The 70019-nt window shown below is 48.9% G+C and overlaps 3 protein-coding genes across 3 annotated transcripts in view; 1 reads left to right on the top strand and 2 right to left on the bottom strand.

Annotated features, from left to right (window-relative positions):
• Window positions 1-22823: 22823 nt before the first annotated feature.
• On the top strand, window positions 22824-40916 carry KRT7 (keratin 7). Its single transcript, XM_066360242.1, is given in 14 exon segments — window positions 22824-23086; window positions 23088-23131; window positions 23133-23388; window positions 24775-24968; window positions 27317-27339; window positions 27342-27370; window positions 28632-28725; window positions 31147-31313; window positions 32353-32478; window positions 35619-35656; window positions 35658-35828; window positions 38626-38660; window positions 39043-39189; window positions 40873-40916. Coding segments are annotated over 14 exon segments (1410 nt in total). The 5' UTR covers window positions 22824-23044.
• A 148-nt stretch (window positions 40917-41064) lies between these two features.
• On the bottom strand, window positions 41065-49503 carry LOC136383620 (keratin, type II cuticular Hb1-like). Its single transcript, XM_066353649.1, has 9 exons — window positions 48959-49503; window positions 46262-46470; window positions 45549-45609; window positions 44575-44670; window positions 43898-44062; window positions 43613-43738; window positions 42489-42709; window positions 42282-42313; window positions 41065-41759 (listed from the first exon to the last, which is right to left on the bottom strand). The coding sequence occupies exons 1-9, from the start codon at window positions 49340-49342 to the stop codon at window positions 41584-41586; spliced, it is 1470 nt and encodes a 489-aa protein (XP_066209746.1). The 5' UTR covers window positions 49343-49503; the 3' UTR covers window positions 41065-41583.
• Window positions 49504-66949: 17446 nt separating this feature from the next.
• The window catches only part of LOC136383590 (keratin, type II cuticular Hb1), a 5447-nt gene continuing 2377 nt past the window's right edge, over window positions 66950-70019 (bottom strand). Inside the window, exons 4-9 of the mRNA XM_066353647.1 lie at window positions 69348-69443; window positions 68974-69138; window positions 68611-68736; window positions 68113-68333; window positions 67844-67875; window positions 66950-67596 (exon numbers count right to left, since the gene is read on the bottom strand). Of these exons, the coding sequence (XP_066209744.1) occupies window positions 67343-67596; window positions 67844-67875; window positions 68113-68333; window positions 68611-68736; window positions 68974-69138; window positions 69348-69443 (894 nt within the window). The 3' untranslated portion in view covers window positions 66950-67342. The remainder of the gene's footprint in view (window positions 67597-67843; window positions 67876-68112; window positions 68334-68610; window positions 68737-68973; window positions 69139-69347; window positions 69444-70019) is intronic.

Raw genomic sequence — 70019 nt, 5'->3', positions numbered from 1 at the left:
ATTTTAATGTGTATTCCTTACAAACAAGGACATTCTCTCTCTCACTTAACCACATTACAGCCATCAAAATCAGGAGACTAATATTGATACATGACTGCCATCTAATCCTCGGATCCCATTCAAGTTTTACTAGCTGTCTCAATAATGCTCTTTTTTTTTTTTTTTTTCCTGTGGGAGACACAGAGAGAGTCAGAGAGAGGGACAGACAGACAGGAAGGGAGAGAGATGAGAAGCATCAATTCTTTGTTGCAGTTCCTTAGTTGTTCATTGATTGATTTCTCATATGTGCCTTGACTGGGGGGCTACAGCAGACCGAGTGACCCCTTGCTCGAGCCAGCGACCTTGGGCTCAAACTGGTGAGGATTGCTCAAACCAGACGAGACCGCGCTTAAACTGGCGACCTCAGGGTCTCGAACCTGGGTCCTCCATATCCCAGTCCGACGCTCTATCCACTGCGCCACCACCTGGTCAGGCTCAATAATGCTCTTTATAGCAAAAGCTTCCAGTTCAGTGCAACTGCAGTTTGCTGTCATATGCTTTTAGTCTCCTTTAGTCTGGAACTGTTCCTCAGTCTTAATTTTTGTGACCTTGACATTTTTGATGTTGACAAGCCAGTTGTTTTGTGGTATACCCCTCAATTTGAGCTTGTCCAATGTTTCCTCATAATTAGATTCAGGTTGTACATTTCTGGCAGGAAGACCACAGGAGTGATGCTGTGTTCTTCCTAGTGTAGCCTATCAGGCAGTGCACAATTTCAGTTTGTTCCATCACTGGAGAGGTTAACTGTGGTGACTCAAGATGGTATCTGAAAGGTTTCTTTGCTGTGAATTACTTTTTTACTCTTTGCAATGAATATGCACTTGGTGGAGAGACACTTTGAGACCATGTCAATATTTGGATCCTCATCAGACTTCCTCCACTAGTTCTCTCCTTGCTGATGTTCTTGGTTTAATTATTGCTATGGTTACAAAATCCCTTATTACTTCTACATTTATTACTTGGCATCTTCTGTATGGGAAAACCCCCTTTATCTTCTTCACATTTATTCATTCATTTATGTTATATCGACTCAGGGATTCCTATTTTATCCATTATTTATTTTGATGCTCAGGTCAGTGGGAGCCCCTTCAAGCTGGCTTCTGTGTGTGATACAACCCCTCCAATCTTTAAGCACTTCCTAATTTTCTGGAACAAGATAGTCCTGATTCATCTTGTGATTTCTCTGTCCCAGCCCTGAAATTAGCCATTTCTCCAAGGAAACTTAGTTTCTATTAGTGGAGCATAGTCTCTCTCTCTCTCTCTCTGTCTTTTTAAGTGAGGAGGGAAGATAGACTTCAGCATGCTCCCCAATAGGGATCCACCCAGCAATCCCTGTCTGGGACCAATGCTCAAATGAACCAAGCTATCCTCAGCACCGGGGCTGATTCTTGAACCAATCGAGCCACTGGCTGCACGAGGAGAAGAGAGAGAGAAGGAGGAGAGGGAAGGGAAGAGAAGCAGGTTGCTTCTCATGTGTGCCCTGACTGGGGCATGCCTGGCTGATACTCTATCCACGGATCCAATTGGCCAGAGCCAAGAATGGTATTTAGAAACCAAGTTCTGGGCACTGGGTATGCTCACAGATTTTAAAATGTCAGTGATTTTTCTGACTCTTAAGCTGGGAATGGAATGTTGATTTCAAGCTTTAACATTCTAGACCAGTGATTCTAAAACCTGTTCAGGTGGTAGACAACTTGGAAAAAATGAGATTTTAATGAAAATATATGATACATTTATTGAGTAAACATGATATTTTATGGAATCTAAGACATCAGTGAGAGAGGGAATATATGTACACACATATAAGTATGTATTTGTGTAACCTGTGTATTTTATCTATCTGTCTGTCTATCCTGAAGATCATGAGTCTACATTTATACCTTCAATACCAATCCCCATACCACATGGTTCATTCTAGTTTCCCCTTCCATCATCTCTGTGTGTTTAAACAATCTCTCTTGTAGCCACCGTCCCAATTCAGATGCCTTCTTCTGTGTTGGGACAAGCCACCCTGCATTGTGCCCTGGCATGGATGCCTGCTTTCCTGGGCCCCATATAATAGATTTGGGACTAAATTATGCAGGCAGGGAGACAGGCAGGCAACATTTTTGGATATTTCAATGACTAATAAATTATTTCCTGATCTTTGGGAGGTTTTTCTAAAAACTTGTCCTTAAATATGGCGTATGCTTTGCCATTATTAAAATTCCAAGAGAAAGAGAAAAATCATCCACAATTTATTTTTATTTTTATTTATTTTTAATTTTTCTGAAGTTGGAAACGGGGAGGCAGGCAGACAGACTCCTGCATGCGCCCGACCGGGATCCACCTGGCATGCCCACCAGGGGGCGATGCTCTGCCCATCTGGGGCATTGCTCTGTTGCAACCAGAGCCATTCTAGCGCCTGAGGCAGAAGCCACAGAGCCATCCTCAGTGCCCGGGCCAACTTTGCTCCAGTGGAGCCTTGGCTGCAGGAGGGGAAGAGAGAGACAGAGAGGAAGGAGAGGCGGAGGGGTGGAGAAGCAGATGGGCACTTCTCCTGTGTGCCCTGGCTGGGAATTGCACCCGGGACTCCTGTAGGCCAGGCTGATGCTCTACCATTGAGCCAACCGGCCAGGGCCTCATCTACAATTTTATCACTTGACTACAAACCTTGTTTACTATTTTAGTGACTTACTTTCCATTTCCCCTCCCAGTGCATGTTTTCTTTTAAATATGATAGCTATACATATGTTGCTATATCTTTCCAACTTGCCCATTTACTTGAGGCAACAATAAAAATATCCACTACTTATGAAATACCTAGTATGTGCCCGGCTCTGTATAGGTTGTTTTTTATTTCTTACTTAATCCTTAACATAATGTTACTAAGTAGATATTTTCCTGATATTAGCGATAAAGAAGCTGAAGCTCAGGGAGGCTGTCCAAGGCTGCACTTAAAATAAGTGGCAGAGCTAAGATGGGAGTCCAAGTATCTGTGACTTCAAAGTCTGGTCTCTATCTACCCTCCCTGAAGATAAATATTTTTTCCTATAACACAACACTATTTCCATAACTCTGATTCTAAATGCAGTCATGGAATCTTTTCAAGCTGCCTTCTGTGTGTGATACAACTCCTTTATTCTTTAAGCACTCCTTAACTTTCTGGAACAAGGTGATCCTGGCTCATCTTGTGATTTCCCTGTCCCAGCCCCAGAAGGAACCATTTCTCCAAGGAAACGTAGTTTGTTTTGGTGGAGAATGGTATTTAGAAACCAAGATCTGGGCACTGGGTATGCTCATAGATTTTGGAATATCAATGATTTTCTGACTCTTTAGCCAAGAACAGAATTTTCATAACTTACTGGGACTGTTTCAACTATTCCCCTGTCACAGGATATGTGGGCTGCTTCTTCTCTCTCTATATCTATGTCTCTCTCAATATACAGATATCTATCTATCCATCTCTGTAGACAGATATCTCTCTATATAAAAAATGCCATGATAAGTATCTTCATGCATATGGTTTTTCATAAATTGTTTCCCAAAGGGTTGACCTGATTTGAATGTCACACTCAAACAGCACTGAGATAGTATTATTTTAAAAATACTATTCCAGCCTGACTAGGCAGTGGAGCAGTGGATAGGGCATTGGACTGGAATGAGGAGGACCCAGGTTTGAAACCCCAAGGTCACCAGCTTGAGCGCAGGCTCATCTGGCTTGAGCGTGGGATCATAGACATGACCCCATGGTTGTTGGCTTGAGCCCAAAGGTTGCTGGCTTGAAGCCCAAGGTCGCTGGCTTGAGCAAGGGGTCATTCACTGTGCAGTAGCTCCCCAGTCAAAGCACATATGAGAAAGCAATCAATGAAACACTAAGGTGCCACAAAAAAGAATTAATGCTTCTTATTTCTCTCCCTTCCTGTCTGTCTTATCTGTCCTTATCTATCTTTCTCTCTCTGTCTGTCACACACACAAAAATAATATTTCAACCTGATATTCCAAGGTTGTGGGTTCGATCCCCAGTCGAGGCACATGTGAGAATCAAGCAATGAATGCATTAATGTCTCTTTCTCTCTCTCTGTTCCTCTCTCTCTCACACAATTTCCCTTCTTCTCTCTCTAAAATTCAATAAAAAATAAAAGCAAAATTAATACTTTAATAGGCAAAAATTTATTTTGATTTAATTAGCATATATTTGAGTATAAATTGTTTTATATTTTTTATTTATTATTATTATTATTTTTTTGTATTTTCCTGAAGTTGGAAACGGGGAGGCAGTCAGACAGACTCCTGCATGCGCCTGACCAGGATCCACCCGGCATGCCCACCAGGGGGTGACGCTCTGCCCATCTGGGGCATCGCTCTGTTGCAACCAGAGCCATTCTAGCGCCTGAGGCAGAGGCCACAGAGCCATCCTCAGCGCCCAGGCAAACTTTGCTCCAATGGAGCCTTGGCTGCTGGAGGGGAAGAGAGAGACAGAGAGAAAGGAGAGGGGGAGGGGTGGAGAAGCAGATGGGTGCTTCTCCTGTGTGCCCTGGCCGGGAATCAAACCCAGGACTGACACTCTACCACTAAGCCAACCGGCCAGGGCCTAAATTCTGTTTTATCCAAGAAACATTTAAGGAGTTCCTGCTGTATATTAGGAATGATGGCAGGAATGAAAGATACAAAGTTATTTTTATTGTATAATTCAATCAGAAATCCAACATCAAGGCATCTCCATTAATTCAACTTGTGACTGTTTAGGGGGCTGTGCCGGGGAGGCCTGCACTAAAAGGCAGAGGGGTGGTGTGGAGCCAAGACAATGGGCTGGCTCACTTAGCTCAGGAAAAAATGTGACATGTGATAGATAAGATTCCTAGCTGTTAGTTGTGACAGTTAAGTTGTGTCTTAGCTCCAAACCCTCACTTACATACCTTGCTTTGTGGTGTGGAGTTGGCTTTGCCCGCTGGCTCTGTTAGGATCAGCCAATAGCGGTGCCAGAGGGAACCTGCGAGGCACCTGCTTTCTGTGGCTTCCTTTCCATCCGCAGCGCTGCTGAGCCCCGCCCAGCGGCGGGTCTTCTCGCTGGCAGCAGCAGTGCCTTCCTGTAGCAGCAGCTGAAGCCATTGGGCAGTTTTCTCCACAGTTGGAGAATCAGCTTCATTGTGCCTTCTAGTCAGAGGTCCTCCCATGTGCCAGCTGGGCAGCGCCTCCTCCTCAGAGGTGTGCATTTCAAATTCCCTTCTCTCAGTTTTCAAGTGTTAACAGTTCTAACCTCTCCCTTTGTTCCCTCAGCCCTCCTTATAGCTACGCTGCCAGCTCCACGGTATCTTAGGGTTCTCTTTTCACCTTCTCAATTTCCCAGTTAACAACTCTATATCCAGATAACAATTCTTTACATCTAACCCCCTTTGTTCAAATAGCTGGTGTGACTATTGTCTCCTTATTGGAACCTGGTCAGCGGGCCTGGGGCAGCTGCAAAGTTGTCTGAGAGAAAACGGCCCTTTCCAGAGCGTTCTGGTTCTATCTTGCCAGGTCTCAATGAGGAAGAACCTGGCTGAGTTCAGGAATTGTTGACTGGAGAAAGTCCAGCGAGGACGCTTGGCTGCTGTATCTTCCAGGAAGTCCAGGATATCTTCTGGAGGCGGGAATCTGTTTAAAAATAGTCTGTCTTCAGACCTCCATATAAATATTTTGTCTGTTTGATGCATTAAATGGCTGTAGAACAACTTTCATTTCAACTCTATTCAACACACATTAGTGAGCACAGAATGAGGGTCAGAGCACGGGCGAACGAGACACCCACACCCATTCTAACTGAGCCACGTGGGAATATACAAAACACACAGAACTCATGAGTCTCCCAGTGGCCTCATCTCATTACTCACACCTATCCTCATCTGCTGTCACAACTTTTGGTGGGATTTCAGGTAATCCTCCCTTCCCTTCAGCTCAAAATAATTCACAAGTTGCAATCCACCCAATGCCCACATCCACAAACAAACTTGAAGTTTTTTTTTTCCCCAGGCAAAATGCCTTATTTACTGTAGTCGTTATGTATTTCTTTTCTTTTTAAATTATAGTTAACATACAATATATTAGTTTCAAGTGTACAACAGTGATTAGACATTTTGTTATATTTTTCTTAACCATATAATATGTGTAAAATTGTGCTACTGTTTTGATTAGGTTTCTACTTTTTTTAAAAATAATTTTTAAAAAAAATTTTATTTATTCATTTTAGAGAGGAGAGAGAGAGGGAGAGAGAGAGAGAGAGAGAGAGAGAGAGGAGAGAGAGACAAGGAGGAGCTGGAAGCATCAACTCCCATATGTGCCTTGACCAGGCAAGCCCAGGGTTTCGAACCGGTGACCTCAGCATTTCCAGGTCGATGCTTTATCCACTGCGCCACCACAGGTCAGGCTCTACTTTTTTTTTTAATGTGTCACTAATGAAGTTTTGAGTATCATGTCCCTAACCCCATTCCTTCTATAAGCATTGTGGTATTGTTGTGTGGTTTTGCATAGTATGGTGATTTTCAAGAATGCCTGTTATAGAAGAACTGACTATACTTAAGACAAAGAAAACAGCAAGGGTGATGATTGCAGAACGCTCTGGAAGCCAGAAAGTAGAACAAATTGTAACTAAGTGCAAAATAATACAAAATACATATATTGGTCTCCTATCTGGCACAGGGCTCTTAAAACTGTTGTAAATTCCTAAGTGCTAAGAACACTAGGAGCATCTCTTGTTCAAATATATGTTTTTGTCCCCATCCCTGATATGGGACCCCTAAAACCCTTGTGAATTCCTAAGTGACAAGAGCAGTAGGACCATCTTTTGTTGAGCCAACTCTACGTGGGCTCAAGGGTGAGGGCTGGTCATCAGAAAGACCCAGTCATGAGATAGAAATTAAAAATAATGTACAACAAAAAGGACTAAACAATATATTGGGAATAAGAAACAGGTTTTGGGAATTTAAAAAATCCTAAATTTAAAATTCCATAGAGAAAATGAAAAATAGAATAAATATTGCTGGATGATAGAGGAAATCATTCAGAATATCAAATGAAGGAACTATCTTGCAACATGGAACAAAAGCACAAAGAAATGGAAATTATGAGTGAAAAGATAAGAACAAGGATGCTAAAACTAGTAGATCTTATATCTGAACAATAGTTGTTCCAGAAGAAGACAGAAGAAAGGAACAAATAGAGAACCAATAAAGTAAGAAACAATAGAAGAAAACTTCTCTGAGCTAAAGAAAGACTTGACTGGCCTGACCTGTGGTGACGCAGTGGATAAAGCGTTGACCTGGAACACAGAGGTCGCCAGTTCAAAACCCTGCACTTGTCTGTTTCTTTTTTTTTTTTTTTTTTTTAATTTTTTTTATTTATTTATTATTTATTCATTTTTAGAGAGGAGAGAGAGACAGAGAGAGAGAAGGGGGGAGGAGCTGGAAGCATCAACTCCCATATGTGCCTTGACCAGGCAAGCCCAGGGCTTTGAACCGGCAACCTCAGCGTTTCCAGGTTGACGCTTTACCCACTGCGCCACCACAGGTCGTCTGTTTCAAGGCACATATGTGAGTTGATGCTTCCTGCTCCTCCCCCCCTTTCTCTCTCTCTCACTCTCTCTCCTCTCTAAAATGAATAAAAACAAAACAAAATACTTGATTATGAACATAAAAAAGGTTCTTCAAATGCCTAGCAAGATTAATAATAAAAACAAGATACACACCTAATTATTTCTTGGTGAAATTTCAGAACTTTAAAGAAAAAAGTAAAAATCTTAAGAACTTCCAGACAAAGAACAATCAATAACAAAAAAATGTTACCTGATGGGAAAGAGAATCAGAATGGCACCGAAGGTGTCATTTACAACTCACAAAGCTCTACGACTATGAAATAATTCCCACAGCTTCTGGGGGAAAGACATCAGGTCCAAGAATTTTAGCCAAAATGTTAAGTGTGAGGATAGTAGACAAACATTCTCGTATCTGTAAGAATCCATGTACCATTTTTCAGGAAACTATTCGAGAAGGTAGTTTAGACAAACAAAATTACACTTGAAAAAAAACCCCCAAAATTTCAAGATAGGGAAAGACAAAGAAATATGAAATAGTGTAGAGCAATCGATCTAGTAAACTTTATAGTCAATAAATGGTGATAAACTGATTTTTAAACTATGTTATACATTAGACATGATTTTTGAAATAGGAGGTATGTAATAGGTTGAAACTAAAATTATAGATGATTTCAAGCAAACCAGGATATGGGATGGAGAGACTGATGTAGTTGAGAGGAAAGAAGGGTGAGGATGGGAAAATAAAAAATGCTAAGTTGAGAGGGGTCATTTAACCACATAATTTTGGTCTGTTGAAAGTGAAGTAGGGGTTCAAGTCTAACTTGAAATATGAAGGTAACTATCAGTAAAATTGAGATGGATAGAAAAAGTTCCATAGAAAAATACTGGGAAGGAAAACATGAATTTAAAATAGAAAATAACTGGAAGGATACCATAACAGTAGCAATCTCTGTGGTCAGTAAGGGGGTGGGATTTAGGGAGGTGAAGGGAGAACTTTAATTTTTTCCTTTTTTATTCTTTAATTTTTGAATTCTTTTTAACAATTAGGACGCACTGATTAATTGTCTTTAATTACAAGACAATGAATCAAGAAACACTGAAAAGTCAACAGTGTTCAAAGATGGAAAGGTGATACCATCTGCAATGTATCTGGAGGAACTGCTTCCCCCATTTCTCTTTCTTTCCCTGCATACTCCCCCACCAAACAATGACTAATGACTGTTACTGAAGAAAAGGGCTGGAGCATGGTATTGGCTAACTCCTGAGGCCCCAGAGTAAAAACTAAAGAATTATACCATAACTAAAGATGGCTATCTGTGTACTTACGAGTTCTTATTTGTTGAGAAGAGAGATGTTGTGGCATGCCCAATGGGGGATGCATTGTTCTTATCTTTAGGAAACTGGAATCTGTGATGGGCTTAAAAGACACCAGGCTGGAAGCCACCAGAGCAGTGGCGTGGCCCAGATCTTCTCAACCTAGGAACAAAGGCACCCAAATTTTAGTTTTGTCTCTGCCATTTGCATGAGCTACCGGCCTTTGTGCAAGTCATCTAACCTCTATGAAGCTGACTTCTCACTGCAGAAATACTGTGTTGCAGCACTTAGGCAACATTCCCTAAATATTTGTTTTATGAATAATGAATAAAGGAATGAGTGAAGTAGCTTGCCGAAGTGACCCTGAGTGGGAGCTGTGCCTGAAGCCCACAAGTGTCCAGCTTAACACACAGTAAAGATGGATCTCTCTCACCTTCCTTCTCCCGACCCCCAACTCACCCCCAGCACTCTGCACACCTCCTGCAGGATCCTTCCTGGCTCTGCATGGAGCACAGAACCAGGGTGCAGACCACCACATCCATGGAGATGTCAGTCACCTGGTGCATGTTCTCCCCGACAGTCACCACAAAGAACTTGAACTGCAGGTGTCAATGATTGTCAATGTTCTTTTTTTCTTTTTTCTTTTTTTGTATTTTTCCGAAGTTGGAAGCAGAGAGGCAGTCCGACAGACTCCTGCATGTGCCCGACCAGGATCCACCCAGCATGCCCACCAGGGGGCGATGCTCTGCCCATCTGGGGCGTTGCTCTGTTGCTGCTGGAGCCATTCTAGCGCCTGAGGCAGAGGCCACAGAGCCATCCTTAGTGCCCGGGCCAACTTTGCTCCAATGGAGCCTTGGCTGTGGGAGGGGAAGAGAGAGACAGAGAGGAAGGAGAGGGGGAGGGGTGGAGAAGCAGATGGGTGCTTCTCCTGTGTGTCCTGACTGGGAATCAAACCCAGGACTTCCACACGCCAGGGTGATGCTCTACCGTTGAGCCAACTGGCCAGGGCCTGGCAATGTTCTTGATCAAGAACTTCTCAAAGTTGGAATTGTCAACACAGGTCACCCTGCATCCAGGCGGGTAGAGCTTGAAGTTGGCCTTGGTGCCACAACCCATCTCCAGCAGGGAGAGCTTCCAGGAGAAGCCCACAAATTCCTGCAGGTTGCTCACCATCTACCGCATTCCCCCATGTATAAGATGCACCATTTTTCCCGAAAAATTTGGGGTCTAAAAACTGAGTGCGTCTTATACAGTGGTTGTAGATTTTTTAACTTGCATTTCCCGCTTTTTCACATGGATGAAGCGTTGTATGAATTTTAGGATGAATAAAATGAGTTCAATAACTTTATGTAATACATTTTTTTTTCAAGTTTCAGGCCCCAAAATTAAGATGCATCTTCTATATGGGAGTGTCTTAAACACAGGAAAATACGGTATTTGTTGTATGCTGCAGTGAATCTCACCAGGAAGTAGGGGAACTGGTTTTTGCATGTCCAGTTCCACATGCCCAGCAAATACATGGGAAATGTCAGGATGCAGAGGGTCAGAAAGAGCAGGTAGATGAGGACTGCCAGTGTGCAGGAAATAGAGCCCAGAACCACAGGTATGAGGGAATGGGATGGGGGTGAAGGTGGCATCTTCACCATGAGCAATGTATGATTCTGTAGACTCCTAGGAGACCAGAGTCATCAAATGAGGGACAAGTTGAGGGAAGTGGTATCTCGAATCTCAGTCTCGTTGGCTCTTACCAGCAAGGAGAAGCTAGAAATCACCATGAGCATGGCAGATGTTCCAGTGGTCATGTTTTACAATAGTAACTTCAACAACAGAAACAACTGCCATTTGCTGAATCATTAAGTATATTGTATAACATTTCATTCAATGCTTAAAAGACCCATCGGCTAGACACTTAATTTCTCACTTTACAGAAGAAGAAACTGAGTCACACAGAGGTTAGTCTTGGTCAAATAAGTCTGTAAATATGATATGTAGGTTTACTCGCTTCTAGTTTGCATTGGGGTGGGGGACAAGCTGTAAGCAGGCAGGGTCGTTATAGCCCAAGGTTTAGTTTTAAGACTAAACCTTTCCCACCCTTTTGAGGAATCCCATTATGCCTCAGATAAGTGACTTTGTATCAGAGACTTCCTTGTTTGTATATTGGATTAAAGGTTTTGATTTCTACACTATAAGATAGAGCAGAGGAGAGCAGGGAGGAGCAGAGAAAGGCCACATGGAGGAGAGGGGAGGCAGCCAAGATGGTGGAGTGCTGAAGGAGAAGCCAGTTTATGCAGAGTTTGTGCAGAGAGAAGGAGATGGGGAACAGAGGTGAATAAGGCTGGTGAGGTACAAACCTTTGATTCTAGGAAATTCAGATAAGTCAGTGGCTTTGGGAGCCCTGAATGGAAAGGGAAGTGTTTTCCCACTGTGTGTATTTTTTGCCCGCCATGTGCAAGCTAGGATTAAAGGTAATGGCCCATCAGTTTTTGGCTCCGTTGTTTCATTACCTTGTGTCCGAATCAAATGCAAACCTGCATGGGCCAGGCGGCTGTGATGGTGGCCGTGGCTACTGGCTTTACAGTTAGCTACAAGGTTGTGTATCTGGGAAGCGGCAGTCTGAGTCAAAGCAGAGTCCACACTTTCATCCTGGCGCTGCACAGTTTCTCGAAGACTGCTGATCTCTGTTAGGGAGAATTGCCGCCATGCATGTGGACTGAGACTAGAGAATGCACAGGATGTAGAAAATTAGGTCAGCAAAATGTTTTTATCTATGAGAAATAGCCATTCTATTCGAGTCTGTAGAACCTTCTCTAACTCTCTTCTCTGCCCACCTTTCAATATCCTTGTCCATCTGTAGCTCCTTCCTGCCATCAATGTAGTTGTTTCTCTGCTGCAGCTAGGCTGGCCTCACGTGGGCTCTTAAACCTACCCTCCAATCCCTCCTCCCTGCTCCGTGAACTAGCGCGCCCCCCCCCCCCCCATATTTAACATCTCTTCTTATGGTCTATCTCCTTTTCTGCTGCCAAGGCTCTTGCTCAAATCTTTTCATCCCACAATAACCCTTTCCTTTAGTATGCTTTCCGTTCAAGCTAACTTCACATCTCAGTTTCCTTGGCTGCCAAACGTCATGAGACACTGTAGTTGGCACTTCATGGTTCCATGTCCTCACTCATTCAAACCTCAGCCCACTGACATCTGGCTTCTAGCCCCACGGCTCCAATAAAAGTGCTTGCAGACAAATGAGAAGGCAGTCGGGGGGAGGGCAGAAGAGGGTGACAGTGCTAGGAAGTGGTGATCAGTGAGTGAAATGGAATACTGCATCTGAGGAGGTGTGAGAGGTCAGTGTCCAGGGCACAGGTGGAGAGAGCCTATCCTCAGAGCTGGGAGGGCCAGGGGTGGGTAAATTTGGGTGGGGGAAGGAAGGTAAAGAAGTTTTTTCCAGATGGAGTTGCTTTTCTCAATGAGGAAGAATTCTCTGATACTTTGTTGAGAGTGAGGGTGCAGGGTGGGGATAGGAAGAGTGAAGAAGCCTTGCAGTAGTAACCAGGACAACTGGGAGTGGCTGCTGAGCCAAGGCAGAGAGAAGTGCCCAGTAGCAAAGAGGATGCTGCTGAGCCTGGGGACCTGATTTGGTGGTGACACAAGACCTACAGGAGTTGGTTTTCTTTACTGATGCTCTGTAGTTTAGAGCTTAAGCAGAGAAGCTTGGTATTTAGGCTGAATAGGGCAGGGTTTTCCAGGTAGAGAAGATGGAAGAGTAGGGGTCAGAGAGGGAGTAATCCAAGCTAGAAAGAAAGTCTGAAGGAAGATGGTGGGTGGGGAGAAAATGGAATAGTAGGGATACTGAGGCTTCTTGTGTGGCTGAGAACACATTTGCTGAGACTGAGAGAGTTATGAATAATCCTGTCGGTCATGTGAGATCAGAGTTTAAGCCTTTAGAAGTAAAGCAGTTTAGGGTCTAGGACAGGGGTCGGGAACCTATGGCTCGCGAGCCAGATGTGGCTCTTTTGATGGCTGCATCTGGCTCACAGACAAATCTTTAATAAAAAGATAATTACGTTAAAAATATAAAACATTCTCATGTATTACAATCCATTCATTTCCTACAGCTCATGTTCATGGTTACAGGTGCCTGGAGCCAATCACAGCTGTCCTTCGGGACAACACCAAATTTTTATTGGATAATGCGTAAAGTACACGGGTCACTGTATGGCTCTCATGGAATTACATTTTAAGATATGTAGCGTTCATGGCTCTCTCAGCCAAAAAGGTTCCCAACCCCTGGTCTAGCGTGTGGCCATGGGCAGAGACAAAAGAGAAAGGATGAATGTGAAAGTCACTGGAATTGAGGACCTAAGGAACAATCAGGCTAAGTCGCTGGGCAGGTCATCTACATGGAGCCTGAGGGTGCCAGTGTGGGGAGGAGCACCAGGAACCAGGTGCCAGAGTCCCTGGTGAGGGTGAGGGTGCGGCCAGGTCAGGAAGTGATTGTGGGGTATCTGACCCCACAATCAGATACCCTGGAGGGACCAGCTACAGAGGAGGGAGGTAGACATGTCTAAGTGGATGGCATGAACCTTGCAGGATTTTAAAATTTTATATCAATTTATGCAATCATTATATAAAGGTAAAAATCTCAATATATAAGGAATTTTTATTCTTTTCAATGAATAGCATTTTTCTGAATGTATGTAGCTCAATTGGTTTTATGAATTCCTATAGATGAGTATTTATGTTGTTTCCTGTTTTTCACTAATAAAAAGTAATGGTAGTAGAGATCACATGTATGTGTGCACTTTTTTTGTGTGTGTGTATTTTCCCAAAGCTAGAAGCTGGGAGACAGACTCCCGCATGCACCCGACCAGGATCCACCTGGCATGCCCACCAGGAGGCAATGCTCTGCCCATCTAGGGAGTCGCTGTGTTGCGGCCGGAGCCATTCTAGGGCCTGAGGCAGAGGCCTTGGAGCTGTTCTCAGCTCCCGGGCCAACTTTGCTCCAGTGGAGCCTTGGCTGCGGGAGGGGAAGGGAGAGATAGAGAAGAAGGAGAGGGGGAAGGGTGGTGAAGCAGATGGGTGCTTATCCTGTGTGCCCTGACCTGGAATCGAATCCAGGACTTCCACACACTGGGCTGTTGCTCTACCGCTGAGCCAACTGGCCAGGACCTTTGTGCACTTTTGATGAGAACATCTATGTGATAAGCTCCTGGCAGTGGAAATAGTTGTTTAAGGACAAGTGTATTCATTTTGTTTAGATATGGACAAATGTCTTCAATTTGGATAGTTATTGCCAAGTTTCCCTCAAAGAGGACAAGCCAGTCAATGACCCCATGGGCAAAGGACAACCTTTGTTACCCACACACCAGTTAGTATTTTTTATCAAACTTTTTAGTCTCTGACAATATGATAGGTGGAAACCGATTTTCATTGCTATTCTTGTTGTAGTTCTTTGAGTGAGGTACAGTATTTTTTTATAGTTGATATTTTTTAAAACTTTGTTTCCTTATTCTGTAAGTGATCTAGAGGTTTGAACAGCCAAGGTTCAAATCTTGGCTTTTCTACATACTATCTTTGTGAACTTGGGTCATTTACTTAAAATTTGTTGTGTCGGCCCTGGCCAGTTGGCTCAGTGGTAGAGCATTGGCCTGGTGTGCAGGAGTCCCGGGTTCGATTCCCGGCCAGTGCACACAGGAGAAGCGCCCATCTGCTTCTCCACCCCTCCCCCTCTCTTCCTCTCTGTCTCTCTCTTCCCCTCCCGCAGCCGAGGCTCCACTGGAGCAAAGATGGCCTGGGTGCTGGGGATGGCTCCTTGACCTCTGCCCCAGGCGCTAGAGTGGCTCTGGATGCAACAGAGCAATGCCCCAGAGGGGCAGAACATCGCCCCCTGGTGGTCATGCCGGGTGGATCCCGGTCGGGCGCATGCGGGAGCCTGTCTGACTGCCTCCCCGTTTCCAGCTTCGGAAAAATGAAAAAAAAAAATTTGTTGTGGTCCTGGCCGGTTGGCTCAGCGGTAGAGCGTCGGCCTGGCGTGCAGGGGACCCGGGTTCGATTCCCAGCCAGGGCACATAGGAGAAGCGCCCATCTGCTTCTCCACCCCCCCCCCCTCCTCTCTGTCTCTCTCTTCCCCTCCTGCAGCCAAGGCTCCATTGGAGCAAAGATGGCCCGGGCGCTGGGGATGGCTCCTTGGCCTCTGCCCCAGGCGCTAGAGTGGCTCTGGTCGCGGCAGAGCGACGCCCCAGAGGGGCAGAGCATCGCCCCCTGGTGGGCAGAGCGTCGCCCCATGGTGGACGTGCCGGGTGGATCCCGGTTGGGCGCATGCGGGAGTCTGTCTGACTGTCTCTCCCCATTTCCAGCTTCAGAAAAATACAAAAAAAAAAAAAAAATTTGTTGTGTCTTGGTTTCCCCTCTTAAAATGGTGATAACACACTATGCCATAGGGTTAGTGTGAGAATTAAACAGGTGAGTAGATGCAATGTGCTTAAAACACTATCAGGCACCTGTAAAGTGAGCACTATGTAACCAATAGCTCATATTCATATTCTTTTTTAAAATTTTAAATCTTATTTTTCAATTACAGTTTATACTCAATATTATTCTGTATTAGTTTCAGGTGTTCTTTATATTAAACATGTAAGTGGAATCATGGTACTTGTCTTTCTCTGACTGACTTATTTCACTTAGCGTCAGACCTACCCATGCTGTCACAAATGATAAGATTCATTCTTTTTTGGGCAGAGTAATATTCTATTGTATATATGTACCACAACTTTTTTATTTGTTTGTATTTTTCTGAAGTTGGAAATGGGGATGCAGTCAGACAGACTCCCGCATGCGCCCGACCGGGATCCACCCGGCATGCCCACCAGGGGGTGATGCTCTGTTGCAATCAGAGCCATTCTAGTGCCTGAGGCAGAGGTCACAGAGCCATCCTCAGTGTCTGGGCCAACTTTGCTTCAACGAAGCCTTGGCTGCGGGAGGGGAAGAGAGAGACAGAGAGGAAGGAGAGGGGGAGGGGTGGAGAAGCAGATGGGTGCTTCTCCTGTGTGCCCTGGCGGGGAATCGAACCCGGAACTCCTGCACGCCAGGCTGATGCTCTACCACTGCGCCAACCGGCCAGGGCCTGTACCACAACTTTTAAAAAAAGTTTTATTTATTCATTTTAGAGAGAGAGCAAGGGGGGGGGGGGAGAAACATTGGTCTGTTCCTGTATGTGCCCTGACCAGGGATTGAGCTGGCAACCTCTGTGCATTGGGACAATGCTCTAACTAACCAACATGGCCAGGGTCCACAACTTTTTTTATTCATTTGTTTATTGATGGGCACTTGAGTTACTTCCATATCTTATCAATGCCTCTTTCCCACTTTTCTGTTGCAGTTGTCTTTATTTTATGGATTCATTTATTTAGGAGAGTAACTTGTTGGCTGTCATGTATGTTGTTTCCTTGTCTTTCATCATTTGACATTTTTTTTTTTTTAAAAAAGGGATTACAGTCCATGCAGAAATGTTAAATGGCTTGTCAAACAAGTTTACAAGAGTCAGAGGCTTTGGCTAGAAATAAATGACAAAGATTTATTCAAGGGTCTTAAGGTTTGCAAATTGTAAACCAAAGTGTCTCAAGGAGAAAGAAAAGTTTGAGAGTTTTTATAGTAAAAAGCACTTTTGAAAACAATCGGCCCTTCACTGTGAGCCCAGGGGTTGGCTGAGGATGGTGATCTCCCAGATGTCTGGGGCCAGAATAATGGATGCCGGGTGCTCTGGATAATGAAATATTCTTTCTTTAGCATGACAAGTGGTTGTCTATAAGAGATATATACATCTCCAGCACACAAACATTCTTGAGATTGTTCAGAGGTGTATCTATATAATTTAGCTATATCTAGATTCTGGCACAAAACTGAAAATTTTAAAGTTTAAGTTCTCATGCTAAAGCAGGACTAGAATCATTTCTTCACGCCTCAAACTACTTGATTTTAATCATTTAGCAGCTTGACCATAGTGACTCCATTTTATTTCTTCCTTCTTTTCCTCACTTTTTAAAAATTTTTTTTTATTTTTATATTTTTTTTTCATTTTTATGAAGCTGGAAACGGGGAGAGACAGTCAGACAGACTCCCGCATGCGCCCAACCGGGATCCACCTGGCACGCCCACCAGGGGGCGATGCTCTGCCCATCCTGGGCGTCGCCATGTTGCGACCAGAGCCACTCTAGCGCCCGAGGCAGAGGCCACAGAGCCATCCCCAGCGCCCGGGCCATCTTTGCTCCAATGGAGCCTTGGCTGCGGGAGGGGAAGAGAGAGACAGAGAGGAAAGCGCGGCGGAGGGGTGGAGAAGCAAATAGGCGCTTCTCCTGTGTGCCCTGGCCGGGAATCGAACCAGGGTCCTCCGCACGCTAGGCCGACGCTCTACCGCTGAGCCAACCGGCCAAGGCTTTTCCTCACTTTTTAAAAATGATTATGAGGATTTAAATTCTAAGATAAGAAAACCAAATCATGCCTCTTTTTTTCCTTTAGGGATCAGAAGCTGTATATTAGGGGTGGACAATGAGTAATGGTTTCCCCCTCCTCTCCAGAGAATAGCATTCGGTTCCACCTGTCAGGACTGTGGAACCTGGTATCCAGGCAGGTAGTGAAGCCAAGCAGGATTGAGGACCTGTAGCTGCTCGTTTGTTCATAGTTGGGTCCAGAGGGTTTGGGAAAAGCCAGGTGGAGAATGGGAGGAAAAGGGAGTGTGTGCTTGGTGTGTGTGTGTGTGTGTGTGTGTGTGTGTGTGACAGAACATTACAGAGATGGGAGTGAGTTGAAAGGCTTTGTGGGGTTAAGTTGGCTCTAGATTCTGCCAAATCTCCTAAAGTGGCCTCTGTGAGGCCAGCAGAGGCTTGGGCTAGGGAGGGAGTCTGAGTTTAGATGAACCACTGGACTGTGCACTCTTGCAGATCAGGAATTTGATGCTTGGTCTTTCTGTGTTGACAGCTTCTTATGAAGAGCCCTCCAGAGGGTATGTATATTCAGCCTGGCACTGACTGGGCCATGGTGCTGGCCTGTGAGTGCAGAGACAGGGAGAGAATGGCAAGGCCTGGAGCTACCAGGAATGCTTCGGGGAAGGGACGGAGGCCAGACACTGGGCAGGCCCTGGAATGGGGAAGTGTTGCTCAAAGGGAAGCCGAGCCCTGAGCCTGTAAAGGGCTTGGTCTGAGGTGACAACCTGGCCAGCTCATTGAGTGGGGCTTGAGGTGGGATAAAGGTGGCAACAGGGGTCAGTTGTCTTTACCAAAGGCTCCTCAGGGTTACCTGTCTATCCTTTCTGAGCTGGGTCTGGAGAAAATGTGACAGGGTAGTACAGAGGGTGTGGCACGTGTGGCTGGAGGCTACTAGGAAAAGGCCAGTGTTTAGCTGTCTCTGTGTCCAGTGTTCCCTGTTCTAGCCCAGTGTTTATCCCTGTCTTTGGCTGTGTTTGAAAGTGCTGGGTTGCCTGACCTGTGGTGGCGCAGTGGATAAAGTGTCGACTTGGAACTCTGAGGTCGCTGGTTTGAAATCTCAGTCTTGCCTGGTGAAGGCACATATGGGAGTTGATGCTTCCTGCTCCTCCCCCCTTGTCTCCCTCACTCTCTCTCTCCTCTCTAAAATAAATAAATAAAGTCTTAAAAAAAAAGAAACTGCTGGGAACCTTTAAGTAGGAAAATGGCCGGGGTAGAAGGTGAGGAGGAGAGTTTGAGTGCAGATGCAAACACAGGCACAGACATGGATACAAGTGTACAGCTGTGTATCCACAGACAGCCTTCCCCCTGAACACAGACTCTCACCTGTATAAGAATGTTCACAGACATGTACACATGTTCAGGGTTTGCATGCAGAGAGGCCCCACAGAAGTGAACATCTACAAAATGACCCAGATACACAGGTGTCCCCTTCCTCTACAGAGACAAGTAAGTGGACAGACATGTTATTTAGGTGTGGGGGGTGGGGAAATTCAGGCCCAGGGTAACCATTCCCACTGGCTTCTGGGCTTCACATGTCGACTGGAACAAGGAGGAAAGGGGTGAGAAGTGGGGTCATACCCCATCCGCCTACTTTCCCTACAGAAATGGGATGCAGGGGCATGTGGCCAGGGAAACCAGCTAGGCAAGGCTCCTCTGGGGTCAGATAACTCAAGAACTGAGCTAATCTCTTAAGAAGGAGCTACACTGGAGGGAGGCTGTTGGGGAATGTGTAAAGCCAGTATCCATTGCCATCATCAGAGCCGCCTGGCCCATGCAGGTTCGCATTGGATTCAGACAGATGGTAATTGTTGGGCAGATAAAATGTATTATGCTCACTTTGTTAAAGAGGCCGTTGCCCAGGTGATATTAATGTGTGTTGGGGTGGGCTAAAGGCAGGCAGAATCCTTGTAGCCTGGGGCTTGGTTTTGGGATTAAGCCTTTCCTACCCTTTTTGGTGTAAGGTGGTACAATCCTATCATGCCTTAGAGAAGTGACTTTGTATTAGAGACTTCCCTGTTATGTATATTGGATTAAGGGTTTGGATTTCTACACTATAAAATGGGAACGGAGCGGGAGTTTGCTTCTTGGTTCCTGAGATTATCATTAGAAGAGAGAGCAGAGGAGAGCAGAGAAAGGCCACGTGGAGGAGGCCAGGAGAAGCAGCCAAGATGGTGAAGTGCTGAGTGAGATGCCAGTTTGTGTAGAGTTTGTATTTGGGATAAGGACGGAGATGGGGAACAGAGGAGAATAAGTCTGGTGAGCTAGAAACCTTTGATTCTAAGAAACTCGGATAAATCAGTAGCTTTGTGAGCACTGAGTGTGATTGGGTTTTGGAGCCCAGTGTGTATTTTTACTTGCCCGCCGGGTGCAAACTAGGATTAAAGACTATGGCCCACCAGTTTTTGGCTCCGTTGTTTCTTTGCCGACTGTCCGAATCCAATGGGAACCTGCATGTGAATGGCCACAATGGCGGCTCCTGGCCTTACATTTGGCGTAGTCTGTGGCAGGATTCGATACAGATCGGCAAGGAGCCTTTGAGTAGTGGAGTAGAGGACTGGCTAGTGTTAGGGTTCCCCATGGCTGTCCTTTTGGGGATTGTAGGCTGGCTGACTTTTACAGCCATGCGTGAGGAAACCGAGAGCTCCGTGGAAGAGGCTGCCCGGGACCTGCAAACTGAGCAGCAGAAGGAGATGGAGCAAACGCAGGAGAAACCGATGCTGACCCTGGAGCTGGAGGAAATGCTGGAGGAGGAGACCAACCAGGTGTTCGAGATTCGCCTGGAAATGGAGCAAACGCTGGAGGAGGATTCAGAGGTTCGTGAGTTGCAGCTTGCCCTGGATGTTGCGGAGAGCCAGCAGCGGCAGGAGGCCAGGGCTGAGGCTGAGGCCGGGGCTGAGGCTGAAGCTGAGGCCGGGCCCGGAGCTGCAAGGTCTGCGGAGCAGAAGGCTGCGGCAGCCCGGGGCTCGAGACTGGCAGCAGGAGTTGGTGTTTTCAGTTCCTCTATGGAGGATGAGGAGAATCGGACTGGAGTTGTGATCTGCAGTCTCCAGAAGATGGAAGCCCAGCTGGAAGGAGCACCTACTGCGGCCCCGGTAGGTCTGCGATTTTGGGACACAGGGCTGGACACGCTCTCCGGAGCAGAGATGGAAATGCTGACTGCCATTGCCATGTGCTCCTCTTTGGGACAGTGTAAGACCTGCGAGGACGGCAGGGATGAGGGGGGTGGCTGATGCCCCATGTGCGTGGACTGATTTCCTGGACTATGACCGGAGTGGGCATTGGCTCCTTTGTTGGATGGACTTTCAGATTACGGATTTTGGACAATGTAAAATACCCTGATGGGGGTGGGGGATGGCTTTGCTGGAAGCACTCTCCTACCCCGGGAAGCTTTTCCCGTGGCTAGAAAGAAGCCAAGGACATTTTGCGTTTTGGGCTAAGTGCTCAGAGACTGGTGAAATGTACCTTTGTAATTGTTGAAACTGTATGATTTTTGCTGTTGTAATCTGTGTAATGTTCTAATTTCCTTGCACAGGAATGCTGGTGATGTAAATTGTGGGTAGTAAAGTGAGCATAGGGGTGGATTGTTGGGCAGATAAAATGTATTATGCTCACTTTGTTAAAGAGGCCGTTGCCCAGGTGGTATTAATGTGTGTTGGGGTGGGCTAAAGGTAGGCAGAATCCTTGTAGCCTGGGGCTTGGTTTTGGGATTAAGCCTTTCCTACCCTTTTTGGTGTAAGGTGGTACAATCCTATCATGCCTTAGAGAAGTGACTTTGTATTAGAGACTTCCCTGTTATGTATATTGGATTAAGGGTTTGGATTTCTACACTATAAAATGGGAACGGAGCGGGAGTTTGCTTCTTGGTTCCTGAGATTATCATTAGAAGAGAGAGCAGAGGAGAGCAGAGAAAGGCCATGTGGAGGAGGCCAGGAGAAGCAGCCAAGATGGTGAAGTGCTGAGTGAGATGCCAGTTTGTGTAGAGTTTGTATTTGGGATAAGGACGGAGATGGGGAACAGAGGAGAATAAGTCTGGTGAGCTAGAAACCTTTGATTCTAAGAAACTCGGATAAATCAGTAGCTTTGTGAGCACTGAGTGTGATTGGGTTTTGGAGCCCAGTGTGTATTTTTTACTTGCCCGCCGGGTGCAAGCTAGGATTAAAGACTATGGCCCACCAGTTTTTGGCTCCGTTGTTTCTTTGCCGACTGTCCGAATCCAATGGGAACCTGCATGTGAATGGCCACAATGGCGGCTCCTGGCCTTACAGTAATGAAACAACGGAGCCACGAACTGGTGGGCCATAATCTTTAATCCTAGCTTGCACCCGGCGAGCAAGTAAAAACACACTGGGCTCCAAAACCCACTCATTCAGGGCTCACACAGCTACTGACTTATCCGAGTTTCCTAGAATCAAAGGTTTCTAGCTCACTAGTTTCATTCTCCTTTGTTCCCCATCTCCTTGTCTCTACACAAACTCTGCACTAACTGGCTTCTCTTTCAGCACTCCGCCATCTTGGATGCCTCTTCTTGCCTCCTCCACGTGGCCTTTCTCTGCTCTCTTCTCTGTTCTCTCCTCTAATGCTAATCTCAGGAACCAAGAGAGCAAGCTCCTCGTCTGCCCCACTTTATAGTGCAGAAATCAAAACCTTTAATCCAATATACAAACAAGGAAGTCTCTGATACAAAGTCACTTATCTGAGGCATAATGGGATTCCTCATGAGAGTGCACCACCCCACATCAAAAAGGATGGGGGAAAAAAAAAGGAAAGAAAAAAGGATGGGAAAGGCTTAGTCCTAAAACCAAGCCCCAGGCTACAAGGATCCTGCCTGCCCACAGCCCGCCCCCAACACACATTAATATAATCACGCCCATCCCAAGCAATCAACTGGGCAACAGGCTTCCAATTGGGCAGCACCATCTTTATTTGTTTTTTGTTTTTTTAATTAATTTTAGAGAGGAGAGAGAAATGGAGAGAGAGAGAGAGAGAGAGAGACAGAGAGAGACAGAGAGAGACAGAGAGAGAAGGTGGGGAGGAGCTGGAAGCATCAACTCCCATATGTGCCTTGACCAGGCAAGCCCAGGGTTTCGAACCGGCGACCTCAGCATTTCCAGCTCGACGCTTTATCCACTGCGCCACCACAGATCAGGCCCAGCACCATCTTTAACAAAGTAAGCATAATATATTTTATCTGCCCAACAGAATGCTTCTCTGGCTTTCAGTAGTCTGGGGTGGGGTGGGTGGGTGCAGACCTGTGGACTAGAGCTTCTTTGTTCACCTTTTCCACCTATCTTTCAACTCTTGATTGCTCTGCTCTGGCTTCCTGAGTCTAGATATTCTTCCCCTATTCCCCAACCCCCTCCAGGAAGCCCTCCCCGATTGAGCCCGGCTTGGACCGCGGTTTCCCACCGCTCTGGAGGACTACAGGTCTGCTTACCATTCGGTACTGTTCCGGCTTGGACAGAAAGTCAGGTCTCGGCCGGGTGGACGTTGCAGAAGGCGGAAGCGCGGCCCTGGGAGGGGGCGCAGAGACACGTGGCAGGCGGCCAGCCCCGCCCCTACCTGTGTAAGCCGATCCGCCCGCGCCTAGCGGATAAAAGCAGCCAGGTCGCCCGAAGGTCAGCGAGCTCGGCACCCTCTCACCCACTGCTTGGTCCATCCCTGAGCAGCCAGCATGTCCACCCACTTCAGTTCCCAGATCTTCAGCTCTAGCTCCAGCCACCTTGCCCAGGCGTGGCGCTCAGGTGCGCCGCAGCACAGTGATCGGGCGGAGCCCGCTGCAGCAGCAGCCTCTACGGCCTGGGCACCGTGCGGCGACGCGTGGCTGCGCACTCCGCCTGTGGAGGTCCCGTGGGAGCCGGCATCCAGCGGGTCACCATCAATCTGAGCCTGCTGGCCCCGCTGCGGGTAGACATTGACCCCTCCATCTAGCAGGTGCGCCAGGAGGAGCGTGAGCAGATCAAGACCCTCAATAACAAGTTCTCCTCCTTCATCGACAAGGTGAGCTGGCTGCAACCTGTCCCAAGCTTGGTTGGAGACCAAGTGGGCCACGCTTCAGGTCCCAGCGGCCACTCAGCCCTGACTGCACGTGGGCTGGGCGCTGGGAGAACTAGTCTCTCTTTCTGCCAATATCGAGAGCTCCAGAGGCCAGGGGCAGGCGTTTCTCTCTGGGCCTCTTTCTCTGCACTGGGGCCTGTGTGGATTCAGAGATGGGGTAGGGATGAAATACCTGTCCCAGCAGGGGTGATCCCCGCCCCTATGACCCCTCCTGTCTATCTTGAGGCAGATGCTGAAAATAACGGGCTGGAGGGAGGTAAGGAGGCTCTCCACCACACCCACCCTCCTCTACCCTACCGGGTCCTCCAGCTTCCCTTTGGTGGTAGGAAGTGAGTGCCTGTTATAACTGCCTTTGGAGACAGCCCATTTGGGGGCAGGGAGGGGGAAGGGACATTTGGGAAGTGTTTTTCCTGGTTGTTTGGGTTCTAGAGAGATGGGGGTGGGGTAAGGGAGTAAGAGTGGAGGTTGGGAGGGAGAGGGTTGACTAGTGGGTCTAGATGGAGGGCAAAGTAGGCTGGGCCCAGGAACTGAGGGCTTACCCAGTTGGGCCCTCCTGGCCAGGGCCTCCTCTCTCAGGTGTAGACCAGGCCTTCCCTCTCCTGCCTTTGTGTACCTACCTGTCCACTTCCTGGGCCTCCAGGATCCTCTTTTCCTTCATCATTCAGACAGTACATGTCCTTCAGGTTTTGCTGAAGCCTCCCAGGCCCAGGTTTCTTCCCTGCAGTTGAGATGCTCTGTCTCATTGTCTGCAGCCCCCAGGTCCTGCCGGCTGGAGCTGCTGGTTCTGAGGAGGCTTGCTTCCCACCACCAGTCACACTGGGTGCTCCTTAGGGGCCTTTTGAGCCCTAGGGCCAAGCACATAATAGGTGCTCATGTTATACTGACCAGATTGTAGCACCCTGTCCTGAGGCCATGTTGGAGGAAAGGGGGAGGGGAGAGAGTATATATACTGAGGGAGGACAGGTCCCAGCTGAAGGGAGGAGGCAGAGTCAGGACCTGGACACAGACAGAAAGGGGAGCCCTTCAGAGAGGGAGGTGGAGATCACCTGTAATGCAATGAGAAGCATATGAGGGAAGAGACCTTAAAGCACAGTGCCTGGACACATCTCTGAACCAGGTGCACCTGACCCCTGGGTCACAATCTAAGAGGCTTGTTCAGGGTTCTTTCCTGGAGGAGAGGGCCAAGGGCTGGGGGCCCAGGTTGAGGACACTGCCAGTGGGAGGGAGCATGGGCTCTGCTTGTGTGGCTGGAGACCCTCCCACCCCCCTTGTTGGGAGGGTCTTGAGCACGACCTGCCCTCACAAGTTTCCTCCTCCATTTCCCTTCTAGTACGGTCTCTGGAGCAGCAGAACAAGCTGTTGGAGACCACGTGGGCTCTGCTGCAGGAACAGAAGTCGGTCAAGAGCAGCCGCCTTCTGGGCTTCTTTGAAGCCTACACTGCTGGCTTGTGGAAACAGCTTGTGGCAGTGCAGATGGAGGGGAGCTGCTTGGAGGTGGAGCTTCGGAGCACACAGGATGTGGTGGAAGACTTAAAGAATAAGTACTGCCTCCCAGTGTGACCTGTGGGGAGAGGGGTGTGTATGTCGGATCTGTGCCCCCAATCAGCTGGCCCTCTGCAAGCCCCCTCTGAGTTAGGGGTCAGAGGGTGACGTTGCACAGTACAGTAACCCCTGAAGGATCTTGACTAACACATTCCTTGCCTATCCTAGTCCCTCTTAGTCTCCGGGGGCTGTTTCCAAGTCATTTTCATCTTTTTGCCTTAAATTACTCTCAGTTAAATATCTGCTCCGCCCTGACCTGTCCTTTCCCTTTTGGTGCCTGATCGAGACCCCCAGAGAGGGCAGGGCAGAAGGTATGACAGACATGCTTCAGAACTTGCACAAATCTCACAGATTATTCCAGAAAACAGCTTTATTTATTTTTTTCAGGAGAGGAATTAGAGACAAGAGAGGTTCAGGGACCTGATTGAGATCACATAACGATCATTGGGAAAGCTGGGACTTGAATTTTGGGACCCTGACTCCCAGCAGGAGACATGGAATCAACTTGGGCTGAAAAGAAGCAAGGAGAGAGAATGATCATTGTGAGCCAGGACTGGGGTTGCAGAAGCTGAGAAGTGGGTATGATCAGGGCAGGAACTAGAAAGGAGGTTGTGAGAAGGAGCAGGGAGTGCAGGGGCCAGGAAGGCTGGGGTTCTTAGGACCTGGGACAGGCCTTTGAGGTGCCCACTGAGTTCTCTAGTCTCTTGAGGCTTGGGCTGGGACCCACCCTGGCATGCCTGCACAGTGGGCATTGGGGCTAGTGAGTGAGTTCTATGCTTTGCCTGGAGATGCATGACTAAGCCAGAGCAGGAACAGGGGCACTGACAGGTGGTAGAACAAAGGCCTCTGTGGAGAGTGTCTACCCCTACTTCCCTAGGGCAATAGTCAACAGGATAAATCCCCACAGCAGGGAGACTGAGACAGGTGCAGGGCAGGGAAGGCCTGGGGCAACCAGCAAGCCCCTTTTGTTATTTGCATGTGTGGGCACACACACTTACTTCCACCCCAAGGCCCACAGAGCTTTCCCGTGAGGCCAGGCTGACTGAGCTCCTGGCTGAGGCTGACAGAGGCACAGGAGGACCCTGGGTGCAGCTGCCCAGAAGCTCCCATCTGCACACTCCCTGGGCCCAGCGGCACATTGCTGTGGCAAGGTGGACAGACAACCTCAAGGATATTTCTATTACTGTTCTTAGGACTTGGGGAAATGGGACCTTGAGAGACTGGGCTCCTGGAGGGTGGGTGTCCTACTCCCTACCACAGTAGCTGTCCAGCAGGTCTTGGGCACTGCTCAGTTCACCTTTTTTATTTATGTTTCTAAATAAATGATGGGTTAAGCACACCTGCTGTCTTGCTCTATGCCATGATTTGCGGATATCCTCCTAAGGTGAGGCTGGCTCCTTGGGAGAAAGAGGGATGAGAGGAGGAGGGGACTTAGGCATCCTCTTCTTTTTTTTTTTTTTTTTTTTTTTTGTATTTTTACGAACCTGGAAACGGGGAGACAGTCAGACTCCCGCATGCGCCTGACCGGGATCCACCCGGCATGCCCACCAGGGGGCGATGCTCTGCCCATCTTGGGGCATCGCTCTGCTGCAATCAGAGCCATTCTAGCGCCTGAGGCAGAGGCCACAGAGCCATCCTCAGCACCCGGGCAAACTCTGCTCCAGTGGAGCCTTGGCTGTGGGAGGGCAAGAGAGAGACAGAGAGGAAGGAAAGAGAAAGGGGTGGAGAAGCAGATGGGCGCTTCTCCTGTGTGCCCTGGCCGGGAATCGAACCTGGGACTCCTGCACGCCAGGCCAACGCTCTACCACTGAGCCAACCGGCCAGGGCCTTAGGCATCCTTTTCTTGATTCCATAAGGTTCCTCCCCTTTAGGCCAGTTCTTTCCCCTGAGGGGGTAGGATTAGGTAGTGGTTAAGGGATGGGCCTGGAGTCAGACTGCCAAGTTTCAAGTGTGGGTTTAGCCACTTAGCGATTTAGTGACTGGACAGATGACTCTGTCTCTCTGTGTCCCCATCCCCTGCCCTGCTAATCATTGTACTATTGTTGTGAGGATTAAATGAGCTAATACACAGGAAGCACATAACAGTGCCAGCCCCATATGAAGCGGTCTGTAAACAGGGCTCTTATTCTTTGCTTTCTCCCAGTATATGCAGCCTTTGTCCTTTAATTCACATGTTTCCCACTCCCTTGCCCCATCCTACACTAAGACTCAAAGCCTTAGGAATCACCACATGGAAAAGGCATGTCATTAAGGAGAGGATGAGGGTGATGCAGGGTAGATTTTCACACCTGGATCTGAGGGGGCTGGAGGCAAAGCTGCACTGACACCATGCCCTCCTCTACTGCAGGTATGAAGAGGAAATTAACCGGCGTGTGAGAATGAGTTTGTGGTGCTGAAAAAGGTGAGGGGGGATAGATAGGAGGGATGGTGGATGTTGTCTGAACACGTGGGACCACATGGTCCTCTCACCTGAGCAGCCAATAAGGACCTGTGCCCAAAGTCTGGCCTGGCGGACTGCAAGAAGGAATGATGGGCTTGTAGAAAGAGAGATCTGGAAGTCGTGCTCTTATATCATAGCCTGACTTGTGTGTGTGTGCATGCGTGCTTGTGTGTGTATGTGAGTGTGAGTGTGTGTGTGTGTGTGCTTGTATGTGTATGTGAGTGTGTGTGTGCGCTTGTGTGTGTATGTGAGTGTGTGTGTGTGCATGTGTGCTTGTGTGTGTATGTGAGTGTGAGTGTGTGTGTGTGTGTGTGTGTGTGTCTGGTTAGTCGCTAGAATTGTTTCTGGGCCTGGAGGGGTTAGAATTAATATCAAAGGATAAAGGTTGGAAAGGAAGATTCCAATCCCAAATAAGGAAGTGTTGCATCACAGTCAGAACATTTCATTACAGACAAAGGTGGCACATGGTAGGCCTGAAATATTTGCTGAATGAATGGAATGGGTTGCCTTGAGGCAGAGTAAGTTCCCCATTCCTAAGAGGTCTTAGGTCTTACAGGGGCCCAGTTTAAGATTCTGATTTAACACATGTTCACTGAGCGGCTGATTTTTCCAGGATCATCCACATAAATGTAGCCTGTCCCCAGAGTGTTGGGCCCCTGGAGGTTCAGGGATGGGTGGAAGTGGGCACTACCCATAGGAGTTTAACAGCAGGAAAGTGTAGCTAGAAGGGATGCAAACATCATCTGGAACTGGGTTATCTGTGGCGCCCCTATACCAGAATCACCCATGCTGCAAGTTAAACATTCAGGCTTGAGATGTTCTTATCTCTGAGAGTGGTGTTCTGGAGTCTAGATGATTTTATGTTCTTATTTGACTGATTAGAAGTTGAAGCTCACAGAATCCAAATGATTTGTTCAAGGTCACATAGCTAATAGGCAGCAGAGCTGGGGTGTGTTCAAACCACCAAAGCTTTTAGGAACTGGAAGTGCTAGGTTTGGGGCTTTAGGCTGCTCTGGACTACCAGTACTTAGAAGATACCTCCAGTGTCTGTCATGCAGCCTGGGAGTATTGAGTAGAGGAAACTTCCTGCCCTGGACATATCAGGCCACCTGGAAAAACTGTTTCTTGTGAGGGCAGAGGTGTTTGACCCTGTAGGTTAGACAGTGCTGGCTTACTCCCACCCTTGCAAAATGGTCTGTGTACATCTCACCACCACCCGCAGGACGTGGATGCTGCCTACATGAACAAGGTGGAGCTGGAGGCCAAGGCAAGTGCCCTGGATGAGGACATCAAGTTCTTTAGGACCTTCTATGAGACGGTGAGGACCTCAGGGGTAGGAAACATGTCATGTCCTGTATGTCCTAACCAGGGAGCCATCTGGTCTACCCCCTACCTCTGGGCTAGTCTGGGTGTGTGTTGACTGTGTGGGGGTACCTTTAACCTGCTCTTTATTATTCTTTCTGGACTCAGGAATCCTTGATGGGCAGGGAGTTCAGGAGAAGGTGGCCTTAGCAGAGCAGGGTGGTAGAGTCCATCAGGATTGGCCTTTTAGAGACATGGAAGGGGCTGAAGAAGTCAGCAGGATGTCAAGGGATCCCCTGCTATGACAGAGTTCAGAGGTAGGTCATAGGGCAGACAAAGGAGCCCGAGTCAGGAGAGACTGGAGTGCCTGAGAGTTTCCACCCAGAGGGATTAGGTAGGAGTCTGCCCACCAACTGGCCGCTCTGTCTGTCCACCTTACCATTTCATTCTCTCCCACTCGCTGGTGCCCTGCTCTAGGCTTCCAGCTCTTTCCCTCGTGGGAGTTAAAAGTCTCTCCACTCCCATCAGTTTGAGGCTCTGGCCTTAGGCAGAAGATAAGGTGGCCAGTCATCTGGCAGGACTGGTCTGGGACAGAATTACATGTGACTCTAAGTACAGTTCTCATTTGTCAGTTCAGTCTAGCCTGCGCCTGAATATTCAACCTCCACCAGCCCCTCAGAGTGAATTTCCACGTGTTAATTTCAGGGGCTGAATCCTTGAGGCTTTCTTTGGGCATTTTTAATTTTAGTGAAGGTCTTCATATGTCAGTCACACACACACACACACACACACACGTACGTGTGTGTGTGTGTGTGTGTATGTGTGTACATATACTGGTAATTATTTTCTTCTCATTATGAAATACAGTATGTCCATAAAGTCATGGTGCACTTTTGACTGGTCACAGGAAAGCAACAAAAGATGATAGAAATGTGAAATCTGCACCAAATAAAAGGAAAATTCTCCCAGTTTCATACCTATTCAGTGCAGTTCGATGTGGGCTCACGCACAGATTTTTTAGGGCTCCTTAGGTAGCTATCCCGTATAGCCTTTACAGACTCATCACTGACTGATGGCCTACCAGAATGGGGTTTATCCACCAAACTGCCAGTTTCTTTCAACTGCTTATCCCACCGAGTAATGTTATTTCTATGTGGTGGCGCTTCGTTATAAACGCACTGATATTCACGTTGCACTTTGGTCACGGATTCGAATTTAGCGACCCACAGAACACACTGAACTTTCCTCTATACCATCCACATCTTGACTGGCATGGCCATGGGCTGCTCCACTGTATACACGGTGTTACGTCATCATCTGCGCATGCGCACATGCTGCCACATCATCCTACAGAAACTGGGAGGGTTTTCCTTTTATTTGGTGCAGATTTCACATTTCTATCATCTTTTGTTGCTTTCCTGTGACCGGTCAAAAGTGCACCATGACTTTACAGACACATTGTACATTGCAGAAAATCCAGAAAATTAAATAAAGCATAATATTGAAAACAAGTCACCTATACCCGCTCTTATCATCTTGCTATCTACCTTTTCAGACTTTTTCTGTGCATATACACACAGAGAGATACAGAGATATATATTTTAAAAAAATAGAACCATACTTTTTCTATATAATAGTATATCATGGGTATATTTCCCTGTCTATAAATACAGCCATACATCAGATTTAAAAGCTGCAGAGTGTTTCATCATAAGGCAGACTATGACTTATTTTACTCACTCTTAGTGATCCCCTTCACAGTAGAGCTCATGTCCCCCCCCCCCCTGCCCCCACCCAGTACCTCATAGCAGGAGCCATCACAGCTCACCACGCCTTCTCATTCTTTTACCGCCTAAGCCCAGCAGACTCTTCTTTGAAAAGTTGCTAATGGTTCTTCAGGGTCCAGAGTGGGTGGAGCTGTTGAGGAGGTACTATCTATGCCAGGGGTCCCCAAACTTTTTACACAGGGGGCCAGTTCACTGTCCCTCAGACCGTTGGAGGGCCGGACTATAAAAAAAAAACTATGAATAAATCCCTATGCATACTGCACATATCTTATTTTAAAGTAAAAAAACAAAAAAAAACAAAAACAAAACGGGAACAAATACAATATTTAAAATAAAGACCAAGTAAATTTAAATCAACAAACTGACCAGTATTTCAATAGGAACTAGGCTCCTCTCACTGACCACCAATGAAAGAGGTGCCCCTTCCGGAAGTGCGGCGGGGGCCAGATAGATGGCCTCAGGGGGCCGCATGTGGCCTGCGGGCCGTAGTTTGGGGACCCCTGGTCTATGCTCTCTTCCTGCCTGGTGACTCATGCCCACTCTGTCCTCTTCTCCCTTTTTCTTTCCCTGGTATGTGGGGAATTCCAGGATGGGTATAGGAATAGGGGTGGGTCATGCCCCAAGTCCTGATGACTGTCTGGTCCATATAAGAGTTGTCAGAGCTGCAGTCCCAGATCTCTGAAACATCTCTGGTCCTGTCCATGGACAACAACCGCTCCCTGGACCTGGACAGCATCATTGCCGAGGTCAGGGTCCAGTACGAGGAGATGGCCAATTGTAGCCGGGTTGAAGCCGAGACCTGGTACCAGACCCAGGTATGCAGCTATTGGGGATACATTTCCTCCTCCTGTAGGGTCCTTGTGGCAGTTTCCCTTACTCCTCACCCTGTCCCAAGCCTTTAGGGCCTGGTCTCACTGTTCTGGCAGGCACCAGTGGTTAAGTCTGTGGTGCTCTCCAGTGTCCTGGGTAAAAGAGGATGCTAAGGACAGGGCCCTGCCCTGTTTAGGGAGCAGGGAGGCGGAAGTAAACATGGTTAATAATAGCTAAAATGTGGCAAGTACTCATAATACTAGGCATTTCAGATATTTTTTCTGTATTGACTCATTTAACCCATAGAACAGTCTTATTAGGTAGGCATTATATTATTCCCATTTTACCATTGAGGAAACCGAGGCACAGAGAGGTTCAGTAATTTGCTTAATTCCATACAGCTACTAGATGGAAAAGCAGTGTCCTAGGGCTACAGACCAAAAACTGTGTGGAGGCAGCACAACTGACTGCAGGTGCTGCGAGAATGGCTGGGGGTGCTGAGGCAGGAGCAGAGGCAGGGTTTAAAGCAGCACAGAGGGCTGTCTCTGCAGGGGTAGGGAGTCATCCAGAGTGTGCAGCAGAGGACACAGTTATGTCAACAAGGAGACCTGTGCTCAGATAGACTGTGTGACCCCTGACAGTGCCTTCATCCCCTGGGGTTCACTCTCCTCATCTGTGAAATGGGTGGTGCTGAGGAGGGGGTGCTTGGTAGGTGGGGGACTCAGACTTGCAGTGATTCTCTAGTACTAGGATGTGATGGGAATGGGAAGAGCCCCGGGATCAGTGGGGATGGGGCCCAGGAGCTGTCCTTGTCCTCCCTGTCCTGGCTGTGAGGAAACTGAGTCCCTGAGCTACTACTGCACTGCTCTATGTCTGGCCTCCTGGCACTTGCTGAAGGTTGCTGGGAGCAGACTGTCCTCCCTGGGAAGATAAGCTGAGAGGGCTGTCACTCAGAACCTTAAGCCGTCCTTGGGTGGGGAGAGGGACAAATCGCCTGTAATCATCGCTTACTCCCTGCCATACTTCTCTGTGTTGTCGACCCAGTTTGAGACCCTCCAGGCTCAGGCTGGGAAGCATGGGGATGACCTCCGGAATACCCGGAATGAGATTGCGGAGATGAACCGGGCCATCCAGAGGCTACAGGCTGAGATTGACAATATCAAGAACCAGGTGAGCACCAGCTCTCCTCCTTGCTTCTCCCCATTTCTTTTTTTTTTTTTTTTTGTATTTTTCTGAAGCTGGAAACGGGGAGAGACAGTAGACAGACTCCCGCATGTGCCCGACCGGGATCCACCCAGCACGCCCACCAGGGGGCGACGCTCTGCCCCTGGGGGGGAGATGCTCTGCCCCTCCGGGGCGTCGTTCTGTTGCAACCAGAGCCATTCCAGCGCCTGGGGCAGAGGCCAAGGAGCCATCCCCAGCGCCCGGGCCATCTTTGCTCCAATGGAGCCTCTACTGCGGGAGGGGAAGAGAGAGACAGAGAGGAAGGAGAGGGGGAGGGGTGGAGAAGCAGATGGGCGCCTCTCCTGTGTGCCCTGGCTGGGAATCGTACCCGGGACTTCTGCACGCCAGGCCGACGCTCTACCACTGAGCCAACCGGCCAGGGCCTCTCCCCATTTCTGAGGGCATGTGCAAGACAGCCAGCTAACAATAAAGAGCAGGACACCTCTGCCTCCCATCCTCTGTCTCCCCCCCCCCCCCCCCCGGGCTGAGGGTGGTGCAGCTCAAGCCCACTTGGGAGAGCTCCAGGATGGAATGTTCTTGGCCAGGTTCTGGCTTGGGCCAAAGGGAGATGTCTTAGCTGGGCATAGAGTCGGTGGAAGAAGCCTCAGGCTGGCCGGCCAGAGAAGAACCACTGTTCTTTACCAAGTGGCACTGAGCACTCTCCTTGCTCCTAGCTCTGGGTGCAATATGCAGAAACCTTACTATGGCTGACCAGGCCCTGTCCCAATCCTGTCCTCATTTTCTACCACCCTCTCATGTGCTGCGCTCCAGCCACACCAGTCTGCTTCCTGTACCTTGCATTTGCCAGGAATATTCATGCTTCAGGGCCTTTGTAGTTGGTGTTCCCTCTACCTGGAATGTGGTTCTTCCTGCTCTGTATGTGATGGCCCCTTTCCTATCCCTAGGGTTTAGCACAAAAGATCTCAGAGTTGGCTTTTTCAACCATACAGTTAATCTATCAGCAGTCTAGCTAAAGTTCTCTGAAGCACCTCTCACTATCTGAAATGTTCTGTCTTATTAATTAAGTATTGATGGTCCCCCAACTTCACTGGAATATAAAAAATGCCTTAAGGCAGGGGCTGAATTTGTCTGGTTCACTGCTGCTCCCTCCCTTCCCAGCACCTGGCAGCATGGTTAGGGCAGAACCAGCGGGAAGCTGGTGTGCGGAGTGTTGATGAGGGAAGGGAAGCCGGTGTGCGGAGTGTTGATGAGGGAAGGGAAGCCGGTGTGCGGAGTGTTGATGAGGGAAGGGAAGCCGGTGTGCGGAGTGTTGATGAGGGAAGGGAAGCCGGTGTGCGGAGTGTTGATGAGGGAAGGGAAGCCGGTGTGCGGAGTGTTGATGAGGGAAGGGAAGCCGGTGTGCGGAGTGTTGATGAGGGAAGCGGCTCCGAAGCTCTGTTGGAGGCACAGGGGTGGGAGGGACAGCTCAGCCTGAGCAGGTGTCTGTGGGGGCGGGGGGGAGAGCTAACTTCCAGATGAGCTGGGAGGATGGGATGTGGGAGGTGGCTTGCCCAGAGACATCCTCCCCTTGGAGCCCAGTAGGCCTGTTGACATGAGGATGGAGGCTGCCCCCTGGCACAGATGCAGGGCTCTGAATCACCAGTGGAGCAAGTCAGCTTCCAGGCCAGTGGAGAAGCACAGCACAATAAATGGCAGGTGCCCAACCCTGCAGCTTCGGCCACATCCGGGTCTTCTCTCACACAGCAGGGCAGAACCAGCCCCCACAGTCTACCATCCGGGTCTTCTCTCACACAACAGGGCAGAACCAGCCCCCACAGTCTACCATCCGGGTCTTCTCTCACACAACAGGGCAGAACCAGCCCCCACAGTCTACCATCCGGGTCTTCTCTCACACAACAGGGCAGAACCAGCCCCCACAGTCTACCATCCGGGTCTTCTCTCACACAGCAGGGCAGAACCAGCCCCCACAGTCTACCATCCGGGTCTTCTCTCACACAACAGGGCAGAACCAGCCCCCACAGTCTACCATCCGGGTCTTCTCTCACACAGCAGGGCAGAACCAGCCCCTACAGTCTACCATCCGGGTCTTCTCTCACACAACAGGGCAGAACCAGCCCCCACAGTTGGGATGTCTACCATCGTCAAGGGGCTCAGAGGCAGTGGGATGGGCCTGACCACAGGGGCACCAGTGTGACAAGAGAGGCACTGAAAGGCGGCAGAGGGGCAGACAGCATCCTGAGGAGGATGGGGAACTGGGCAGAGAGGCAGATGCATGAGCTGAGAGAAGAGGCACTGTGGGCAGGGAATGGCAGTGAGAAAGAAGGAGCAGGAGCCCTGGGCTAGGGCCTGGGGATGACGGCCCTCTGAGCTGACAGGATGAGGCCTGGAACTAGATAGGCTCCTGTGGTGGGGGGTGAGCACAGGCAGAGGGAGTGCTAAGGCTGGGCAGGAAGTGGCAGTTACTGCGCAGGTCCGTCGAGAATCTGATCATCACCCCTCCCAAACCTGGGGAATGTTGATCATGCATTTTAGGTCTGGAGGTTCTAAGCCGTGTCTCTGCTTCAAGTCCCTGGATTCTGGGCTTGTTCCAAGCTGCTTCCTATTTTGAGGGTGGTTCTGGTTCTTATCAGCTGCCTGAAATTTGGGAACTTAAATAGGGTCACATGTCCTTAGAGATCCTCTAGATGAGGAGTGCTGGGGTGTTGGGCATTTGCAAATTGTAATAGCATTTATTAATAAAAGTAATCCTAATAGCATTTATTATTAAGTGCTCATTGTATGCTGGACACTGTGCCAAGGACTTGTGTATTACCTTATTTAATTCTTGCAGTATCCATCTGAGGTAGAAGTATGGTTATTGTTTTGGCTAAGAAGGGTTGATTTATTCAAGATCACACAGTTGGTAAGTAGCAGGGACAGGTTTGGAACCTAGGCATTGGGCATCAGAACCCATGCTTTTAACCCTTAGAATCTTCCGGTGCTTGGGGAAGTAGGGTGGTGCCACTGAAGCCCCATAAGCAAGTTGCCCAGGTGCTCGCCACAGGATGGGGAGGCAGGAGGGCAGAGACCGGTGAGGCCTGCCCCCACCTCACAGCTCCTCTACTGCCTACAGCGTGCCTGCCGAGTTGGAAGCTGCTCTCACTGAGACTGAGGACCATGGGAGCTAGCACTCAGGATGCCTGTGCCAAGCAGGAGGAGCTGGAGGCTGCCCTGCAAAAGGCCAGGCAGAGCATGGCCCAGCAGCTGCGTGAGTACCAGGAGCTCATGAGTGTGAAGCTGGCCCTGGACGTGGAGATCGCCACCTACCGCAAGCTGCTGGAGGGCGAGGAGTGCCGGTGGGGTCACAGAAGCTGAGAAAGGGTCCTTCTGGGGCTCAGTGGGGTCTGGGGCTTGACATTCGTCCATTGACAAGCATCTCCTCTTCTGCAGGGTACTGAGGTGGGAGGTCTAGGGAGGGAACAGGTGATGCTTGCTTCTTGCCTTTGAAGAGATGACCTAGAAGGAAAGACCCTGTGGTGTAAAGCTCAGTGGACAAGTTGAAGTAACAACTTCATGTATGTGGCCATGGGCAGGGTCATCTTATTTAATCCTTAGGACACATTTAGGTAAACAGGTTAGTTATTGTTGATATGGAGTAGAAACTATGGTTCAGTTTTATCAATTGAAGGGACAGGGCTGGTGTGCAGTCAAGCTCTGCTGATTCCTGGTTCAAACATCTTCCAAAATCTTCCAGGCTGCTTCTCACTATGCGAAGTGCTAAGTTACGTGGTATTGACTGAATAGTGGAGGAAGTTCATTTCTCCCTATTCTCAGAGGTACTTGCATACTTACCTGCAGCCTGAGAGGAGGCTGGGGCGGGTTAGTCTTACGGAGAATTCTTCATGAGGACATGGAATCTATGTCCATGAAGTTGGGCCTTCATACTCACCTGGATGGGTTGGTTGACTCACCCAGTCAACAGAAGGGCTTTAGACTGTGCCTTGGGGGAAGGTTAGGATTTGGAGAGGGTGCGAGGGGATAGCATGGGCAAAGTCCTGGAAGTAGGACTCATGATGGCTTGGCTTGTTGGAACCCATCAGAGAGAGAGAATATGTAAGACATGTTTCTGCCCTCAGGGAGCTTGCAGAGGGGCAGAGGAGACAAAACCTCTGCAAAGGAAGCACTCAGAGACTAGTCACTTGGATCTGTAAAATTCTGAGTTTACAAATAACTTTTTATTTTCTGAGCACTATTCCAGAAGGCTGGGGAGAGAAGATGGGAGATGAATGGAGTGGAGAAGAGGGAGCTGAGGAACAAGGGAGTGCTGGGGCAGAGTGCATGAGTACTGAAATCACTCTGGCAGTAGTGGTGGGAAGGAGGAGGAAAGTCGGCACCTAGACTTTGTGGAAGAGGAAGTGAACACCGAAGTCCTTTGGGGAGAGAGAGCAGCTTATCTGAGGAACAGGGTAGCCCATTAGCCCAACTGTCGCAGCCAATGTGCCTCTCTGCGCCCTCCACCACGCGAGTGTTGGAGCCTCACATCCTTGGGAATGCACACCCTGGGTCTCTTTTCCTCCTAGAATATAAGAGCAGGGTGGGGGAGGGTGCTTAGTGGAGCCTGATCCACTTTCTCCTATGACCTCTGGGCACATAACGTGGCTGAAGCTTAGTTGAGTGGCATGCCCCAGGTCACCCAGTAAGCAGAGACAGTCTTCCTGGAAGCCCCAGGTCACCCAGTAAGCAGAGACAGTCTTCCTGGAAGCCCCAGGTCACCCAGTAAGCAGAGACAGTCTTCCTGGAAGTCCCAGGTCACCCAGTAAGCAGAGACAGTCTTCCTGGAAGCCCCAGGTCACCCAGTAAGCAGAGACAGTCTTCCTGGAAGCCCAATCTCAGATCAGGTTATCACCACTGGGGTGATAGAAGCAGGTGATCCTGCTTCTCTGAGAGGAGACTGTCCTCTCTCCGCCCATTGGGGACATGGAGATGGACACCTTGTTTTTATCCCTAAATCCCTCAGCCCTTCCCACGGGCGAGTATAGGATTTAGAAACTCATCCAGTTTGGGGGGGGGCCTTTTGTTAAGAATACAAAGTTACAAATATAAAATTAGGCATAAAAACAAATATTTATTTAGGATCAGAAGAGAAAAATCACACAGATCTTTAGATCCTGAAGCATTCCGATTCCTTCCTTTTGAGTTCTTTAGGAATTGAATTCTTACATGGAATTGTTACCTGAAGGCAACCCAGCTGCCTCCTTCCACCCGTCCCCCCCCCCCCCCAACTGCCAGGAACTCCCAGCACTTGGAGGGGCCACTTGAACCAAAGGCCCAGAAGCTTCCTAGCACGCCCTTCTCTTGCCCTTGGCTTTTGCTCTGTCCCTGGACTTGGGGCAGCTGGAGCCCTTACTTCCTCCGCTAATTTGAGGTGTTCCCTCCCACTTGCAGAGCACAGTCCTCTCCAAGGCCAAGGGCTTGGTGACCGTGGGGCTGTGTGTCACAGAGGATACATACCCAGCTGTCTTGGGAGGGTTTTTAATTTCTGGTACAAGGTGTGTTTCAGCCCCCCAGGCTGCTTAAAGCCACCCCACCTCCCTCCCCATTTCCTCCTCAGTCCCTGCTGGAACGGCATTCACTCAGTCAACAATACACTGATTATTTCAACACATATGAATTACTACGTGCCAGACTTCACGCAGGGTCTGGAGATACATTAATCAGTCAGCTGCAGCCCACTTTGAGGATTTTATGCTCTGGCTAGGCAGCTGTTTATGTAATAATAAGGGCAGTTACCATTTGCTGAATCCTGTGTGTCCAGAGCTTTTTAGGTAAATTATGTCATTTAACCCTGACAGGCAACCCTCTGAAGTTGGTACTGAGTTAGGCCCTATTTATGGGTGAAGAAATGGAGGCTCTACATCTACAGGACCTTGGGAATGTCTTAGACTCTAGATGTAGCCAGTAAGTAGCAGGGCCTAAATGAGTGTTGCTCCTCACTTCTCCTTGCTCATTTTTCAATGAGACTGAAGGAAGGCTGGGAGTGGGGATGAAGGAAGGAATACCATCCTGCTGGGGACTCGGTGAAGGGGTGCCTGGGAGTGCCTCCTCCAGTGCTCAGGAGAGAGCTGCTCTCATAGGTCTCTCTTCTGCCCCAAGGTTGAATGGAGATGGACTGGGAGCCCTAAAGATCTGTAAGTCCTTGGCTTCAGCCCACCCTTCATGCTTTCTGGACTGGGTAGGGTCTATAGAATGGCACATTGGTCTGAGGGTCTGGCCTTATGGGGACCTGGAGTCTCCTTCCCTTCAATAGCTTCCAGCAGGCACCCTGGAACTCCCAGTTAGCCAGACTCAACATCCCAGGGAAGCCCTGCAAGAGGGCAAGGTTGGGCAAGGGGCACAACCCTATCCCCCACTGTCCAAGGCTCCTTCTGGGCTGGCCCATGGAGTGAGCTGGGAAAGAGACATATTGGTGGGTGGAGAAGGGCAGCCATGGCCGCAGGGTGGGGTGGAGTGAAGGGATGGGGTCTTGGTGGTGGGCCCGTGCTGATGGAGTCCTCCTCTCTTCTCTTCCAGCTGTGGTGAGTACCACTGGTGGTGGTGGCAGTGGGCTGGTCTTCGGGGAAAACATGGGCAGCAATGCCCTGAGATTCTCGAGTGGAACTGACAAGGCCTATTCTATGAGGAGCACATCTGCCACTCGTTGGAGTGTCTCCCATCCAAGTACTAACCAGGCCCGACCCTGCTTAGCTTCCGAGATCAGACGAGATCGGGCGCGTTCAGGGTGGTATGGCCGTAGACCGTTGGAGTGTCTTCAACTGAGTCCCAGGTTTGGGGAGGCCCATATCCCTTCTCCCCACAGTCACAAGAAGATTCTCATCCTGGTCTCATCCCTGGTCCCAAGACTGCAAAGCAGCCTGAAAAATCATGTCAAAATAGCTTCTAATAAGGCCCTGGCCAGTTGGCTTAGTGGTAGAGCATCTGCCCAGCGTGTGGAAGTCCTAGGTTTCATTCCTGGTCAAGATACACAGGAGAAGCGCCCATCTGCTTCTCTCCCTTGCCCCCTCTCTTCCCCTCCCACAGCCACGTCTCGAATGGCTCAAGCAAAGTTGGCCCTGGGCACTGAGGATGGCTCCAGGAGCTAAAATAGCCCGGTTGCTGAGCAGTGGAGCTGTGGCCCAGCCGGGCAGAGCATTGCCTGGTAGGGGCTTGCAGGGTGGATCCTGGTCGGGGTGCATGTAAGAGTCTGTCTCTGCCTGCCCGCCTCTTGCTTAATAAAAACCAAACCAAACCAAATAGCTTCCAATAAACAGTTTCTTACTGAAGACTGGGTGAGTCCATGGCAAGTACCTGGTATCCTGGCTTCATTTGGCTGAGCAGAGGAGGGGTTGGGGAGGGAGGAGCCCTAGAGAGGGGAGGGAGGAGCCCTAGAGAGGATAGGGTCTGCTCTGATAACTGGAAGCCTCTTGTGCAGGAGACTGGGGGCGCTGCTCTAAGGAACTTGTTGGCTCTTGAGTGTGAGGCCTTGGCCTCTTCTTAGGGCTGGAACAGTTCCAACTCTTCTGAAGGAGCTCAGAGACACACAGGGAAGTTCTGGCTTTGCCAGGAAGTGGGCAATGGAGTCCTCTTCTGCTGAGGGGTGGGGCTGTTTGCACCTCCCCCCTTCACTTTGCTGCCAGAGTGCATTCCTCAAGCCTGTTTCTGGGTGGACCAGTCAACTCTCAGACCAACTGCCTTCAACCCTTCTTGGTACCCTGGTGGTGTGTGTGTTTGAGGTCCTGGAGGGGGATCTCTGGGTTTAGAATTCTGTGGGGTTGGTGGCAGTGGGAGGAGGTCTGAGTGTTTGGGAGGGGAGTAGAGTGAGGGGCCCCTGGAGTCTGGGTCGCTCGTAGTGGCTCTGTGCTTAGAACTGTAGGCTGAGAGGCGGTCTCTGTATCTGGGCCCTTGAGGGTGCATCTGTGTTAAGTCTGTGCTTGATGGGGCATCTGTGTGTCAGGTCTGATTTGGGGTTTGTGTGACTGTGAGTGCCTGGGTTTTTTTTGTGGTTTATGCTTGGGGATATCCCCCAAGATGGAAACAGCACATATGTTGGGTACTGGGAGGAGGCTGGAGGTCTCTAAGATCCTTGGGGAACAATGACAGTATGTGTGTAGGGAGTAGGGGTCTATCCAGGGAGTGTTGGTTTATGGGGGAGGGGAAGTCTGTATATTTGAGCCCATGGCCAGGGATTTTCACATGTTGAGGTGGAGATACAGTGGGAGAGGGGTGGAAGGTGGCCCAGCAGCCCACGCGATGAGGTCCCCATCCATGGTGTCAGGAGAGCCAGGCCCTTCTCTTCCTTGCTAAGGCTCCTCTGTTGCTCTTCTCACTTTCCTTCCAGTTCCTTCAGTGTGTCTTGTTTTCCAGGCTGCCAGCCCCATGTCCCTAAACCTTTCAGGATGTGGAAGTGAGGCACCCTGGGCAGGTGCCCCAGAGATAGCCCTCTCTGCCTCTGTGGCTGAGAACAGTTCCTTTGTTTCCTCTAAGGGGGGGGGGGGTGAAAACTGTACGAAGTCCATATGTGTAAGCACAGATGACACAGGGAGAGTCTCTAGTACATTATATTATATATGACCCCTGAGCTTTATTGGAAACGTGGAGACCAAGCACAAAGGAAAGGGAGAAGGAGCCCAGGCAGCTGAAGAAAGCTGTACCCTGGGAGAGACTGTACCCAGTCATTGTGGACGGGTTTAGATAGCGGGGGGCATGGCGCCAGCAGCACTAGGGCCAGCCCATCCTTTAGAAGCCAGAGGAGTTCGAGTTCTCTGATCAGCCCAGTCAGGACTGGCCCTTTGCCCAAGTTTTGAGGAAACCAGTCATTCTGACTTTTGGAGATGAGGGAGAGCTACCAAGACATGCCAGGACTGAGAGCACCACCTCCCTGGAAAAAAGAAGAGTCAAGCAGCGGGGGGTCGGGGTGCAGTTGTTGCAAGAAATTAAGGCAGCAGTGTGGGCAGGTCAGGCCAGCTGGTTCCCGAACCCTTCCACCTCAAGACCAGGCGTTTTCGGAGCACCAGCCGGTTGCCGGAGCTGGGGCCGGTTCGCTTGCGGAGCGGTGTACGTATTATGCAGGAGGCACTAGGCAAACCGCACTAGGCGGCCACTGCTGCAGCTCTGTCCACAGGGCATGCACATTCCGGTGGTCACTGCCAGGTTCCCACTGCAAGGGGTGCCGCAGGTGCTGCCAGTCACTGCCTGAGAGCCCGACACGCAGAGGTCCCCACAGACAACGCCTCCCCGAGAGCTGCTGACACCTGCAGGTAGAGGACAGGGCTTAGTTTAGTCCCTGTGCCAGGGGGTGGCTAGTGGCTTTTGCCTGCTGATCAGAGCTCACTTCTCTTGTTCAGAGCTCCTCCTCTTCATTTTTATTCCTGGCTTCCGCCCCCTTCGCCCACACACACCTAGGCACTCCTCCCTGCAATCCCTAATCTCAAAGATCGATCCTTAATAAACTGTTAGCCCAGGCCCTTCCTATAGGCAGAAATAGCTATTAAAGTTATCATAATTGCTCACTGCCACATTCCCCTCTTTCCTTCCAGGACTGTCAGATTGTGGTTGTTTATTTGTAAAGGTTTTATTGAAGCCCAGCCAGAACAATTTGTTAAATATTGCTTATGGCAGTTCCTGCTTTCACATTACAGCGACAGAACTGAGTAGCTGAAACAGAGGTTGCATGGCCGCAGTCTGAAATATTTACTGTCTGTCCCTTTAAGAAAAAGTTTGCCCTTCAGGAACTTCAAACCCTTATTTCAGAACCCACAGTATAGACTACTTACAGACATTTACAGCACCGATGCCTTCACACAACCTGGTGGGGAGAGCAAAGAGACAAAAATGAACTGGGGGAAAGCAAAGCTTGCAAATGCCCTCCTCCAAGTACTCCTTATACATATTAGATGAAAGCAACATGCAAATGTGTTCCTGTCTCTAAGCATAATTTGGGGAGATTGAAGAGACATCCTTCCCGCAGGTGTGGGCCCCACCTGTGCTCCTCGCCCTCCAGCAGGCGCCTGTAGGTGGCGATCTCGATGTCCAGGCCCAGCTTGGAGTTCATCACCTCCTGGTACTCCTTGAGCAGGCAGGCCATGTCCTGCTTGGCCTTCTGCAGGGCGGCCTCCAGCTCAGCCAGCTTGCAGCGCGCATCGCTGACGGCCGTCTCGCCCTGCTGCTCCGCCTGGGTCACCGCAGTCTCCAGCTTGGTGTTCTGGGAGGCGGGGGAGGATTATTAGGGCTCCTGTTCCGGATTTGGGATCAGAGGCCAGACATCCAATGACCGCTGGTCGTCAGAGGAAGAAGGGGATTCACCCATTTGTGAGGTCAGGGGTTGCAAATTTGTGTTTCCAGGAGTGTTGGTATAGTGTCTTTAAGTTTTGAAATTTAACACAAAAATCCAAATTCCTGGCTTCTCTTGAATAAAATCTAAGGATCTGTGCCCACTGGACCTGCATTTCCATGAGGCCTGCCTCATGTGGATCTGATTAGCTCTGCCCTTTGTCTTTTCAGAGAACAATTTTTTGCGGCCCGCAGACTAATCCACAAACTACAGTTTCTGGTCGTTTTGTGACACTGAAAAGTGTTGCGTAACAGTTGCCTTTTGTAGATCTAGTGCGGCCCGCCGAACGGCTGTGATCTTGCTCTGCGGCCCACATGCTGAGTTGAGTTGGAGACCCCTAGATTATGACACCTGAATGCCTTCTGTACAGCGTACTTCACTCATTTAATAACAGCTGAGTGTGTGATCACTGATCGAGAACGATGGGCCAGAGAGGTGAAATGGCTTACCCCAAATCACGTGGTAAACTAGTGGCAGGGCTGGTTGGAGAACCCCAGTTTCCTGTCCCTCAGACTGGTGCTATTTCCTCTCACCCTTTATGTACCCAAGACCAGGAAAATCCTGGTCATTCCATTCCCCCACATACTGCTCCCTTACCAAATCCCCCCCCATCCCCAGTTAATGGAATGGAGAGCATTTTCCATAGAAGAGACTCATCTAATAGTTGATGTTTTCTCCTTTTCCACACTTTGCCAAGGTGTCAACCTTGCGTCTGCGGGCTGCAGGCTCACCCCCTTCTTTTTCTGCAGTAAGAGGTGGGCCAGATTTCTGTACCTGGCACTTGGCGTTCTCGACCTCGGCGGTCAGCCTCTGCACCATGCGGTTCAGCTCGTTGATCTCCTCCTTGGTGCGGCGCAGGGTCTCCCCGTGACGGATCACTGTGGCCTTCATCTCCTCGCACTGGGGGGAAGCAGAGATGCTCATAGGACACAGGACATGCCATTCCACTGAGCCCCACAGCTAGCACATCTGCTACCCGACCCTAAGAGCTGCCTGCCCTTCCATGCCCTTTTAGCACCCTTCCTGCTAGGGGCCGGGGAAGGGACTCTGGACACTCACCTTGCTGCGGTACCAGGACTCGGCCTCGGCCCGGCTGCGGCTGGCGATGTCGTCATACTGGGCCTTGATCTCGGCAATGACGCAGTCCATGTTCAGGTCTCGGCTGTTGTCCATCTTGACGATGACCGAGGTGTCTGAGATGTGGGTGTGGAGGACGCGGATTTCCTGTGGGGCAGGGGCATGGGAAGAGCTTCTTTGACAAGAAACCCACTCTCAGCTACCCACCCTCTCGTGGTCCTTCCTTGTTCCCTTCCCCTGATTTCTTCACAGAGTAACTGTCTGAAGCCCCAACCTCCAAGGTGAAGTCTACCCCTCAACCCTGGGACCTCTGAGTGCACCTCGGACCAGAGTCACAAGGCTGAGAGAAGCCTATGTCTGAAGCTCACTGCTTGACCTTAGTTAGGGCCTCCTGTCTGGATCTTTGGAGTCTAGGACCAGAATTTACCAGTTTGTGATAACTGTCACCACAGTAACCAGGAGTACCAGTTTGTCTGGGGCACGGCCGATGAGACAGCAAGCTATACACTTCATCTTGTGACAGTAAACCTGCATTAGATAACTCAATTCTGTTCCATCTTCCCCCCTTCAGAGGGTTCAGAAGCCAAAGGACAGCAAGTGCTTCCCAATGTCTAACTCATATCCTTCTTGCTGCTCCACTGCTCTGTGGTCCCTCTCACCTCCTCATACAGTCGCCGCAGGAAGTCAATCTCCTGGGTCAGGGCCTCTGCGTTGGCCTGCAGGTCTGACTTGCGCAGGTAGGCACAGTCCACGTCCTAAAGGGTAGAGAGTAGCACAAGAATTTCACTGGGGAGACAACACAGAGCTCTACCCCCCCCCCCCAGGGAGGGCAAACTCCTTGGAGACCCTCCTCAGCTGTTCATCCCAGTGTCATGGTGAGGAAGTCCTTTATGCGGTTAGAGGGGTCAGAGGTAGCTTTAGTTAAGGGGGGGAGACCTGAGGTTTCCAGGTACTTCCTCTGGTACCTACTGGGATGATGCCTCTAGAATCTACATCTTGTACCATCATTGAAATTTAGGATCTAGTGTAAAATGGTCATTTCTAATGATGGGTCATTTCTAATGATGATAATCTCATGGGTAGACATCTAGATCTGTGGTCAGAGAAGACATCTCAGGAATCAGTTCTGCCCCTTTCAAGCCAGTGTGACTCAGGGCAAGACCCCTGACCTCTGTGCCTCAGCTTCTTCACAGTAACCCTTGCGTTCCTCATGTGGAGGTGGTTGGAAGGACCTGCTGAGTGTCCATGTGATGACACTTGAGCCGAGTCAAGTCTAAGAGGTGAAGCACAACAGCACTGTCTATGCATTTCCCAACTGTTGCTGGTCTGAAGATTTAATGCTTTTCCATTCACAAATACTGAGTTCCTACCCTGCCAGGCACAGGGCAGAAGTGTGTGGGAAGCCATCGGTCAGATGAGAGTTACCTTCAATAGAGGAGAGAATTTGTAGCAAATAGTGTGCTCTGGTGTCCAGGGCCACCCAGGGAGCATTGGGGAATTTGGAAAAAAGTATAGAAGATAGGTTGGGCTATATAATTCTGGGAGAGTTGCTCAGCATCTCTGAATTACAGAGTTTCCTCTTGTCTCTGCCCTTGGTTCTGAGTTGTGAGATGAGTTTTCTGGGGTCACTCACCTTCTTTAAGGTTACAAATTCATTCTCAGCAGTGGCCCTCAGTGCCACCTCCTCTTCATACCTGGGGACAAAGAGCACAGGTTCAGTGGCTAAAGCTTCAATAGGCTGATATTTGAAGAGAAATAAAAAAAGAATTAAAGGCCTAGAAAAACACTCCTGGAACTGGATAATTTGGAGGTGGTTATAGAATCAAGAAGTATTGGATTAGAAAGGACCTTATCCATCCCTTTCCTCTTAGATGGGGGACCAAACCTGCCTGTGTCACCCAATGCTTTCTGATTCAGGAATTCTCATTCATGATGTGGGCTAGGGTGGGTGCCTTGCACACTTTCCTAGGCCTTTCTGCTTCTGGATAGTAACTCCAAGGGGGGCAGGAAGCCTGCCCTAGTCCTGGTATCCCCCTTCTTATGCGTCCTCATTACTTTCTTACCCCTCCTCTACCTCAGAGCCCAACACAATACCTGAAATATAGATTAGGTATCTAACAAATATTTGATGAATTAATGAAATAAATACAAACTGATGAGGTAACTAGAGCAGCTCAGACTCTCCAACGTTTAAGTTCCAATCCCAGAAAAAAAAATTTTCCCCACAAACTTTCTGTCACTGTCTCCTTCCCCTTGGAAAGTTCCTCTATAAGTCTAATCCATATCTACCCTGCTCTGACTGAATCCTATTTCCTTTCTCCAAAATCTCCCCCCTGATGCACTCACTTCTTCTTGTAGCCCTCCAGCACCTCCTGCACGTGGTTGAGCTCTGAGGCCAGCCTCCCGCTGTCGGCCTCCGCACACTCGGCCTCCCTCCTCAGCGTCTCCATGTAGCCCTCGAACAGCGGCTCCAGGTTGCTCTCGCAGCACTTGCGGTTCTGGTAGAACTGCCACTTGGTCTCCAGCAGCTTGTTCTGCTGCTCCAGGAAGCGCACCTGGTGTGGAAGTGGAGAAAAGTTGGTGGAAGGAGCCAGTGTCCTCAGCCTTCCTCAGAGAGCAGGCAGAGTCAAGACAGAACTGGCAGCAAGTTTTGCAGAGACCAGGGGTGGCCTGCACGGACCCTGCTGGGCTCTCCCGGCCTGAGGATGCACAGGCAGAGTCCTTCTTTCATGATTGCTTGTTCAGGCCTGAGTGAAGGTCTGTTGAGGTGGGCTTGGATGGAATGAGTGAGAAACTGAGGGCATACATGTTATGCTGGATTACAGTTGGACTGGGGGGACAGGTAGGGGTGGAGGGAAAGCTTCGTGAAGGAAAGGAATGCAGGGATAGCATAGGATGAAAGCCTTTCACTTGGAGCTCCCTCCAGGGCAGGGCTCCTTTATCTATATTCTCAGTGTCGAGGTGGGAAGGGCTTCCTAGCTGGGGAGGTCAGAGGGCAGGGTCTCACCGAGCGGGGTGGCTGGGGCCTAGGAAGGCAGAGGGTAGGGTGGCTTATGGTCTTAGGTGGCCAATTTTTGTTGGACACTCAGATGCCTCTGGAGGCCAGGCAGGTAATTAAATGGGGGAAGATTTTGGAAAGGAGAGAGGGTGAGAACTGTAGGGAAATGAAGCCTTCAAGCTGTTACTGGAAACCATTCAAACTGGAAAGCTGCAGGGGCAGCTGTGTGTGCACTGTACTGGCCAAGAAGGACATCAGCAAACATGATTAGGTTGCTGGCCTCCAGTTTTCCATTTTTCATGTATTTTTCTGGGATTGAGATGTTACTTATCTTTTCACCAACTCTATGAGTACAGCTGAGAGTTCCCTGGTTGGAACAAACTTCCAGAGACAGGGAACCAAGGCTGCTGATATTATATGAGATCATGTGAGGTGGTTTTAGCTGATGGGTCTGCATCTGTGGTGGGAAGTCTCATGGCTGCCTTGGCCCCCATCTTTCCTTTGAAAGTCCTCGCCTGGTCACACACTGCACCACACACAGCTCTGGTGTGGAGAACACTGGGGTCAAGAGAGGACACTGCTGCTCAGCATCACACAGGGACTCAGCGGAGAAGTGGGCGTGGAGCCCAGGCTGCCTGCTCCTAGTCCAGATTTCCACGCTCCACTCCGGGCCACCTTTCCCAGGTGTGAGCACAAGTAAGCTCAGGGTGCAGAGTCTGCTGAGGTGGACCTGCTCCTGAGGGAGGGGAGAGGGCTAGCTTGACCCCAAGCTCTGGTCCCTCTAGCTCCAGGGGCCTGGGACGCTGGAGAGAGCCTGGGCTGGGAGTCCTGCTCTACCAGCCACTCTTGGTGGGTCCTTGGGCGGGCTTCTTGCCCTATATTCCTGTCTCCTTTCTATTCTTTTTTTTTTTTTTTTTTAATTTAATTTTTTTTTTTTTTACAGGGACAGAGAGAGAGTCAGATAGAAGGATAGATAGGGACAGACAGACAGGAACGGAGAGAGATGAGAAGCATCAATCATCAGTTTTTTGTTGCAACACCGTAGTTGTTCATTGATTGCTTTCTCATATGTGCCATGACCGCGGGCCTTCAGCAGACCGAGTAACCCCTCGCTCAAGCCAGTGACCTTGGGTCCATGCTAGTGTGAGCTCTTTGCTCAAGCCAGATGAGCCCGTGCTCAAGCTGGCAACTCCGGGGTCTTGAACCTGGGTCCTTCCGCATCCCAGTCCGACACTCTATCCACTGCGCCACCACCTGGTCAGGTTCCTTTCTATTCTAATTACACTCAAAGGACTGGACTGAGGATGGCAACGATTCTCAAATATGAACCCTTCTCAGGCTGACTTCAAAATTTTGCCACCTTCTTGTATTATTTTACTCACGATTTATATATATAAAGGGATTCACTTAACATTTACACTTAAATGAAGTTTAAGGAGTACGTTTATATTACCATCATAGCCACTATACATTCATAAAAGGAAGTCATAAAACACAAATTGTAACAAACTGTTGCCCTAGACAGCTCTGAACCTTGTTCTCTTTATTAAAAGTGGGAGAGTAGCAAGTATCAGAGGGATGTTAAAGACATATTAGCACCCAATGAGATTTTTTTCTATTTAATCTAAAGGACCGAAACATTCATGAAAGGAGATGAATTTTCTCAAGCATTTCAATGTTATTTAATGCTTTAATACACCACCTACAATTTTCACATAAAATATCAGCACTTCCCATTTCCTATTTCTGGAGATACTGCCTGGGAATTTCCAGGTCCTCCCAGGACTTCCAGGCCCAGGAAGGGTGTGCTCAAGAACACCACCTGGTCTGTGCGGAACCTGCCTGCCTGCCCAGAGGTTGTATTAATAACAGTGCTGTCACATCAGGAACCCCTGCCTAATACATCCCTGTCTGCGCTCTGGATGTGTGTCCTCTCTTCCCTTAGATTCAGAGCTCACCTGGACCACATCTCTCTGCCCCTGACTCCGTTTCAGTGCCCCGCCCCGGACTGGAGGTTCATGAAAGGGTTGCTCAGGGACACTCACCTTGTCGATGAAGGCAGCGAACCTGCTGTTGAGACACTTGATCTGCTCCTTCTCCTCATGCTTCACGCACTGCGCGTTGGGGTCGATGTCCAGGTTGAGGGGTGTGAGGAGGCTCTCGTTGACCGACACGGTGGTGATGCAGGGCGGGCTGGGTCCGCACACGCCGCCGGAGCGGTACCCGAAGCTGCGGCCGCAGGAGCCGGAGCGGAAGCCCCCGCACACGCTCTGGCTGCCAAAGGTCCCGGGGAGGCCGCGGTAGCAGGAGAGGCCGCGGTAGGGGGCGGCGGTGATGCAGCAGCGGCCGGGCCGGGGCCCGCAGGCCGAGGCGCAGCTGAAGGCGCGGAGCCCGCAGGGGCCGCCGAGGCGGGTGGACAGGCAGGACATGGTGCGGCGGCAGTGGCAGCGGCGGGCTCTGATCCCCCAAGTCCGCGTGGCGCCATATATCGCGGCATGCTCGCCCGGGGAGGGGGCGCTCAGCCAGCGCGTTTACGAGCTTGGAGGTCGGCCCTCGCGCCCTGTCCCGCCGGGAATCAAAGTGAGCCGGCCGCCCGGCTGCCTCCATAAAACAGCGTTCGCCCCGCGCCCGCGCTTTATGGGTCCGGGAAGTGCCTGGTCAGCTCTGCCCGTCCTGCGCCACCGTCTCTGGGCCAGCCCACTACGCCCCTCTGCTGGACTCAGCCTGGGTGGTGCTGGATCTGTGGCTCCATCCTCGGGCTCGGCCGCTGGACACACCCGGCCCCTCCTTGGGTCCCAGCCCTGCGAGACCCCTCTTCAGGCTGAGAGTCCTAGGTCTGAGTTATCTGTGTATCTCCATATGGTGTGGGGGGCCAGAGTGTTTGTATGTGTTGAAGGGCAGGGGGCTCTGAAGTCAGTCCTGCATTTTCTTGTCGTGACCTTGGAAGGTGAATAATCTTTCCGAAAGTTTCCTCATGTGCAAAATAAGAATAAGAATAACCCATCTGAGAGTTGTTGGGAGGACCTAATGAGATAATGGACTGGAAAGCATTTAAGGCCTTACCTAGCACTTAAGAAAAGCTCCATAAATGTTTATTTGTTTGTTTGTTCTGTTTATTCTACAAATTAGTAATTTGCCATTTATCCTGCCTCCCTTTGGGCAAAAACTTTCTCTTCTATTAGAACTCAGCTTGCTTCTCTCCTTGTAAGTTTCTCATCCCTCCTTTATCCCCCCCTTATCCGCCCCAGAATTGTTTTCTGTACTCCTCTGCACTCTGCAAGGTGGAGAGGAGGGAGCTGCATTTATGGAGTGCCTGCCGTGTGTGAGGGCTTTAAAATGCATTATTTCAGTCTGACCAGGCAGTTGCGCAGTGGATAGAGCGTCGGACTGGGATGCGGAAGGACCCAGGTTCGAGACCCCAAGGTCGCCAGCTTGAGTGCGGGTGCTCATCTGGTTTGAGCAAGGCCCACCAGCTTGGGCCCAAGGCCCCTGGCTCCAGCAAGGGGTTGCTCGGTCTGCTGAAGGCCTGCGGTCAAGGCACATGTGAGAAAGCAATCAATGAACAACTAAGGTGTTGCAACACGCAATGAAAAACTAATGATTGATGCTTCTCATCTCTCTCCGTTCTTGTCTGTCTGTCCCTGTCTATCCCTCTCTCTGACTCACTCTCTGTCTCTGTAAAAAATAAATAAAAAAAATAAAAAAAATGCATTATTTCATCTAACCCCCAGACATCCTTCTGACGTTTGCTTAGGAAGGAGCAGTGACTTGTTCCAGGTCACACATAGAAGGCTCCATAGAGAAGCAGAGTCAAAATCTGAAGGCTGACCCCCAGCCCTCCCCCATGTCTGAGTCACAGGGCTGAAGGGGTTGAATTCCTCTAGGAGGCAGGAGCCCAGACTGCCAAGCTTTGGGCTTTTAGAGAAATCCACCTGATCCAAAGCCTTTACTTCAAGTGATGCTTGGTCATGGCCACCAATTCCAGAAGGCCAAGTCTATCATAATGGAAGTTAATTACGTGTTCAGTTATGGACAGAGGAAACCAAAGTGTGAACTCAGCAGCCAGTATTAAAAAGAAACAGGCAAATCATCCTTAGCTTCCTTTTTTTTTTTTTTTTGGTAACAGAGACAGAGAGAGAGACAGACAGCAGACAGGAAGTGAGAGAGATGAGAAGCATCAATTCTTTGTTGCAGCACCTTAGCTGTTATTGATTACTTTTCTCATATGTGCCTTGACCGGGGGTGGGGGGGTGGCTACAGCAGAGCGAGTGACCCCTTGCTCAAGCCAGCGACTTTGGGCTCAAGCTGGCAAGCCTTGCTCAAGCCAGATGAGCCCGCGCTCAAGCCTCAGTGTTTTGAACCTGGGTCTTCCGCGTCTGATGCTCTATCCACTGCGCCAACCTCTGGTCAGGCCTTCGCTTCCATTTTTAAATATGAGTTATTATTGTGTGAAGGGTAATTAAATCCTGGAACTCCAAAGGTCACCAAGCCACTTGTGCCTGGCTTTGAGCTGCCTGGCATATTATTTCCAGGGAGTGCCCCATTGCTCCCTTTTCTGTCTTTCCTATATTCTTAAGGGCCTGAATCCCTTTGGTCCAACCTTGTTTTGTGGGAGTTTCAGCCCAACTTTAGTTCTGTCCTCTGTAGAAGATGGAGCCCAGCTCCACAGTGTCTTAAACTTTCCCTTTCTGTTGCAGCTGGAGTCAGTCATAAGCTGTGCAACCCATAGCTTTAGGATGATGTATTCCTACTCCAAATTTCCCCAGGGAATGGTAGTATTGGAAATGTCTTCCTTTCATGAGAGGAAATGGACTTAACGCTGAAGCATGGAGGATTTAAATTCATCTTATGGAGGCACTTACATGATGCTTGCTTGGACCTTTCTGGGTTTTGGTGGATAGAGTGATTGGACCTTCTGGGTTATCACAATTGATGAGGTTAATAATCAGTCTTTGTCCACATAGATAATTTAGTGCATTAAAACCCAGAGAGAACAGAAGGCTGCAGGTTTATTTGTGCCCACTAAGAACACAACCCAGCCCTGGCAGGTTGGCTCAGCGGTAGAGCGTTGGCCTGGCGTGCGGGGGACCCGGGTTCGATTCCCAGCCAGGGCACATAGGAGAAGTACCCATTTGCTTCTCCACCCCCTCCCCTCCTTCCTCTCTGTCTCTCTCTTCCCCTCCCGCAGCCAAGGCTCCATTGGAGCAAAGATGGCCCGGGCGCTGGGGATGGCTCCTTGGCCTCTGCCCCAGGCGCTAGAGTGGCTCTGGTCGCGGCAGAGTGACGCCCCGGAGGGGAAGAGCATCGCCCCCTGGTGGGCAGAGCATCGCCCCTGGTGGGCGTGCCGGGTGGATCCTGGTCGGGCGCATGCGGGAGTCTGTCTGACTGTCTCTCCCCGTTTCCAGCTTCAGAAAAATACAAAAAAAAAAAAAAAAAAAAATTCTTAAAGAACACAACCCAAAGGGAGTTGAAACAATCCCCCAAAGTGTCAGTACTAGTCCCTGACCTAACCTCAGGGAAACATGCTCCCTGGTGTCCCCTTTATTATTCTGGGATTCTCTCACCCAAGTGAGAGAGATGGGCTGAGCATGCAGTCAGACACACTGAGGAGGAGATTTCCCCACAGAGAGGGTTGGAAGTTACACTTCCTTGAGGAAGTCCTCTTCCTCATTTTTGGTCAGATCTTCTATCAATCATTTCCTCACCTCTTTTATCTCCAGTCCGCAGATCTACTGAGGAAAAGCAAATGCTCTGTCTTGGTTGTCAGTTATCTTCTTAACCCCATCCCCCCTTCTCCACCAGAGACCTCTAGGAGCCAATTCAAGACAGGGAGCAAACACCCGCTGAGCGCTCAGTGGGAAACAGGCTTAGAACACGAAGGAGACTGCAGTCCCCAAGCACGGCAGGCAAGCACAGAGGGCCTTGATAGCCTGACCTGTGGTGGCGCAGTGGATAAAGCGTCGACCTGGAAATGCTGAGGTCGCCGGTTCAAAACCCTGGGCTTGCCTGGTCAAGGCACATATGGGAGTTGATGCTTCCAGCTCCTCCCCTCTGTCTCTCTCTCTCCCTCTCTCTCTCCTCTCTAAAATGAATAAATAAAATAAAAATAAATAAAGAGTACAGAGGGCCTTGATACAAAGCAGCAGGGTGTCTGGCTCTAATGGAGGAACACTACGCCAGGGGCCTTGGTGGGAGAGCAAACCTCCAGTTCATGGGCTTGGGGCTAGAGGTCAAGGCAGAATCCTTGGAGAAGAGTAAATGTGATTGGGCTTGAAGAATGGTGCAGAATTGGATGTGCTGAGATGAGAGAGGGAAGGGAGTGATGTCAGCAAAGACAAAGCAACAGAGACTATAGGTGTGAAAGGAAGAGCTGGCTTTCCACCTTTGCTGAAAAATAGGAGATGGAGGAGGGCAGGGGGGAAGGGGGCAAATTGGGGCTAGATGGTGGATATGGTGGACAGATGGGGCAGTCTGAGAATGTCAAGCTGAGCCCTGGAGGTACTTGACCCAGAGAGGGCCATGATCGGAAGTGTGAGAGCCAGTGGGACTTGGGGATAGTATATGGAGTGTATGTGTGTGAAAGTGTGCACATGTGCGTTTAGTATTGGTAGTCCAAGACATCATTATGAAACATGTTGAACATCATTGTGCCCATTTTAGAAATGCATTTTTTCTTTCTCCATGATGTAGTCGGTCAAGAATGTTTCTGGAATCAGACACAACTAGGTATAAGCCACTTGCAATCTGGGTGGAAAATTATGTAACTTCTCTAAACCTCAGTTTTCTTTGTATCTAAAATGAAAATATAAAACTTGCTCAGGGATGTGGTGAAGATAAAGTAGTGAGGTGTGTATATAGAGCATTCATAGTTTGCCTGGTGCATAGTAAGTGGTAAATAAATTCTAGCTGCTATTATTGTTCTTTTACCCCAGGTGCCTGCCCTTGTAGCCATTCCCAGCCTCCTCCACCCCCCCATGTTAGCCTGCTCTTCCAGGTCTGGGGGCTGTTTGGGACCAGCTCCCCATACTCACCAAGGGTTCTGAGTTATCATTATTGTCCCTGTGCAGGTGTGAACAACTCCCAGGGCAACGCTGCTTGTTGGGACCTCTCTGCCACCTGTAGCTGTGGCACCAGACACAGTGGGATGAGAGCCTGTAGCAGCAGCTGTAGGAAATACTAAGTTGGCTGGGCTTGAGGGAACACCGAGCCCCCAGCCCTCTCCCTCTTCCTAAGGATCCCAGCTGGCCCTTGTGCACAGCCCAACCACATGCAGCCTGGTGGCAGGTACAACTGGCTGATCTCACCTTGACCCAGCTCCCCTGCTCTCCACTTCTCATTTCTCGTGTGGGAACCCTGCTCCTTGTCTCCTGACTCCCCTAGGCCGAGGAAGGCTACTGGAGGAGTGACATGTGGATGCAATCTGTTTGAAGATTCCGGGCTGTCAGAACCCACTAAGAGGACAGCCCCTCAGCCCCCACCTCCCGACCTTCTCCTTCCCTTGAACTCTTCCTTTCCTTTCCCAGATCAAAGAGATTTTCTCTTTGCTGTCTGTGTTTAAAAATAAAACCACATCGCTCCTGTCATGCTGGCAGTCCTTCTTGTGTATTATTTCAAGCCTGGAGGGGAGGGAGGGCATTCATTGTGGTGGGGACTGCTAGGGTCATACCAGCTATTTATTCTTTGGTGCTCTGATGGCTCAGGCATCCCTGAGGTAATCTCAAGTGCTAGGAAGTGTCTGGCATAGTGTCTTGTAACAGGCACTGAGCAATGTTAAGAGAACAAATTACTTTATTTCTAAGATTTCCAATTTCCCATAGGCCAAGAATAAAATTGCTACAAATTAAGATGTGTTGGAGAGGATGTAATTTTTTTTATATATTGCTGATTAAAATATAAATGGTTATTATAGGCCCTGGCTGGTTTGCTCAGAGGATAGAGCATCAGCCTGGCGTGAGGACATCCCGGGTTTGTTCCCCAGTCAGAGCACATATGAGAAGTGACCATCTGCTTCTCTCCCCCTCCCCTTCTCCCTTCTTTCCCTCTTCCCCTCTCGCAGCCAGTGGCTGGCTTGGTTCCAGCGTTGGCCTGGGACGGTGAGGATAGCTCCATAGGTCCATATCAGCTCCAGACAGGGGTTGCTGGGTGGATCCTGGTAGGGACGCATGTGGGAGTCTGTCTCTCTATTTCCTTTCCTCTCACTTAAAAAAAATTGTTATTACAATGACTTTGGCAGATAATATTTTTGTGTTGTTACATTGAACATTTGACCATTTTATGATGCAGAAATTCCACTCCTAGATGTATATAAAGAAGAAATTCTCACATATATGCATCAGGAGACTTTTAGAAAAATGTCCATAGTACCAGCTTTTTAAGAGGAAAAACAAAACAAAACAAAACAAAACAATAATACAATTACATGATGTGTGCTATATTCACTCATTAGAATACTACAAATCTTAGTGGAGGTATTCTAGTTACATAATGTTAAAAAAAAGCAAGTCCATTTTATAAAAAGAAAAATAAAAAAATAAAAACAAGTAACAACTGAAAAGTATTTTTAGGTATATGCATGGGTATAATAAAACAAAACAAAACAAAACAAGAACAACAGGCAAGGGAATGATGACAAAAATTCAAGGTAGTATGTGGGTATATATATTATTATAATGTTTTGATTTTTGTGACGTTAAGTGGGCTCAAGGGTACTTAATTTTTATTACATTATTAAATGAACAATAAACTCAATATGCTATCTATAAAAAATTAAAATAAAATGTAAGTCCATAAGTTGAAAGTAAAAAAGCATGTTAGAGTAATTGGTTAGAAGATCGAAGTGCATTGTATATAGTAGGAGTGAGTAATTTTTCATGAAACATTTCAGTTTATGTGCATGAATATATATGGAAGTACTGATTTATGATATAAAATATATTTTTATTATTTTAGGTTATGGTTAAAAAATGTTTTGATAGAACCCTAAAAAACCTCTTACTGAAGTACACCAGTAAATAGATATGTATCAAAAAGTTCTTAGCAAAAAAAAAAAGTTCTTAGCAGCATTGCTTGCTTGATCAGGCAGTGGTGCAGTGGATAGAGCGTCGGACTGGGATGCGGAGGACCCAGGTTCGAGACCCTGTGGTCGCCAGCTTGAGCGCGGGCTCATATGGTTTGAGCAAAGCTCACCAGCTTGGACCCAAGGTTGCTGGCTTGAGCAAGGGGTTACTTGGTCTGCTGAAGGCCCACGGTCAAGGCACATATGAGAAAGCAATCAATGAATAACTAAGGTGTCACAACGAAAAACTGATGATTGATGCTTCTCATCTCTCTCTGTCCCTGTCTGTCCCTCTCTCTGACTCTCTGTATCTGTAAAAAAAAAAAAAGAAAAAAAAAGAAAAAAAAGTTCATAGCAGCATTATTTGTTGTAACAAAACCAAAAATACACATATACATACCCGTAGGAGAATTATTCATACATTGGAATACTATACAGCATCAAAAAAGAAACAAATGTATGAATCTTACAAATGCAATGCTGCAGAGGAGAAAGCAAGTTATAAAAGCATACAGAGTAATTTTATTTCTGTAAAACATAAAAATAAGCAAAACTAAATGATTGCTTAGGAGTTCATTCATACGTGGTAAAATAATAAAGAAATGCAAGAGAACCCTTAACACAAAAACCCAGGATAGCGGTTACTTTGGAGATTGGTTGGTATCAGAGATGGAGGGTGCTGTAATCAGGAAGGGTCCCACAAGGGTGTTTGAAGGTACTGGTGGGTACATAAAGATTTATTTTATTACTATTGCACTTAAATTATTAAATGTATGTTATATATAATCTTTTGCATATATGAGAAATTTATAAACAACAACAACAAAATGCCAACAACAGCTTGTGTTTTCTAGTCCCCTGATTACTTCTTCAGTTTAGAGTCATCACCCCAGATTCCCTACCTAGTCTTGGAACTGGAGTCCCCAGGCCCAATGTCTCTCCCTCCTGTCTCTGTCTGCCACATTGCTACCAGATAGGCCTCCCTAAATCACCTATCTGGTAGCAATGCGGCTAGTTTGCTCAAGTACCTTCTGTGGTTCCCAACTGTCCAATCCATTAGTCCAAAATCTTCATCTCTATACAGTTCTCTCACCTGAATTATCTTTTCTTCCCCCTTCTCTTCCTTCCTTCAAGGCTCATTCCAGCCCAGGGACCTCCACTATCCCATCTGAGCTCACAGAATGGCCCCTTGCACTCCATATCAGAACTCTGCAGTTGTAACAAGGTGAGGTCACGAAGTCCCCAGGAAATAGAGGCATTGTGCTCAGAAGCGAGGATTCTGGGAACTCCTTGGGCTGTGAAGCTTGGCTTCAGTGCTCATAGGAAGCTTGGAGGAGACTACAGCTTTGTTAATCATGGCAAAACTTGTCCACACAGCTCAGGTGCTCATATGGGATGCAGGTTCTTGGACTTCCTCCAGATCTGGGATAAGTTTGTCCACTGTGTCTACAGCTTTTGGGAATGGAAGCAGGAAAGGGCAAGAGATGGGTAGAAATGAGGCAGAGATTGGTGGGAGGTGATGTTTTTCAGTGTATTCATTCATATACGTTCCCTCACACCTCATCTTCCCTAGAAAGAAATTTGCCCTGACTTGGTGTGAACAGTTCCTATTTGGGTTGAAGGGTGTGTGTAACTTTATCAATCCCTTAGAGTGTGGAGCAAAAAAGCATGGGCTTAAGATTTGATCTGGCTCAGCTGTTGACTGGCTGTGTCACTCATGTCCTTCTGGGTCCCTGCTTCCTTGTATGGTAGATGTTATGAGCATCAGCTTGCCCAGGGAAAGATAATGGGACAGTGACATCTACCTGGCCTGCATCACAGGTGGTCATGGGCCCTGGCAAGATGATGGAGGTGAAAGACTTTGAAGAGCATAAGGCACTGTGCAAGTGTCACTTACTGTGCCCTGGTGGTTATGTATTGGTGTGTGGAGACAAGGTGCAGGAAACAAACAGGCCCCTGGTTTCTATCACTTGTAGACAGCCCTTCTCATTCAGATTCCATCCCTTCCCTTCCAGATTCTGCCTCATTCCCTTGGGTTTGTAGCAGGAGCTGGGATCTGGATCTATTTCTGATTAATAACACTCATCAGATTAAGAAAGTTTATTCATATTCTTAGGTTTTTAAAAGTATTTTTAAAATGAGAAAGTATTGGATCTGTTAAATGCTTTTTGTATTAATTTAGATGATATAAGGAAAGAGACAACTGATTTCCTAGAGTTTAATTACCCCTATTACTGGGATAAACCCTATGTGATCTCAGTCCAAACACTCAGCTCAATAGGTTGTTGCCCTGTGTTTTTGCCTTTTGTCCCTGACTTCAGACTATCTTTAGCATTTCTAGGCCTGGTGGAACACCCACCACTGTGCCAGGCAAGCTTATTTCATTCTCCCAATGACCCTCAGGGATAGGAAATATTGTCATCCCCCTTTTACAGATGGAGAAGCAGAGGTCCAGAGAAGTTAAATGATCTGTCTGTGAAGGCAGGTGGATGGGTGGGTACTGGATTGTTGGTCTCAGTCAATTGCCCTTATTTACTCTCCTCGACTCCCTGATCTTCCCCTTCCCCTGCTGCTTGCACCCCACAGTGTGAGGAGATAGTGACCATGCAGAGACACTCGCAGAGCCTGAGGTACAGCAAGGAGGAGCTGAACAGGCTTAACCCGGCCGTCTAGCGGCTGACTGTGGGGGGAGACAGTGCTAAGGAGTCAGGTGAAGGTGGGGAGTGGAGGGTGGCAGAGTGGTGATAGTAAGGATGTGTCCCTTATATATGACAACTTGACTCAACCCCTCCCCGCCCCCCCATCCTTTGAAATATAGTTTCTCTTTTTGAATATCTGAGCAAAGAGGAATGTGGCTGTGTGTGTATATCATGCTTACATTTGCCCATGACTCCCTGTAGTTCATGCGGGTAAGTGATTAACACGTAGGTAAATACGTGTGGATGTGTATGCTTGTTTGCATATTGTTTTTTATATCTATGCACATTTTTATATCTGTGTGTTTTGTTTGTTCTACTTAGCATTAAATTTGAGCTCATCTTCAGAAATTGCAGAATTTTTCCTAGAAATCCAGTTTTCTGGGTTCTCTTTAAAAATGCATGGATCTGGTAATATTGAGCTATGACCCCACATGGTAACATTTGGCTAGTGAAGAGGTCTCTATCCTCACATGGGGACATGTTCCTTTGTGTGCCACAGCCCCCCACCACTCCACATTGCCTGTTTTGACACTGAGGCAGAGGGTCCTTTGCCATTTATCATCACCTTGGCGAGCACTTATTATCCCCGGAGAGGAGAAAAGGTACTGAAGTTATGTCTCTATCTAAAGCAGAGATATGAAAGACTGGAGACAAGAAGGAGGTCCCGGTGACTTCAGGACAGTGAGAGCATGCATATTTCTCCGAAGGACTGGATATTGTTGTATACAGTTAACATTTGAACTTCACCTTTGGATGCCTCCAGCCAGAGCTCTGTAGGCATTGTGTGTTTGTGATTCAGGCTCAGGCCTTAGAAAGGAGAGGTTCCTTACTCTCTACCACTCTCCCCGTCACTCTCCTCTCTCCTCTCCCAGCCCTCCCTTTGCCAAGCTCTCCTGGCTCAGGCTCCATACCTCAGAGGGAAGGCATTCTGCTTTCGTCTTTTCTTGCTTTCTGTAGAGACAAGGGTCTCAAGCTTTGAGGGAGATTTGTGCGGGTTCTCCCTTCTCTGGAAACTGATGATTCTGAAGGTCGACAAGCTGTTCAGGTTTCAGGGGTGGCAGAGTGAGAGGGTAGGCATGTTGGGGTTCAGTCCCCCACCAGCCACAGCTGCTCTGATACCCCCCACTGGCTTCCTGAGCAGCAAACACACCTTACCAAGGCAAGTAGTTATTATTATTATTTTCCCCCAAAGAACTACAAAGTTTATACTGTGAAGACAAGATAGCCTTCTTATTAGTTTCCCTGATAAAACATTAATCCCAGCTATGGATCATTTGATGTTTCTCATATTTGAGGTCATATTAGAAGTGTCACCATACTAATGTGAAAGGTCTTCTCTCAACCTTCCCAGATGGCTGGCCCAAAAATCTCCATCCTGGTAACAGATCAGACAGATACACACACACACACACACACACACACACACACACACACACACACACACACACACACCACACACGCACGTGCACGTTTCCGAACAGACATACTCACTCCACACAATGATCTGTAATCCTCATTGACTCTCCAGCCTCTGAATAGGTCTGGATCATTGAGGGGAAAGGGGTGGGGACCAAGAATGCATTTTTGTTCGTGGTCTTTCCTTCCTCCTCAGCTCTGTGAACTAGAGGGAGCCAAGGATCCACCAGCTCTGCAGAAGGAGGGTGCCTCAGTCAGTGCCAAGGGCAAGCTGGCCTGGCTGGAGGACGCCCTGCAGCAGGCCAAGCAGGACATGGTGCAGCAGCTATGGGAGTGTCAGGAGCTCAGGATGGTCAAGCTGGGCCTGGATTTTGAGATTTCTACCTACAGCAAGCTGCTGAAGGGCAAGGAGAGCAGGTGAGGACTGGGAAATACTTCAGATATAGCATGGGGAGGGGGTGGTTGGAGAGGGGGGTAGGTCGTGGGGATCACCACCTGGGCCTTCAGCTGCTGGGGACAAGGTGGGGAAAGGTGACCCGAGTATCCAGGTCACCTGTTGTTTTCCTGGAGCCAGTTTATTCCCACTATTTAACAGCTTTTTAGCCAAAAAGGCCCCAGTTAATGGCACCTGGGTTGGGGCAACTCATCCTCAGGATCAGAGAGCAGGCGCTAGTCTGTCCACCATGACAACTGCAAGGTCCAGCTTGAGGGAATAAGCTCCCGGTGTGGAGTGCCTTCTTTTCAGTTCTGTCCATCTTCCAGGGACCTGGGGAAGGCAGGTTTTATGGGAACAAGGAGGACCTGGCTTCTACTGTTTAGACAGCAAATACTGTTTAGGGACTCAAGGGCTGCCAGCTCCATCCATCTGGGGACAACAGGCTTAGGTGAGAGTGAGGGAATCCACCATGTGACAGAAAGTTATTTTTATTAAACCCACAAAATCCCTGGAAGGGATGCTTTTATCTCCATTTCACAGGTGAGGAAACTAAATCTCAGAGAGGGCAAATTGGCTACCTCAAGGATGCACAGGTAGAAAGGGATTAAGTGAGGCTTGAACAATATTCTTCAGATAAATGAGCTATCTTCTCTGTGTTCTCCTTTAAAACGTACCCCATATATGGTCTCCCCCTTTCAAGATGTTTAGGCCCCCCCCCAAAGTGTAAATCTTTTGCTTTCTCCCTCTTTGAAGAAGTCATCAATAAAAGTAAGTTATTTAAATTTAAGGCAGGAAGGGTTGAATTTAAAGGTTCAAAAGGAGACTTGACTCAAAAGGGCTGTGGGGGTCTGAGAGAACCAAGGAACCCGCAGGATGGAACGACTCCAGTCTTTCTGGAGAAGGCCAGCAGTGTTTTGTCTTGAAGAATAGGGACTATTTACACCTAAGAGATAGATGCACTTACTTGTTTCCTTCTTCTCCCTGCAGGTTTAGCCTGAGACTGGGGGCAGGGAACCTAAGTAAGTAAATGATAGGTATAAGTTGGGTTAGAGGGGCCCAAATCTTCTCCTCCCACCTTGTGTATCCTCTTGGAAAGGCAGAAAGGGTCTGCTTCCTCTGTGTGTCCCTCTTTGCCAGAGGCTATTTCTTCTCTTGGGGTTGAGTCTTTGTGTTTGTGTGTGTTGGGGGTGGGAGGTCCTGTGGTCTGTTCATGGCAGGGAGGTTCTGTTGGTTTTGCCTAGGGTGTGGAAGGATGTTCTGAGGGTTTATTCTCGTGCAAGAGACTGTTTTATTCTTGGGTAGGGGGGGAACCTGTGTCTGACTACAAAGGCAGAGGTCTGCTTCTTGGGGCGAGGGGTCTGGGTATTTATTACTTTGGGGAGTGTACACGTCCGTCCCCTAGTTGGGAGGAGGATCTGCGCATTGCTTCCTGGAGGAGTTGTCAGTATGTCTAGTATGTCTGTTTTCTGGGGCAGAGGGGGGAAAGGAGGTTTCCTCCCTCCAAAATCCGCTCACTGCTCAGCCCTGAGCAGTGATCCCAGATGCTGTCCGGGCTCCGTCTCGGCCCCACCTGCCTGTGGTGGCCAAGAGCGGGCTCCTACGTCCTGGAGACAAGCGCCCCTGGCGGCGGACGCGTGCTCTGCGGCTCCCCCTGCTGTGTCGGAGAATGAGCTGCAGAGGTTTCTGCGGATGTTGAGCACTTCCGGCCCCTCTCAGAAGTCAAAGAACTCTAGTTTATGCCCGGAATTCTTGATCCTCTGTCTCAGACGCCATTCCCATTGGTTCTGGCCCTCACCTCACTTCACCTCTTCCTCCTGTCCTTCACCTCAGCATGAAGCTCACAATGTTGTTTTGACCCTTTGAACTGCCCTTACCCTCTTTTCCTTTGCAATAAAGTTGTTCTGCAGTGGACTGAGCCTCCAGACTTTTTGCACCTGAATTCCTCAGACTAGTCCCAGAACGACAAAGCTGACCAGATTTGGGGTGGGGGCTCTACCAAGAAGAAGCAGCCATCCTAGCTTGGGGTCCACAGTCAGCTTTCTTGACAGAGGTGCGGAGAAGTGCATTCATTCTTCCACTCACTCACTCTACAAGCACCTATTGAATGGCCTCTGAGGGTTAGACATACTGCTTGGTGAACAAGATAACACTCTAGTCCTGGAGCTCTAGAGATGACATTCTGGCGGGGAGGCAGGCCATAAACAAGGAAACAGAAAAGAAAGAGAATAGAATGAAATAAGGCTGAGGGCAAGCCTCCTACTGCCCAGGCAGCTGCACCTAAGGAAAAGCCCCAGGGAAGATGGCCTGCGCAGATTGGGGCTGGAGGACATGAATATCACTGGTTGGTTCAGGCCTGAGTTCTAGTTTAACAAGTGATCTGATGGTGGGCTGGGAAAGCATGTCTATGGAATTAGACTGAGGTTCTAACTCTGCTTGTACTTCAGGTGTTATAAAGTACTGTAATCCGCAGGTTACATAGAAACACCAGGCAGGTCACAGAAGAAATTTGAGGAGTTTATTAATTAGCCGGCTAGCTAGCTACATGGGGCACAGTCCAAAATTATGTAGCCCTCTTACAGTTCCGAACCTTCTTTTATACAAGATCAAGTACTGGTTGGGGTGCCTAAGGAGGGGGAACATGATACAATAGTCAATTACTAACAAACTTACAACATTTACCTATAGGATCTATTAAAGGAAAAAGGATTCCCAAACATCAAGACCACAAGATAACACAGTAGTGATAATTGTTTTACATGCCCGGCAAAGACGTTCCCAAATCTTCTAGTGTCTACCCCCATTCCTGTCGCCACAATGAAATGCTTAGTTTAGGATAAGGAGAGAAACTAAATGAAATTACCTTTGCTAAAAGTTTTGGGGCTAGTTTATTAGGAAACCCAATAAGCTAGTCCCTGCTTGCTTTAGTTTATAAGTTTTATACATATAAAGAATTTCAAAAGGGATGATTATTAGAAAGCATATAAAATGTTACAGAATGCAGGTTTTACAAGCAAGGGGAGTGGGCTCTTGATCCCTTTGCCTAGAGGTATATCACTCTCAGGACTCCAGGGGGGAAGGAAGAGTTAGAATCAGTGTAGAAAATTTTAATTAAGATATGTAAACATTGTCTCCTAAAGGCTCTTAAGGAAGGGGAAGAGGAAGTTTTCAGATAAGTTTTACCTTCTTTGCTGTCTTGCAAGTGGCCTCAGTCCTTCCAGAGAACTATAGTTAAATTATGATTAGTTACTAACTTTTTGCCCCTTTAATCTCTTTCTTTAGGATTTTTTTTTTTCTCTTCAGAAAGGAGAGGTATGGCATCCTGACTCTTCTTTTTAAAATACTAATGTTAACAATTTTTGTAATTCCTTGGCACCTTATCACAGGTTTATGCTGTAATTTTGTTTGAGTTTTCACAAGGTAGCTGGACTTTAAGGGGCAGAAGATATGCTAGTTCGGGGTTGGGTGGGGTGGCCAGTAAAGGGCTGGGTTTCTAAGCCACAAAGCCTGACAGATCTCTCCATTCACTGAGCTCACATTTTTTTCTATTGCACGAAAGTTGACATCATCATTGCATCTAGGAAACAAAGTTTCCTGCTTTTTAAATCCCTGGTTAAGTCTAAGGTAAGTCATTGGCCAGAGGCTCTGGCTTTACCTTTTAAGGTATACTAGTGCCAGAATGTCTGTGTTTTCCTGGGCCCCTTCCCAAAAGCATTTAAAGGGCTTCCTTCCTGGGTAAACAGAACAATCTCATGCTAGAGAAATGGGAAGGAAACCTGGCTGGCAGGCTGTCACCCACTTAAAGGGTAAGGTACATGGCCCCACTGGACTCCTGCATCAGCCCCATTTGATTAATACTAACACCAACTATATAAACATTCTTATCAACACTCCCAGTGTAAAGCAGCTTCTAAAAGCGGAACTTGCCCTTCTGCAAGATTTTTTGGTTGGACTCTGTGTTCCCTGCATTTTGCTAGGTAATAATGTTCTCTGATTTTCTTTTTCAATTAATTGAGAGCAAGGGAGGCAGAGAGACAAACCCCTGCATGCACCCTGACTGAGATCTAACCCTCTAAGGGTGATACTCTGCCCATTTGGTGCTCACATTTAGAATACTTTTAGTGCCTGAGGCTGAGGCCACCAATCCATCATCAGCACCTGCCTGAGCCAACTTGCTCTAGCCAATCCAGCCATAGCTGCAGGAGAGGGGAGAAAGAGAGAGAGAGAGAGAGAGAGAGAGAGAGAGAGAGAGAGAAGAAAAGAGAGAAGATAGAAGAGGGAGGAGTGGAGAAGCAGACGGTCACTTCTCTCGCGTACCCTGATTAGGAATCTAACCCAGTACATCCACACACTGGGCCCAAGCTCTACCACTGAGCCATTCTGGGATTTTCAAGGTTAGGTTTTTCCAGCTGCTGCTGAACTGATCATTTGTGGCAAGTGTGCAGAAGGAAATGTCCCAGGAGTTGTAGGCAGGATTTCTGATGAGTCTTCTGCAGTCGCAGAAGGACTGGTTGTTGCTTGCATTTTTCCTTTCTAAAGCTCAAGCCTGACGTCAGTCCAAGAGACACCAAGGGCTGTGTGTGTGTGTGTGTGTGTGTGTGTGTGTGTGTGTGTGTGTAGGGGGAGAGGAGAGGCAGGTTTGAGTTTCTTGCTGAACTAGGGCTACGTGGGCCATTAGCTATGTTTGTAGTTTGGGGATTGATTCTCTAAGTGGCTCCGCAGGCCATGGGCCACATTCCAGTCTAGGATGGGAGAGAACTACCTGGTACATTTATGGAGAGTCAGTCACCAACCCATTTATAAGCTTTACGAGTTGGAGTGACTTCTAAAGGAAGGGGTTTTGTCACCAGTGCAGTCACTGCTTTCGGGGACCCCAAGGGGTCAAACCTCTGTTGGCTCCTGATGCCTGTCTCACATTTAATTGTACTTAAATATGTCAGATGCAACTCAGTTGGGTTAGCGTCTCTATTTCAGCCTCAGGTCAGGACTTCTGTCAGGGCCTGCGCCTGAGCTGTGTGGTGTCACAGCGCAGAGGGCTGGTTAGGACAACTGCCTACTCTGGAACTCTCCCAGGGCTCTGTCCTGCTCAGAATTCCATCACGTGAGTGGAGGGGCCACATTGTGGCTAGGATTGTACCTGGGATTGGTACTATCCCTGAAAAGAGCTTTTCTGTTTTCAGACCACTCACTTCTGGTCTCTCAATATGTATTTGTAGTTATTTCTGTTGCCCTGAGGAAGGGGTTGGGGGTTAAAATTTCTGTTACAGTTTTCTAGGCCTGGGACTGGGAATTTAAAAGATTTACCCTGCCATGCAGATGTATGTTTAGGGACTCACCTTGGCCCCTTCCACTTGTAAGATCCGCATCAGTGTCAGAGTGTGGGTCTGGAGAGGGGACATTTCCTTGAATGAAGAAACTCAATGACTTTGGAAGACATGGAGATTTCTCTCTGTACTTGCAAACTCTGATCACAGAAATAAGTGTCATGAGAGGCTGTTCATGACCCTGATCCTTGGAGGGGTGCCTATTTTACATTCTGTAAAAAATTAATACTACTAATAAACCCACATTGTGATTATTTTGTGTCAGGCACTGTCTAAGCATTTTATTTACATATGAAATTTCTTAATGTTCCCATCAGCCCTGAGGTAAGTGTTCTTATTATTTTCAATAGAGACGTGGAAATGGAGGCACAGAGAGGGTAAGTAAATTGTCCAGGGTCACCAGCAAGGAAGGAACAGAGCCCAGTTTTGGGCCCAGGCAATCCGGCCCTAGAGTCCGTGTGCTCATTATCTTGTTAGGTGCTGTTTTTTGATTTTGAGGTAATTTAACAGCTATGGCAAGTCGCCAAACCTCAAAGGGACTCCTTTAAAAAAAGTGGTCATAGCAAAGGCTTTTTGAAAGTTCAAATCCTGTTCAGGTATTTATCTCTTAAAGAATTCTAATAAATTACTCAGGTGTGAGTCTTCCCCACCGCAGCAATGAGTGATTCTCCTTAAGTTTTGAGTAACTGGAGAATCTAATTTTCATGATCCATCAGTTTACAGGGTGCATGGGGATGTTTTCTGGGAGGCAGCTGTGGTTTGGTGAGATGAGCACTAGAGACGCACACAGGTTTCAACCCAGCTGCACCGCTGAACTCAGCATGGGGCCCAACTACTGAGTGTCTCTGAGCTCTGGTTTTCTCATCTACAACTTGTATCATAAAAGGTGGTATGTATGAAATCGACAAGGTTGTGTGGATAAAATGACATTGGGTGTGGGCCTAGCACAACCTTTGGCTAAATCTGAGACTGCTGTGAGCCCAGGGACAGAGGGACTGTACTGGAGACCCCTGACAAGGCCTTTTTTCTGCTCCATGTGACTTTCAAGACCCTCTCAAACCCTGACCCTCGAGGCTAACAGAGGTGCAGACAAAGCCCAGGGCTGGCTACACTGATTTATTGAAAACACAGATCAAGACAGAGATGAACAGAGGAGGAGGGGGAGAGGCTGGGAGACTCTGACCATTGGCCCCCTGGCAGCCCAGGACGGGGTCCTGGTCTTGGTCCTTCCTGCCCTGGAGTCCTCTTCCTCTGGGCGCCAAGGGGACTTCTTTCTGGGGTAGCCTTTCCCAGCATGGGGTGAAGTGGGGTAGGGTGGAGTTGTTGGGGGGAAGGCTGGTAGAGCCAAGTGAGAGGGGATCACAGATACACCTAAGAGTCTAGGAGCACGACAAAGATTTTCAAAGTGCTGGAGAAGTAACCCAGTGCTTGCTCTGCCCCAGGGCTGGACCAGGCACTGCTGGGCGGGAGAGATGCCGGGGCGAGGGCTTGAGTTGGAGCACCTAACATCTGCGGCAGCTGCTGGCACAGGAGCCCACGCCATAGGAGCTGATGCCACAGGATCCGACGCCGCCAGTGCCCAGGCCACAAGATGTGATGGAACCGCAGGGGCCGCAGGGAGTGCAGGGCGCGCACATTCCAGTGCTCACCGCCAGGTTCCCGCTGCAGGGAGCGCTGCAGACGCTGCCTGTCACTGGCTGGGACCCGGACACGCAGAGGTCCCCGCAGATGACTCCGCCTCGGGAGCTGCTCACACCTGTGAACCCCAAGCCTGAGTCAAAATTCTGAGGGTGAGTTATCCTATCTTCTGATGTCACCCCAACTCTAGGTCGATCTAATTCCACAGTTGTGGTCCTTCCTGCTGTGTCTGATCCCAAACCCGGCTTGCTGGGATGCCAGCCCTTCCTTTAATATTTCGGCCTCAGTGAAATCCCACCTTCCAAACTCTGCTATTCTTTCTAGGAAGAGAGTAAATCCACTGACCCAGAATCTATGTTACTTACAAACATTCACGGCTCCAACACCTTCACATAGTCTGAGAGAAAAGAAGAAAACGGGCAGTATTAGTTAGTGACTTGGCCAGAGTGGCAGATAAAACTCCACAAATTTAGTGGGGAGGGTCCACAAGAGCAGAGGCCTGCAGTAAGAGACCTTCCATCTACAAAATGATAAATGATGAGTTTAGCCCAGAATCCTGGCCCTCGCTCTGCCAGAACAAATGGTGGCCTTTGTTTATGGCGCAGAAATGGCACTCATCCAGGTAAGGCCCCACCTGTGCTCCTCGCCCTCCAGCAGGCGCCTGTAGGTGGCGATCTCGATGTCCAGGCCCAGCTTGGAGTTCATCACCTCCTGGTACTCCTTGAGCAGGCAGGCCATGTCCTGCTTGGCCTTCTGCAGGGCGGCCTCCAGCTCAGCCAGCTTGCAGCGCGCATCACTGACGGCCGTCTCGCCCTGCTGCTCAGCCTGGGTCACTGCAGTCTCCAGCTTGGTGTTCTGAGGACCCAGAAGAGAACAGTGTGGGTTATGGTCCCTAGGTCTCTCTGTCCATTTGCTGGGTGTCTCCTATCTCTTGCACCCAGCTGAAAACACCCCAGTAACAGCCTTCTCACCTTCATCACGAGTGTCTCCCTGAGTGACCACAACTGGGGACTCTAAGTTTTGCAAATAGACTAGAGAATAAATGGTGAGATCCAGACTGAGCACACATGGCCTGTGGGACCCTGCTTGGCCCCCAACCTCTCTGGTGGCCTAGGACACTGATGTCCCGCACCTGGCACTTGGCGTTCTCAACCTCGGCGGTCAGCCTCTGCACCATGCGGTTCAGCTCGTTGATCTCCTCCTTGGTGCGGCGCAGGGTCTCCCCGTGACGGATCACTGTGGCCTTCATCTCCTCGCACTGGGGGGAAGCAGAGACTCGTGGTGGACGTGCCATCCATTCAGGGCACCACAGATGATCGTGCACACCATCCATGCCAACCCTGCCCTGCCACCTCAACCTGAGAGCTGTCTGGCCTTCAGTTACCAGCCCTAGGGATCAGAATCACCCTTTCCAGACAAAAGCAGCCTTTCCTAATCTATACCTCACATTCCTCCCACAGCCGTGTCTAGGAGGCAGGCGTCCTGTGCCACTCACCTTGCTGCGGTACCAGGACTCGGCCTCGGCCCGGCTGCGGCTGGCGATGTCGTCATACTGGGCCTTGATCTCGGCAATGACGCAGTCCATGTTCAGGTCTCGGCTGTTGTCCATCTTGACGATGACCGAGGTGTCTGAGATATGAGCATGGAGGACGCGGATTTCCTGTGGGGCAGGAGTGGGAGGACCTTGTTTATGCTACAGCCTCACCCACCGTAGCGTGTACCCAGTCTTCTCAGCCCTTTCCTGGTCTCCAGCTCTCACCCCCATGGACTGAAGCTCTATGCCCAAATCCCTTTCCACCTCCTGTCTGAGGCCAATGCCTTCTCCTCCTGGCTGGCTGTCAGCTTTCTTTCCAGACCACAACCCCTCACCTCCTCATACAGTCGCCGCAGGAAGTCGATCTCCTGGGTCAGGGCCTCTGCGTTGGCCTCCAGGTCTGACTTGCGGAGGTAGGCGCAGTCCACGTCCTGGAAGGGTGGGCAGTTTTCAAAGAGGGCTCAGAGGACCCCTGGTGATTCCCACCCCAAACTCTTCTCTCTTTCCACCCATTCGTGGAGGCCAGGTGGGTGAGGCCAGTGGAAGGATTCCCAGTGTTCCCATTACCATCCCACCTCCATACTTTCTGACCTTCCTGGGATGAAACTCACCACTTCCTCACCTTCTGAGAACAAACCACTTTTACCATGAAGTTGGCCCACCACCCTTGCCCACCACCACCCTTTCTCCCCACCCTCCTGCAACAACTTACCCTCTCTTTTCTCTATTTCACTCACCTTGTTCCAGGATGCCTGCCCAGACTGACTCACCGTTCAGCCACCGTGACCCCCCTGTCCCCCAGCCATGACGTCCCTGTCCCCCCTCACACTCCTCGCACACCCCACCTGCCACTACTGGTGCTGCTCCACCCTCCCCACTCCCTGGGTCTCCACTCCTTCTTTTGGTCAGACATCCCACAGCTCTACACAGGATGCGGTCTCTCAACAGAGACCGAAGATGTCAGCCTCCATTGGACCCAAGGCACAGACCACAACCTCTGAAGCAGA

The sequence above is a fragment of the Saccopteryx leptura genome, chromosome 1, assembly GCF_036850995.1.
Source record: "Saccopteryx leptura isolate mSacLep1 chromosome 1, mSacLep1_pri_phased_curated, whole genome shotgun sequence".
NCBI classification, from domain to species: domain Eukaryota; kingdom Metazoa; phylum Chordata; class Mammalia; order Chiroptera; family Emballonuridae; genus Saccopteryx; species Saccopteryx leptura.
This window is presented reverse-complemented; position numbering and strand designations above follow the sequence as displayed.

What these genes read in the sequence shown, in the direction of transcription:
- LOC136383620 (XM_066353649.1), bottom strand. Translation starts at nt 49,342, where the DNA reads ATGTCCTGCCTGTCCACCCGCCTCGGCGGCCCCTGCGGGCTCCGCGCC. An exon ending in AATTTGTAACCTTAAAGAAG is followed by an intron (nt 44,671 to 45,548) that starts GTGAGTGACCCC and finishes TCTACCCTTTAG; the next exon opens with GACGTGGACTGTGCCTACCT. An exon ending in TGCGGCGACTGTATGAGGAG is followed by an intron (nt 44,063 to 44,574) that starts GTGAGAGGGACC and finishes CCTGCCCCACAG; the next exon opens with GAAATCCGCGTCCTCCACAC.